Source organism: Papaver somniferum, chromosome 3 (assembly GCF_003573695.1).
Source record: "Papaver somniferum cultivar HN1 chromosome 3, ASM357369v1, whole genome shotgun sequence".
Classification (NCBI taxonomy): domain Eukaryota; kingdom Viridiplantae; phylum Streptophyta; class Magnoliopsida; order Ranunculales; family Papaveraceae; genus Papaver; species Papaver somniferum.
This window is the reverse complement of record NC_039360.1, coordinates 168,652,531-168,724,619: the sequence shown is the minus strand read 5'-3', so window position 1 is coordinate 168,724,619 and position 72,089 is coordinate 168,652,531. Positions and strand designations below refer to the sequence as shown.

Below are 72,089 nucleotides of genomic sequence, written 5' to 3'. Positions count from 1 at the left end.
CACTGTAACATATACGATGAACATGAATGCTAGGTGGACAAAGCCTATTGCTTATTTTATTAAGATTAACTTTGATGCTATCTAGTTTTGTTAAACATATAATAAAGCTGAAATTGGACTAATTGTTCGTAACTTGATAGGTGAATACAAGGGAACATGAGGAATAGCATTACTAGCATTTGATGAGGAACAAGCTGAGGCAATTGGAGCTTTGAAAGCTATTGCGTGTCTGGGCCAAAGAAAGGAGTATAAGTTATTTGCATATAGAAGGAGACATCCATCATGTTATAGCTGTCATATGAAAGGGAACATAGCCGCTGTTAAATGGAATACAAGTTCAGTTATTTTAGATTGTTTAACTTTATTAGCAGATTTTCAAGAATGCAAAAGCACTCATGTTGTTAGGGAAGCAAATAACATTGCTGACTTAATAGCTAAAGAGGCATATAATTATGTTTCTAAAATATTTAGGTCCCAAGATTTTCCTTTATGGTTATTATCCTCGACTGAGGCGGAAATATAACTTGATTTTAATCAATAAAATCTCTTTTCCTATTAAAAAAAATAATTTCAAAAACCCCTTAGCCAACTATTTTCTTAATAGCCATTTTATCCCTGATTGATTAGTGTTAATTAATTATCTCAGCTATCAATTACCTATTTTAGATATTAACTTCACTGATGTTAATCAAACTTCAAAACATGAAACAAATGCAAAAGTTTGATTTTTTTTCTTCCAAGTACCAACTCAGAATCGATGGATAAAAAGGTATTTGTATACTGATTATGGGTTGGTGTACTTAGTCGATGATGAACACCAAGAATCGACTTATGTTTGTGTCCATATAAACCAATTGTCACCTAAAGATCGGTAGTTGTTTAAGAGAACATACATCGAATTTTGAACACTTTTATTAAGAAAAATTTCATTTATTTCAAATCAGCGTAACTCACTTCACGTTTTAACCCCTAGGCGACCCTAGTGGACAAGTTGTAGTCTCATGAGGTCTTACATAGATATCTACCCACAAAATATACTCAACAAAATACTATAACTCTCAATCTTCATCGTAGGAATCTTCGTCTGTTTCAATGAAACCTGACATAAAGTGTTAGAACATTGCTCGGTCGAACTCGCATGCGTTGATATCTCAAGCATGTTTTTCAATATTATTGATCAAAACTATAAGTTTGATTACTAGCCTATTAGAGATAAGGTCTTGGATTAGAATAGAAAGTGTAGTTGAGCTCAAGACTCCATGACAATCATCATACAAGACGAAGGACTACTCAAGGAACTGGTGGATCTTCATTGACTAAAAGGTATGTGGAGACTTGAACTTACTTGTCACTCAATAGTCTATTTACTCTATCTCCTACTCTTGAGACAAAAGTCGTTTTGATATATAGACTTTCATTATACACATTTGCTATTTTGAGCCGAGTTTATCTCGACTATCTATTTCTCGAAATGTGTGTTGGTAAGCTTTCACTTTAGCCTAATTCATCTTTACCAAGTGACGAAAGTCATGTTATGTTTCAATCACTTTGAAAATTGCTTTGACGAAAAATGGTCTGTGAATAATGGCTATATAACGTTCTCTGAGAATGTTTCAATGATTGAAATGAGAGTTTAGATTACATAACCATCGTTGGATATAAGCATTGTTGTGGAAATACATATATGCATAAGTCCTATTCCTTGAACCAAAGTTTACTAACTTTGTTGATCAAGTGAAGTTGGAAGTGGCGTGAGCCAAGTCCGCGAACTCAGTCCGCGAACTTGCGGAACTTCTCGGCTCAAGATTTTTTGCTGGAGTTTGTATACTCCTTCCATGAGCTTAAGTCCGCGAACCCAGTCCGCGAACTCGAGCAGATTATATCTAAAGTTGGTTGTTCTTGAACTAATGTTTAAATAAACTAAGGAATGCTTTTGAAACCGTGGCTATAAAGTTCATGAACGGATTCGAGTGAATCAAACCGATTTTGCTTCAATTGTATCTTGTGTAGTTTCATAAGATTTCATTGCAATTGAACAACTCTCTAACTAGTTCATTTGAGTCATTTGAACTAGTTACGGTGAAGAAGAATAAGGTTGATATGAGAGTAATCATATGGATAACCTTGTGGTTGACTTGTTGAACCAACAAATGTTAATGTTTGGGTACGTTTCATAAACCCAAAATTGGACATTTCATTTGTGTGTGACAAGTTAAGTTTTCGATCTAATGGTTGAGAGATATTAGCTTGAATCTAATCAGGTTTTCATCAAAAGGTGAATATTGAATGCTTTTTTACTAAGCTAACATTGATTGCAAACCCTGATATGAAAGTGTATATAAGGGAGAACTCTAGAAACTGGGAAACTTAATCCCCTCTCATTCTGTGTGATACTAGTTGTGCTAAGCTAGAGTCGATTCTCCTTTAACCTTTGGTTTCTTTCTTCTAAACCAGGTTAACGACTTAAAGACTTCATTGGGATTGTGAAGCCAGGCCGATACTACTTTAATCATAGTTGTGTGATCTGATCTTGTTGTTTCTATCGTACGAGTACAATTGTAATAATTGGCTTGAGCTTGATATTTCCGATAGGCAAGATAGAAAAGTAATCACAAACAAACTTCGTCTCATCGTTTGTGATTCCGCAATTTCTTTTTTCGCTGCGTCGATTAAGATTATTGTGAGGTGATTGATAATACTGAGCTGTTCTTCGAGAATATAAGTATGGTATTATTGATTGGTTCCTGTTCACCTTGATTTATCAAAATACGGAACAAAACTCGTAGGTATATTCGTGGGAGACGGATTTATCTACAATCGTAGGCTTTTCTGTGTGATACAGATTTGTTTATTAAAGTCTTCGACTTTGGGTCGTAGAAACTCTTAGTTGTGGGTGAGATCAGCTAAGGGAATCAAGTGCGCAGTATCCTGCTGGGATCAGAGGGGTAGGAGCATAACTGTACCTTAGATCAGTGTGAGATTGATTGGGTTCAACTACAATCCAGACCGAAGTTAGTTTGGAGTAGGCTAGTGTCTGTAGCGGCTTAATACTGTGTGTGTTCAATCTGGACTAGGTCCCGGGGTTTTTCTGCATTTGCGGTTTCCTCGTTAACAAAATTCTGGTGTCTGTGTTATTTCTATTCCGCATTATATTTGTTTATATAATTGAAATAATACAGGTTATGTGTTGTTCAATCAATTATAATATCCGACCTTTAGGTTGTTAATTTAAATTAATTGATACTTGGATATTGGCCTTTGGCACCATCCAAGTTATCTCTCTTTGATAAAGACTCGCAGATTTCTATTTTCTTGAGTAAAGATCAAATCGAGAGATTGAGATATAAACTCTTTGATATACTTTTATCTAGATTGAGTCTGACTGTCTAGTTGATTCTCTAGAAAGTATATTAGAGTTTGTACATACAGATTGCTAAGAGAAATATTGTGTGCGGTTGTTAGAGCCCCGCTTTCTCAATTGGTACCAGAGCAGGCAAACACTCTAAACCTAATAAGTTTGTGTTTGTCCGTTCCTTAAAAATTGTCATATGGGAAATTTCTTTGGCAAACTTGCTCGTGGCATCTTTAACGCATGCCAGAAGTCCTTAAAGATTGGTCAAGGATTATTATTGTTAAAACCTCCGGGTTTACATGATAATCTCATTATCTAAAAAGGAAAATTTAGATGATGAGATCCAATCTAAAGGAAAAAATAAAAACAAGGAAATATTGAGGAAACGTTCGTCACGCTCAAGGATATGGACTCTCACTAGATTAACTCTTGATCTCTTTGAGGAATACTATCATAATGGATCAATTGATAAAGATCTATTTAGAGCGTTCGCAGGCGTTTTTAATCTCGTAGAAAAACTTAATTCTGTTAAGTCTAAGAATCCTCCCGAAAAAGGTTTTGTACATGATAAACCATCGAATAATATTGTACAGCCTAGAATTCGGAAAATTTTTCCTTCTAGCCAGATTAAACGAAGATAGAAAGTCCTGACTGCCCGGATTATCATCATTACGTTGATTATGTCACGGGGACTGTTCACACATATCAACCAGAAATGTTGCATGAGAATTCATCTGCACATTATGCCTCTTGGTAACAAGTCTGGCACCACCCAATTTGTATATATCTTGAAATGGGGAAAGAAATGTTGAGATGTGTACAGTTTTGCTATTCTCTTTTAGGATATCAAATAGAGCTTTCTACCGCGTCCATCGTCTCTCTCAAAAGTGTGTTGTCACGGGATGCATGGCCTTTGATGTGCAAATGGCTAAGAAAATCCCACTTTCATTGTGTGGGTCACAGTTCACAAACAGGTTCAAGCTCATCTTTGGTCTTATAAAGAAGAAGTTCGCGCACCCTCTTCTTCATAACCCGTCCGCGTACGTGAACCTCTAGGATTTTGTGTGTTTTTCTCCATTGAAGCCATCTTGGAGAAATTGAAAGAAAGGGTGTTCAAGTTTCACTCCAAGTAATTAAATTCCTCTTGTCCCTTTCAATTTATTAGATCTCATGATGAATTCTAAGGGATCAAAAAGGAGCTCCAAAAACTCAAATACCTCTAGCATGGATGTTCCTTATGACCAAAACTCTCTTAGGATTAGGTTTATGGATGATTCTTGTGCTAGAATTTTTGAAAAGATTTCATCTAAAGGTTTTATCCTAGAAAAGAAATTGGATTTCTCTAGTGGGCATGAAGAGGATTTAGCTTGCTTCAAAAAATTCAAGCCTGGAAATATCTTTGATGGTAATGGTCAAGGTTTTGATTCTCTCACAAGAATTTTCTATGCCAACATTCATGATGTTGATATTAATAAGATGCAATTAAAATCCATGATAAATAGAGAAAGGTTTCTTGTTGATAGAGAATTAATTTCAAAGATTACCAACATTCCGTTGGGAATCGTGCGTCTTCCTAGACCAAGTGAAGAACGTCCATCAAGTGATAAAATCTCTATTGGGCTTTGTGGCAAGAAGGTAATTTGGAATCAAGGGAAGTTTCCTACTAATGATCTTAGTATCCCGTTGTTGGCATTTGGGAAACTTGGTATCCCCAATATTTGTCCCTCCACAATTGAGAATTCTTGGTGGAATCATGAGTTTGCGGAATTAGTTTATTTCCTTGAATCGGGTATTCAAAGTCTCGATATTTGTGGTTTAATCATTTATCAAATGATTTCGATGACTTCACCCATCAATATGTTAGGATATCCTTGCTTGATTGGAAAAATTTTCCATGATTGTGGTCTTGTTTCAATTGGCAACTCTCTCGGGGTTCCCAAACTGGTTCGTCCGTGTACCTTTAGACGCATGAGGGAAAATGTGTGCAAAAGACAAAGAGATGCTTCACTTAACGATTGTGACCCTACCACTTTGAGTCTTCTTCAAAAAATTCATAAGGGTGTGTCTAAGGTCGATTCAAGGGTGAAGTGTGTCCAAGAACAATTGTATTTGGTTGCAACGAAATTTCCCGATTTCAAGGAAGAATTGAACACAATTCAAGCATCTTGGAGTATCTCCGATGAGGAAGAAGATGAGTAATTTTTTGTTTTTAGTTCATCTAGTAAATCTTCTATATTTCTGTTTTTGTTTAGAAGAATAACTAGAGGTTGGAATAGCCATTATTGTGATTACACATAGCTATGTCCAATGTTTTCATCTTCATCTTTTTAGATTTATTGGTTTAAATTCTAAATTGTTTGGAAGATGATTTTTCCAGTATTAATATTTATGGGTTTATATATTACAATATTGTTATGGGATATGTGTGTTTGCGTCCGTGAACTTGATTGTCCCATATCTTGTCAAAAGTAAAGTCGTTCATGAATTGATATGCATGTATTGATGAAAGAATGAATTTACTTTTGACAAATACAAAAGTTAAGCCTATATTTTCAATTATTGATGGAAGATAGGTTAAAATCTTTTGTTTGCAAGGATCATGTCTATTAAATGTTGTTATGATGGAAAATAGAATGAATCCTTGTATATTCCGCAGTAATTGATCTTCCCTGATCCATTATTTTATGTATTACTGTGTGGCTCCGTAATGTGTCTTATGTTGATCACAAAACAACCAAGTTGATTATTTTTATGATTAGCCTTGTTGTTGTTCCATAAGGTACTTTATGTCGAGCATTTTGAACTAAATTAATCATCTTGTTTGGTTATTTAGTAATGACTCCATAAGTCTTCTTATATTTGAGCGTTCATGATTGGGTTGATTGTTTTCATGATTAACTTAGGCATTGCTCCATAGACTCTCTTATGTGAGTATGACCAATTAAATTGATTACTTTTGTGGTTAATTTGGTTGTGTATTTCGATGAGATTAATTATGGGTTTACTTGTGATTAATCTAATTGAGCGCTCTTAAGTCTCCATAAGTTTACTTGTGTTGAGCATTTTCGGTTAAATTAATCATGAACTTCTTGTGGTTAATTTAATATTTTGATTCAATTCATACTTGTATGTGATTTGTTATGTTAAAAGAAACCATTCTTTTCTTTCGAAATTAAGGTCGCTCTTGTTGTTCCCTTGGGAATGACATATTATGGGGGAGAGTTCTTTTTGAACTTGCGCTTAATTGCCAAATCTTTGTGGGGAGTGCGGCTGTGGAATATTATAGGGGTTATATTGTATCTTTAAACTCCTTGATGAATGCATTTAGCTTCGTCTTTATGATTTCATCTACATAAGCTGATGTGTGTTCTTTATTTTGGTCATGAAATGTCTCTTTCGGAAATTTCATTAGGATCCCGTTCTTGTACCTTTGCCAATTTTATTGACAAAAAGGGGGAGAATTAATATGTAGTTCACACTACAGATACATATGATTTTCGGATCATTATGTAAGGGGGAGTGGTTTCCATGTGAGATGGAGTATTGACTAAGGGGGAATGATACATATCACCATATTATTGTTGTTGAAGTTGTGATACAATTGAACTTTGACGCTGTGTAATGATACTATGACACTGTATAACAATGATTGAGAACTATTGTTTTCTTATTGTTATAGCTACGGATTTTCAACAACGATGATGCTAAACTTACAACCTTTGGGATCATTAGAGTACTTGGAAGTGACGAAGATTTCGAGTAATGTTGAAGATTAGGCATGTGGAATAGGAGCTAAAAAACTTAATTTATTTATTTTTTGTATTCCATATGTATTAGTAGTTTTGGCACTAAAATTGACAAAGGGGGAGATTGTTGGAGCATTGCTCGGTCAAACTCGCATGCGTTGCTATCTCAAGCATGTTTGTCAATATTAGTGATCAAAACTATAAGTCTTGATTACTAGCCTATTAGAGCTAAAGTCTTGAATTAGGATATAAAGTGTAGTTGAGCTCAAGACTCCATGGAAATCATCATACAAGACGAAGGACTACTCAAGGAACTGTGGATCTTCATCGACTAAAAGGTATGTGCAGACTTGAACTTATCTGTCACTCAAAAATCTATTTACTCTATCTCCTACTCTTGAGACAAAAGTCGTTTTGAAATATAGACTTTCATTATACACATTTGCTATTTAGAGCCGAGTTTATCTCGCCTATCTATTTCTCGAAATGTGTGTTGGTAAGCTTTCGCTTTAGCCTAATTCATCTTTACCAAGTGACGAAAGTCATGTTATTTTAAAATCACTTTGAAAATTGCTCTGACGAAAAATGGTCTGTGAATAACGACTATATAACGTTCTCTGAGAATGTTTCAATGATTGAAATGAGAGTTTAGATTACATAACCATCGGTGGATATAAGCATTGTTGTGGAAATACATATATGCATAAGTTCTATTCCTTGAACTAAAGTTTGCTAACTTTGTTGATCAAGTGAAGTTGGAAGTGGCGTGAGCCAAGTCCGCGAACTTGCGGAACTTCTCGGCCCGAGATTTTTTGCTGGAGTTTGTGTACTGCTTCCATGAGCTTAAGTCCGCGAACCCAGTCCGCGAACTTGAGCAGATTATATCTAAAGTCGGTTGTTCTTGAACTAATGTTTAAATAAACTAAGGAATGCTTTTGAAAACCGTGGCTATAAAGTTCATGAACCGATTCGAGTGAATCAAACCGATTTTGCTTCAATTTTGTCTTGTGTAGTTACATAAGATTTCCTTGCAATTGAACAACTCTCTAACTAGTTCATTGCAGTCATTTGAACTAGTTACGGTGAAGAAGAATAAGGTTGATATGAGAGTAATCATATGGCTAACCTTTTGGTTGACTTGTTGAACCAACAAATGTTAATGTCTGGGTACAATTCATAAACCCAAAATTGGAAATTTTATTTGTATGTGACAAGATAAGTTTTCGATCTAACGGTTGAGAAATATTAGCTTGAATCTAATCAGGTTTTCATATAACGACGGATATTGAATGTTTTGTTACTAAGCTAACATTGATTGCAAACCCTGATTTGAAAGTGTATATAAGGGAGAACTCTAGCAACCGGGAAACCTAATCCCCACACATTCTGTGTGATACTATTTGTGCTAAGCTAGAGTCGATTCTCCTTTAACCTTTGGTTTCTTCTTCTAAACCAGGTTAACGACTTAAAGACTTCATTGGGATTGTAAAGCCAGACCGATACTACTTTTATCGTAGTTGTGTGATCTGATCTTGTTGTTTCTATTGTACGAGTACAATTGTAATAATTGGCTTGAGATTGATATCTCCGATAGGCAAGATAGAAAAGTAAACACAAACAAACTTCGTCTCATCGTTTGTGATTCCACAATATCTTTTTTCGCTGTGTCGATTAAGATTATTCTGAGGTGATTGATAATACTGAGTTGTTCTTCGGGAATATAAGTCCTGTATTATTGATTGGTTCCTGTTCGCCTTGATTTATCAAAAGACGGAACAAAACTCGTAGGTATATTCGTGGGAGACGGATTTATCTATTATCGTAGACTTTTCTGTGTGATACATATTTGTGTTATTAAAGTCTTCAACTTCGGGTCGTAGCAACTCTTAGTTGTGGGTGAGATCATCTAAGGGAATCAAGTGCGCACTATCCTGCTGGGATCAGAGCCGTAGGAGCATAAATGTACCTTGGATCAGTGTGAGATTGATTGGGGTTTAACTACAGTCCAGGCCGAAGTTAGTTTGGAGTAGGCTAGTGTCTGTAGCGGCTTAATACAGTGTGTGTTCAATCTAGACTAGGTCCCGGGGTTTTTCTGCATTTGCGGTTTCCTCGTTAACAAAATTATGGTGTTTGTGTTATTTTTATTCCGCATTATATTTGTTTATATAATTGAAATAATACAGGTTGTGCGTTGTTCAATCAATTAGAATATCCGACCTTTAGGTTGTTGATTTAAATTGATTGATACTTGGATATTGGTCTTTGGCACCATCCAAGTTATCTCTCTTTGATAAAGACTCGCAAATTTCTATTTGCTTGAGTAAAGATCAAATCGATAGATTGAGATATAAACTCTTTGATATACTTTTATCTAGATTGAGTCTGACTATCTAGTTGATTCTCTAGAAGTATATTAGTGTTTGTCCATGCATATTGCTAAGCGAAATATTGGGTGTGGTTGTTAGACCCTCGCTTTCTTATAAAGTCCATGACATACTCCGGGATTTTGGATATCGCGATAGCTTTTATTAGACCATTGCTCGGTCGAACTCACAAGTGTTGCAATATCAAGCTTGTTGTCAAATTTAGTTGTTAAAACTATATCTAGATTTCAAGTCTACAATTCGTTAAATCTCGGTCTAGGATAGTGGAGTTGAGAAAAGAAACAGTCATAATTCCGTTCTACCATTTGAAGGCGAAGATCAACCGAAGCTTTTGGTGAACTTCATCAACAAAAGTTAAGTGAAGACTGAACCACCTATTTCTTAAGTATATTCACTTTTCTATCTTTGAGACGATAGCCGCATAACTAATTAGACTATCCCGCATATACAAGAATTTCGAGTCGAGAACTAATTATTTAGTTTACGAATTTCTCGAAATATAATGACTAAGCTTAATGAACATTTGTTCATATTTGATCAAGTTCGGTGGAGAACAATTTATTGTTCGAAACCAAATCATGATTCAAGTATCATTCGAAAATAGCCTGGAACAGTGATATGTGTCATTGATGTTATTAAGGAATGTTTCGAATCGATTTAAAGAAATATTGAACTACTATATTCGGAATACAAGACAGTGTTATCAGTCTTACAAACTGAGAAAACTGTTATATGTCTGAAGCCGTATTACATGTATTCGTACACATAGCGGAGTAACTATATATCGACTTTCAGATTTGTGTGATATGCATATTCGTATGTACATTATGGGAGAATTTATTTGTTTCGTGATCCGGATAGGTATGTATATTCGTATACAACCATTTTGGAATTGTGGTAAGGGAACCAGGTTAAAATAATCAAACCGGTATGCGAACCAAAACAGTATATGTTCTTAAACCAGTTTAGTACCCAAATCGGTAAGCAAACTGAAATGTTTTGTGAACTGCGGAACCGGCAAAGGTCTTAAGTTTGCAAACCGGTATGTGAACTTAAAAGTTCTGTGGACTCCGGAACTTTGAGTTGGTTCAAAGTTTGCAAACTAGTACGTGAACTGAAAAGTTATGTAGAGTCCGGAACTCGATAATTGCATAAGTTTGCAAACCGTTATATGAACTGAAATTTTTTGTAGACTCCGGAACTCGGTAATTGCATATAAGTTTGCAAACCGGTCCGCGTACTCTGACTTAGCCGATTCACGAACGATTCAAGTAATTTTACTTTGTACATTTACAAACTATGTCGATTATGATTAAATTGCGATTAGATTATTTCTATGAAGTAATTTGCAATTGATAAATTCTCTAATTAAAACTAGACTCATTTTATCACATGATTTTGACTTAATATTAATGTTTTAGTGAAAATGAAAATGAGTGTTAAGCGTTTAAGTTGAAATCGGCTAGTTTCGGCTAACCATATTGAACATAGTCTTTATACATTGTTCGGTTATTGTTTACCTAACCATAGTCTACATCTTGTATATGTAAAAAAGATTTAAAGCTTTCATCTAATGGTGAATGTTGATTGCTTGGTTCCAAAGATATCTTAGCTTAAACCAAAAGCAACCTAGGCTTTGAAGTTTATATAAGAGGAACTCTTTTCAACTGGGATATTTGAATCCTGACACTACTTTTTGGTGTGTCCTAGTTATATCTAGAGTCATCCTCTCCAAAAACCCTTTCAGGGTTTAGTGACTACAAAGACTTCATTGGGATTCGTGAAGCCAGGTCTAATTAGCTTTTATCTTGATAAATTGAGTAATCTGATCTTGATTGTTTGTAGAGCCTTGTGAAAAAGAGGGGGTCTAACAACCACACCCAATATTTCGCTTAGGCAATCTGTATGGACTAACTCCAATATAATTCCAAGAAAATCAACTACACAGTCAGACTCAATCAAGGAAAATATATCCAAGAGTTATATCTTTGTTTCTCAAATCAATATGTAATCGAACAGATAGGAATCTGTGAGCCGAATCAATATGAGAAATAACTTGGATGGTACCAAAGACCAATATCCAAGCGACAATCAATTTCAATCAACAACTAAACGTTGGATTTACCAATTAAATTAACTACGCACAACTTGTGATATTTCAATTATATCGAAAAAATAATGCAGAAAATAAATAACACAAACACCAGAAGTTTTGTTAACGAGGAAACGCCAAATGCAGAAAAACCTCGGGACTTAGTCCAGATTTGAACACCACATTGTATTAAGCCGCTACATACTCTAGCCTACTACAAGTTAACTTCGGACTGGAATGTAGTTGAGCCCTAACCAATCTCACACTGATTAAGCTACACTCGCGTTCCTTACGCCTCTGAATCCCAGATGGACTCTACGCACTTGATTCCCTTAGCCTATCGCACCCACAACTAAGAGTTTCTACGACCTCAAGTCTAAGACTTGATAAACAAATCTGTCTTACACAGAAAAGTCTATTAGAATAGATAAATCTATCTCCCACAGAAACACATACGAAGTTTTTGTTCTGTCTTTTGATAAATCAAGGTGAACATGAACTAATTGATATACCAGACTTATATTCCCGAAGAAAAACCTAGAGATATCAATCACCTCACAATAACTTAACTATATGAAATCACAAAGAATGAGACGAAGTGCTATAGAACAAAGTAAGATCAGAACATGCAACTACAAAGAAAATAGTTGGGTCTGGCTTCAGAATCTAAGTCTTTAAGTTGTTAACCTATAATGGTTTTAGGAAAAACCTAGGTTAAAGGAGAATCGACTCTAGTCGCAACTAGTATCACACAAGAGGTGTGGGGATTAGGTTTCCCAATTGCTATAGTTCTCCCTTATATAGTCTTCAAATCAGGGTTTGCAATCAATGTTATCTTGGTAACAAAGCATTCAATATTCATCGTTAGATGAAACCTGATTTATGATTCAAGCTAATATATTTCCACCGTTAGATGGTCTTTAGCTTGTTACACACAAATGAAATATACCTTCATTTAGATATGGGTAACCGTACCTAAACGTGTATATTGAGTTGGCTCAATAACAGTTAACCGAAGTTAGCCATATGAACACTTTTCTCTTAACCTTGTTCATCTTAACACTTCTAGATCAATTGATAATCAAATGAATCTAATTGTGTTACTCATAGAGTTTTTCGATTGTTTATATTCTCATAGAAGTATACAAGACACAATTGAAGCAAAATCAGATTGATTCAAGAGAATCAATTCATGAAATTTTAGCCACGGTTTGCAAACATTGCATTCCTTAATTTATAAATGTATTTGTTCATGAGTATGAAATCATGCATAACCGATTTAAGAACTTGAACCACTTAAGTTTGCAAACGGGTACGCGAACTTAAGTTCCGGATATTGGTCACAAGCCGACAATTTGCAAACGGGTACGCTAACTTTATATCCGGACCTAATTCAGTTGTAACCGTTTGCGAACGGGTACGCAAACTTGGTTCCCGGACTTCAACAGTTAAATCAGTTTGTGGACGGGTATGCAAACTTAAGTACCATGACTTAAACAGTTGAATAAGTCTGCGAATGGGTATGCAAACTTCCGGTTCTGAATTCCGTCAAAACAGATCGTGCACTAATTACACAAACCGTAATGTATCCAGACATGGGTTTTAGCTCTTAACTCCTATTTCGATCATTGAAACATTCTTGGAAGACGACAATAGCTGTCTCACACAAACTATTAGCTTATAAGCAATTTTCAAGTGATCAAATGATCAATACGAAACATTCCGAGCCTACATAAAATGACTGTCTCACATGAATCATGTAAGACGTTACCAGGTGATTTTCACATAATCATCTTTTGACTTTCGTCAAGAATAATGATGAACGTGGTTAAAGCAAAAAGCTTTCCAACACATATTTCGAGAAAGATATAAGCGAGTTACACTCATCTCGAAATATCAAATGTGTATAATAGTCTATATAGTTATACGACTTTTGTCTCAATAGGAGATGGAATATAATAGATTTCTGATTGATAAATGAGTTCAAATCTCCACATACCTTTTGTTGATGAAGTTCCACAAGCTTCCCTTTAGTAGTTCTTCGTCTTCAATCGATAAACGCCGTGAAGTCTAAAGCTCAACTACACATTCTATCCTAATCAGAGACGTTGATATAAGTAGACTAGAAATCAAGACTTATAGTTTTGACAACTAAACTTGACAAACAAGCTTGAGATAGCAACGCTTGCGAGTTCGACCGAGCAGTGCTCTAACAATCTCCCCCCTTTGTCAATTTTAGTGACAAAACTATCAATAGACATGGATTACAAAATAAATAAACTTTGTAGCTTCTCATCCAAATGCTTGATTTCCTTGGTTCTTCAACGTTCCTTGAATTCTTCGTCACTCCAAGTACTCCAGTGATTTTGAACGTGTTCAACTCATCATCATAGTTGTTGAAGATCCGTAGCCATAACAATAAGAAAAAAATTGTTCTCAATTATTGTTATACAGTGTCATAGTATTATTTCACAGCATCAAAGTTCAATTGTATCACAACTTTGACAATAATACTATGGTAATATGTATCACTCCCTCTTAGTCAATACTTCAGGTCACCATGAAAACCACTCCCCCTTACATAATAATCCGTAAACCATATGTACATGTAGTGTGAACTACAAAATAATTCTCCCTCTTTTTGTCAATATAAATTGGCAAAGGTATGAAAACTAGCGGGATCATAATGAGATTCTCAAAGAGACACTTCATGACTAAAAGATAACATATCAACTTTGTTTCGATGATTTCAGATAGTCGAAACTAAGTGTATTCATCAAGGAGTTTATAAAGATACAAGATAACTCCTACAATATTCCATATCCGCACTTCCCACAAAGATTTGGCAATTAAGCACAAGTTAAATTAAAAACTGTCCCCCATAAAATGTCATTCCCGAAAGAACAACAAGAGCGACCTTACTTTTACAAGAAAAGAAGGATTTCTTTGGATATTAACAAATCACATGAAACATGAATTTGTATCCAGAAAACTCAATTAAATTAACCACAAAGGAACCTTAATGATTAATTTAATCGTAAATGCTCAACATAAGAAAACTTACGGATCCGTACAGTACTTTCACATAGAAGTGGATCAGGGAAAGATCAATATTGCGGAATATTCAAAGATTCATTCTACATTTCATCAATATTTGCATAATGATATCATAGACTTAATCTTTGACATATAATTCAAAAGCTCATTGTATTTTCCATCAATATTTGCATAATGACACAATAGACTTAACTTTTGACATATATATAGTTAAACTTCTTATGGATTTAACACATTTTGCAGTTTTATTGAAAGATAAAACCATTCAAGGCTAAAATACCATTAAATTTATTAGAACCATTAAAAGTAACAATTTAATAAGTTCGACATAAGAAGCTCAACATACCATAAGCAACTAACAATTTTTTTTAACCTACCATATTATAATAATCCCTAGCAATTTCATCGAACTTCTCAATCAGTTCTGGATAAGCTTCTTTGGCATAATCCAATTGCTCTCCTAAGCATTCAACTTCTTGCTGAAGATGAATGATTTCTAGGTTTGAGACTGTTGAAGCTGCTGCTGATGTTTTGGCTGATGTTCTCTTCATTTTTTCGATGCTTGCCTGGGTTAATACTTTTGGTCTACCAAGATCGGTTCCAAAATCAACAATGCCAAATTGACTGCAAAGCCTTGAAATATAACAAGGAAAGCCTGGAGTCTTCTTAGAAGTCTGCTTCACACTTATCATATGACGAATGATAAGACTGCATGAGTCAATGTCTCTCCCTTCAACAATGTAACAGACCAATTCAGCAAGAGACCTGGTCCATATCATTTTGTCAATTGTGCTTGGCATCATGTTTGCCACAACCAGTTTTCCAGCAACTTTGAGGAACAACTCAGCACCATGAACATCAATCTTTCTAGGAGACATCTTTATTAAGAAGACGATTTGATAGAAAGTTTGGAGACAACCTTTCGTGCTCAAGAGATGGGAATTGGAAGTTTCCAACCCGGGTCAAGTTCAAGAGCCCAGCAATAACTTGACGATTGACCACAAAGATTTCGTTCCCCACAATAGTTTTAAAAGTGCAGTTGACCAAGTGTGGCTCATGTAAATTTGCATAAAACTGGGCAGTCATTTCAACATGAGCAGTTCCCATGGGTTGATGGATAATGCCCCAATCAAAACCTTTAAAAAAACTAGAGAGGTGTTCTACACTAATTTATGAAGCATCATAGAACCTTTCTCTAATGGGTTGTTTCTTCCTATATTCCAAATAGAGGTCGCGAGCCTCTTTGTTAACAAACCTAGCTCGCAAGCTGGGATCATAATAAGTGTCACCACTAACTTGAGCACCTAAACTTTCACCACGACTTAACCTCTTCCTAGATGCCATTGATGATAAGGAAAACTCAAAAGAAAATGAAATACTTACTTGGTACACGAACTGACGTTAACGGTGGAGTTCCAAAATGAAAAGTATAATGGAAATGGTTCTTGACCCAGCATAAGAAATCTTCTCCTGAATTCAATGGTTTAATTCAAACACAAAAAGGTTAAGGAACGAGAGAAAGGTGAAGAAAGTTAGAGAACCTTGGGTTTTTCTCTTTCGTTCTCGAATTATTTGAGAAGAATAAGAGGTGAATAAAACGAAGAGAGTTATTCCTCTTTTATGTGTCAAACGATGGTACATGAACCGGCTAAGAAAGTTCTGGAACGCGGTTCAAACACGTAATGGTTATGAGTTCAAAGTACGTGAACCGTACGTATGCAGACAAGGGCTCGTTTGTTTTATGCTACAACATATTTTGATTAAACAAAATATGGAAGAGTGATTTGGAGAAAGACTCAAAAAATCTCTCAAGAGAAATTCTTTGAGAGTTAAGAAAAACAGCCTTGCACAACATTACACCAAGAAAGAGTTTTTTTCCAACTACTCTTGCATCTTACTGTATTGAGAGACACCAGAGGTCTGTTTTTACAAGTTTTTCAAAGAACTTTAAAAGAACAAATGAGAAATTGTGTTCCTGATTTCTTAGTTTACAACTTAGAAAAAACAGTCTCTGCCGATAATATTTAGTACTGCATAGGGAAACCCTTTTGATGAAAAGAGACATCCTGACTTTTTCACAAAAGAAGGAAATACAATTATCTTGAGAAAGTGTATCAGGATTTTACTTATGAAATGATTCATGCTTTGAGATGATACAGTCCAATAGATGAGATTTAAGCTCCTCTTGTAATATGTTCAGTTTGTTATACCCAATTGGATCATAGAGAGAATGAGCATTGCTTTCACACATTAGCAGAGCAATATCGACCTCAACATGAATATTATTCATCATAACTTAATTTATCTTATCAAAATATTCTTGATCTTTCTAGAGATATAAATCAACATCAAGAGATAAGCTTTCAAGTTTCTTTTCAAGCCTTGAAAACACTTCAAGGGATTTTAAACCTGGTGGAGGTTTAGACAGAATTTCTTTTACATATTTTATTAAATTAGTCATGGAAGAGAATTTTGAAATCCCTGGATCTGGTGGTACTTTTATTGAGATAACACTTCTGTCCATAGAGTCAGATTGCTACAAACACAGACTTATGAGGTCTTAAACGTGTTTGCCTGATCTGATACCAATTGAAAAGGCGAGAGTCTAACAACCACACCCAATATTTCGTTTAGGCAATATGTATGGACTAACTCCAATATAATTCCAAGAGAATCAACTAGACAGTCAGACTCAATCAAGGAAAATATATCCAGGAGCTATATCTCTATTTCTCAAATCAATCTGCAATCGAACAGATAGGAATCTGTGAGCCGGATCAATATGAGAAATAACTTGGATAGTACCAAAGACCAATATCCAAGCGTCAATCAATTTCAATCAACAACCAAAGGTTGGATTTACCAATTGATTGAACTACGCACAACCTGTGATATTTCAATTATATAGAAAATATAATGGGGAAAAGAAATAACACAGACACCAAAAGTTTTGTTAACGAGGAAACCGCAAATGCAGAAAAACCCCGGGACCTAGTCCATATTTAAACACCACACTGTATTAAGACGCTACATACTTTAGCCTACTACAAGTTAACTTTGGACTGGAATGTAGTTGATCCCTAAATAATCTCACACTAATTAAGGTACACTCGCGTTCCTTACGCCTCTGAATCCCAGCAGGACTCTACTCACTTGATTCCCTTAGATGATCTCACCCACAACTAAGAGTTTCTACGACCCAAAGTCTAAGACTAGATAAACAAATCTGTCTCACACAGAAAAGTCTATTAGAATAGATAAATCTGTCTCCTACAGAAATACATACGAAGTTTTTATTCCGTCTTTTGATAAATCAAGGTGAACATGAAACCAATTGATATACCAGACTTATATTCCTGAAGAACATCCTAGAAATATCAATCACCTCACATTCTATCCTAATCCGAGACATAGCTATAAGTAGACTAGAAATCAAGACTTATAGTTTTGATAACTAAACTTGAGAAACAAGCTTGAGATAACAACGCTTGCGAGTTCGACCGAGCAGTGCTCTAACACCTTGCTCCATCAATCAAGATAGATAGTAATCAACAAAGTCTTTTCATCTCATATTTTGTTGATTCTGCAAGTTTTATACTAGTGAGGTGAAAAGTTCTGTAGACTCCGAAACTCGGTAATTGCATATAAGTTTGCAAACCGGTCCGCGTATTGTGACTCAGCCGATTCACGAACGAGTCAAGTAATTTTACTTTGTACATTTACAAACTATGTCGATTATGATTCAATTGCGATTAGATTATTTCTATGAAGTAATTTGCAATTGATAAATTCTCTAATTAAAACTAGACTCATTTGATCACATGATTGTGACCCAATATTAATGTTTTAGTGAACATGAAAATGAGTGTTAAGCGTTTAAGATCAAATCAGCTAGTTTCGGCTAACCATGTTGAACATAGTCTTTATACACTGTTCGGTTACTGTTTACCTAACCATAGTTGGTGGCTCTCTAAAAGAGTCACGGAAATAACCGCAAGTGCACGGTGTCGGAAAGTAGTGTGGTGCAAATACGGGTCGATCCGCAGGGACAAGGTGGGCAAATTTGCTATTTTTTTTTTTCTTAATCTTGCTATATAACTGGGCTTTGTTGGGTTTGTAAGTAGCAGTGGTCTTAATGAACACAAAAATAATGAGCTGTGGGATCTTGGACAATGGATGAGATGATTTGTGGGTTATGGACTGAGGTTGTGAAAGTGAACAGTGGGCTGTGAGAGTTGTTTGTGGTGTTTTGAGCACTACTAAACAGTGAGTGAAGGAGCAACATAAGTTAAGGAAACAACAAAATGGAGTGAATTGATCATGAAAACAGTAAAGAAGTAAAGAAGCAAAGATAGTAAACAAAAACAATACAACAAAAGAAACAATGGACAGTTGTGGATGAGTGACAGAAACTAAGGCTTCAATTCCACCACCTAGATGCATCTAATTCCCTAGTTTGATAAACTTATCCTCTTTTTCATCAAATGGCTATAGAGGTTCTAGCCTCAAAACACTTTGAATGTGTGAAACAATCACTAACCACTGTGATGACTCAATTTCAGCTAACATGTCAATTCCCTAGCATTACTTGTCTGTCTAAGGCACAAGTAATCACAGATTGAGCTATAACAGTTTACACAGAGCTTTGAATTTTGACAAAGAGTTAACCAAACTACCTAGGATGCTTGACATACAAGGTGAAAGCAAATTGGCAAAATTCAGAAATTAAGGCATGCTTATCATTAAACTTTCATTGAGGAGAAGTAAACACACAAGGGAATTTCATTCATCAGGGGTTTCATCTCTGCCTCAGAAACTAAATTAGAACATGATACTAACCCTAAATTGAAATTGGATTTAAAATTAAACAGTGAAATTAACCCAATTAGGGGGTATCTCGGATGACCCAAGAACACCCTCTACACATACAACACCTCCTCTATTTATACCCAAAACTATGAATTAGGGTTCCATATGTTCTTCCCCAAAAAATCCCTAAAACAGTAAAATTAGGGTTACAAAATTTTTACCTAATTTCTCTGATAACTGCTCCTCTCCTTCGACCCATGCTTGTACTTCGCCTCCTGCTCCTTTCCGTGCTTCTCATGCCCTAAACTTAGTTGTTCCAACAAACCCTAATCTAGGTCAGTGAGAGACGATTGGGGGTTAGGTGGAACAATTAGGTTCTAGGGAAATGGGGTGATGTTGTACAGAGTGGTATGGTGGTGGTTTGGTGGCTGTGGCAGGAAGGTTGGTGACGACAGGGATGGTGGTGGTGGTGGTTGAGTTGCAGACGGATGAAGAGAAGAAAGAAAGAGAAGAAGAAGAAGAAGTGGTCGATAGTTTTAGGGTATAGGGTTAGGTCACTAGGGTGTGAGGCGGGCGTATCGAGTTTGATGTTCTGCGATGCTGAGTCACTGGATGCGAAGCTGGTAGGTAGATCGGACGGTGATGTGAAGTGAAGCTTGTAGCGACCGTCAGATTTTTTTGATACAACGAAGTTAACGGCTCTAGATGGGGTTAGGTGTTGTAGTGTAAGGCGGAGATATCAAACTTTGATGCACAGCAAGGGAGCGACCGTTGGATTCAACTACCATCTAATCTGAAGGCTTGGAATTTCAGCGTTGTGGTGCTTGGCAGAGACTTCAGATTTTGATGCTCTATGAAGGAGCGACCGTCGGATGCTTCTGAGAACTGATCTGATGGCTGAGAACGGAGGCGCTTTTGTGTGTAGAAAATGAGGTTGTGCGCACCATTCTTCGCGGCTTCCTTGCGTAATTTCTCCCGGCTTTTCACTACTTTTCTGCTCTTTTCACTCCGCGACTCATCCGAACTTTATTTATTACCTAAAAATGCAAAATTAATTAATAAAAATATTTATTCTTGAAAACAATGAAAATACAGAATATGGGATAAAATGTAGAATTAATGCACAAAAGATGAGTTAAAATGCCAACAAAAAGGGATAAATATATACAATATTTGGCACTCATCAAATACCCCCAAACCTGAATTTTACTTGTCCTCAAGTAAAACAAAACTACGGAAATCCTAACTATACCACTGTCGCTGGTCTCTCGAATGCATTTAGCGTATGCACTAAGCCTTTTAAACCACTAAGTGTCCCTAGTGGACGAGTTGAAGTCTCGTGAAGGTTTACCAGAGGTGTGCCTACAAAACCTAAGGACAAAATATAAGCTCATATTCCGTCAAATGTGACATGTGCAAAACAGTTTAAGCTCACAGCAAAATGGAGATGTCAATCTAGCTATCGAAGGCACAATCCTAGCACTGATAACAAAAAAAAGACATGTGATAAGAGTGTAAAGTGTATCTCCACATGTGTAAAGAAAGATCTGAAGTCATGACTACTAATCACCAAGAGATAGTTTCTCAGGCTAAGAACTGAGGTCGAAATCTAGCTAGCTGTCCGGACTTTACGAGAATTGTGAATGAGTTGGAGGTATTTCACAATTACTCGCGTTGTACATCAATGGCATACACCCTTCCTTGCTTATTACAAAAAACAACAAAAGAACTCTTTACATGACTCTTATTTACATTGACTATTCTCTTTTATTTTTGGAACAAGAGATGATGGAATACTTGATTTTTTTGTATTTTTCTGATTTTTTTTTTTTTTTGTATTTTTCTGATTTTTTTTTTTTTTTTTTTTTTTTTTTTTGAACAAGGAAACACTTTTGATACATACAAAAGGAAACAAAAGATTACATGACACTTTGCAAGAGGTAGCCCTTTTTGATGCACCCAGTTAAATTCGATGGTTGTCTTTCTTAATGTAACCTCCACCTTCTATCCCAACCAACCAAAGAACAAGCTAGTCAAGTTTCGTTCAGTATTCTAAAGTGATTGGCAATCGTAACTTCCTATCAAACACCTTGAAGATCGAGGCCATACATGTATTGGTAGATCGTGCGCGTGCAAATTTCTTATCACTATGTGAATTGTGCTAGAATCAGGGTGCCTAAATATCTAGACTAAGACTCCTAATAAAAATACATATTTGCACAAGAGTCAACATTTCAAGGTAAATGAGCTCCATTTTTATGATTTTTTTTTTTTTTTTTTTTTTTTTTTGAATTTTTTGAATTTTTTTCGATTTTTTCAAAAGAAGAAGGAGTTCGTTTTCAATTATAGCATATTATCATGGTATCCATTCCATACCCCCAAACCTAAACTAAACATTGTCCTCAATGTTTCAAATATAACAAAATTAAATGCAACATATGAAGAGGACATGCTAAGTAGAGTAAAAGGAGAGAGAATACCCGATTCGTCGAAAACACGAACCGAACTCCATTATTCGGCTAGAATCCAACATTTTCAACTTAGTATATTGGATTAGCAAAATATATACAAAAGAAACAAAAGTTTTAAAATTTATCTACTGGATTATATACAAAAAATTCACCATACACCAAAAGTCTAAAGAGTTGAGGATCAACCCAAAAGACAAAGTGTAGTGTAGAGGTTTCAACAGCTTCACACATAATAAAGAGCAGCAAGTGAAGCTGTGAAACAAAATGAGCTACCCCCAAACCTGGATTTTACAGAAGATATTTTGAAAACAAAATCCGCAGTTTTGGGGGTTCATCATGCACAAGGTCTAGCTCAAATGAACTGTGCTAGGGACGGGCAAACATGCTAATTCCAACTGTGGTTCCTCAGATGTATTATACTTAGAAGCAAAATAGTCCAAGAGGACTTGGGAAGCACACAGTTCCAAACCTAGTTAGGACTTCAGAAAATTGGTTTTACAATATGGTACAAACCAAATCTAGGTTGGGTGGAAGGCCATCAGATTGTGACTATGTAGGAGATAGGCATCATTATAATCAAATCAAAATCTCCTAAATCATCTACACATGTCACATCATGCTCACAATCATCAATCAAATTAGCAAGTTCACATCAGAATCATCAACATCATCAACATTATTCTCATGCATGGCAAATCAGGAGAAATATCACAATGTGACCTAGGTAGAGAATCAGACACATCAAATATATTTTCATGCATATTAGTGTCTACAGAAGATTCAACTATTCCTATGTCATGCTCATCTTCACAGAATAATTGTACGAATCCCATGTCAATATCAAAATCATATGAATTACAATGAGTATTAGAAAAAACAACATTCATGAAGGTCGAGGGCGAGAAGCCATATGTTATTGAACCAACAGGTTCCACAATATTTTCATGTTCTTCTAACACATCATCATATAATCATCATCATGGTAGCATGCATATTGGTCCTCATTAAAAGTGGTGGTGTCGTTAGTCGATTCATGTTCCTCTAAATTAGGTTCATATTCAACATCATTTACATGAATGGGACTAGACACTTCATTAGGGACAACATACATTTCCTCATGAATTTCCTCCTTTTGTAGGTGAAGCAAAATCTGATCTAAATATGCCTGAATTCGTGATGTAGATCTATCGAAGTTTTGCTCACTGAGTCTGAAAGCTTCTGTGGTGGAGTCTAAATTCATGGGAGTACAAAATTCTTCATGTTCAAATTGTGGTGATGGTACATGTGCATGGTCATTAGGGTTATAAAGATTGATCGCAACCCTCAAAGGATTGATTATGGTCCCAATGACTACCATTCTCACAATTTATGGGCATTTCATACCTTGGATTTTCTCTAGATTGCCTAAAATTATGCAAAATATGACAATTCTCAACAGGGTGGTCTAAACTACCACATGCAGGACATGCATAGATTTAGGTTGCCTAAGAAAATTAGATGTGACAGATTCCTCATGTGATTGCATTTCTAAAGCTGCGATTCGAGCTTCTAATTGATCCACAGAGATGATTGTGTGAGTGAGGCACTAGCAAAATGTTCATTTTCACGTTGTGGCGAATGATGCATGTGTGAATAGTCATTAGGGTTCATGTATTGAGGCTCGGGACTTTGAAAATGTCCATAATAATTCCTATAACTATTGACATCATGGTCTGTGGGAGGTTCATAACGTGAAGTTTGTCCACGCAAGTTCTCTAAGGGATTTGTTGTATTCCCCAACTGTAGAAAAAGATCTATACATGATTGGGCTCAAAAGCTAAGTAACTATGTTACAAAGCCCAAAATTTGGTTTTTAATGGGTTTGGATTTTTGGGAAAAATTTGGTTTTTATGGGAATGAAAAACATTTGGTTTTTGATGGGAAACATTTGGTTTTTATGGGGATAAGCCCACTGTGGTGGGAGAAATTGCTTTGTCAAGGGAAGGTGAACTAAGCCTACAATGTGTATGCAAACTGAAGCCCAATGTAGCTTTTGAAATAGCCTAACTGTTGCTTGTTTGGTCGGAGGCCCAGTTGGGCTTTCAAAAGTTCAGTTTTTCTAATTTAAAACTACAGGCCCAAATCAGTCTAACATCACAAGCCCACAAGCAATTAAACAAACAAGCCCACAAGTAATTAAGATTACAAGCCCAACAGAAAAAATGGAAAAAATTATTACAAGCCCACAAATTAAAAATGGAAGCCCACAGGTTGGGTTCTCTTAATGGGTTTAGGCTTACTTGCTTAAGCACAGCCCAGCTGCTCAGTTTGGTTGCAAAAGCCCAGTTGGGCTTTGGATCATCCTAAGCTTTGGCTTTTCTGAGGCCCAGTTGGGCTTTGGTTCACCTCTGCAGTTTACAGCCCAGTTGGGCTTTGGATCAGCAAAGCTGCAAGTGCACAGGGTCAGTTGGCCTGGCACCAGGAGGAGCAGCTTTGGTTCAGCAACAGGTGCAACAGCTCACAGGGTTCTTGGCCTGGCACCAGCAGGAGCACCACAGCAGCACAAGAGCATCAGCAACAGCAGCAGCACCAGTAGCAACTGCAGCTTCACAGCAGCAGCTTCACAGCAGCTTCAGTGGCAGACTTAGCAACAACTCAACAGGAGTTACAGCAAGCAAAATCAGCAAGCAAGCATAGGAGTTACAGCAAGCAGAGTTCAGTAACAACCCAAAAGAAAGAAAGAGCAATTGCGCCGCAACCGAGTCCCCGGCAGCGGCGCCAAAAACTTGGTGGCTCTCTAAAAGAGTCACGGAAATAACCGCAAGTGCACGGTGTCGGAAAGTAGTGTGGTGCAAATACGGGTCGATCCGCAGGGACAAGGTGGGCAAATTTGCTATTTTTTTTTTCTTAATCTTGCTATATAACTGGGCTTTGTTGGGTTTGTAAGTAGCAGTGGTCTTAATGAACACAAAAATAATGAGCTGTGGGATCTTGGACAATGGATGAGATGATTTGTGGGTTATGGACTGAGGTTGTGAAAGTGAACAGTGGGCTGTGAGAGTTGTTTGTGGTGTTTTGAGCACTACTAAACAGTGAGTGAAGGAGCAACATAAGTTAAGGAAACAACAAAATGGAGTGAATTGATCATGAAAACAGTAAAGAAGTAAAGAAGCAAAGATAGTAAACAAAAACAATACAACAAAAGAAACAATGGACAGTTGTGGATGAGTGACAGAAACTAAGGCTTCAATTCCACCACCTAGATGCATCTAATTCCCTAGTTTGATAAACTTATCCTCTTTTTCATCAAATGGCTATAGAGGTTCTAGCCTCAAAACACTTTGAATGTGTGAAACAATCACTAACCACTGTGATGACTCAATTTCAGCTAACATGTCAATTCCCTAGCATTACTTGTCTGTCTAAGGCACAAGTAATCACAGATTGAGCTATAACAGTTTACACAGAGCTTTGAATTTTGACAAAGAGTTAACCAAACTACCTAGGATGCTTGACATACAAGGTGAAAGCAAATTGGCAAAATTCAGAAATTAAGGCATGCTTATCATTAAACTTTCATTGAGGAGAAGTAAACACACAAGGGAATTTCATTCATCAGGGGTTTCATCTCTGCCTCAGAAACTAAATTAGAACATGATACTAACCCTAAATTGAAATTGGATTTAAAATTAAACAGTGAAATTAACCCAATTAGGGGGTATCTCGGATGACCCAAGAACACCCTCTACACATACAACACCTCCTCTATTTATACCCAAAACTATGAATTAGGGTTCCATATGTTCTTCCCCAAAAAATCCCTAAAACAGTAAAATTAGGGTTACAAAATTTTTACCTAATTTCTCTGATAACTGCTCCTCTCCTTCGACCCATGCTTGTACTTCGCCTCCTGCTCCTTTCCGTGCTTCTCATGCCCTAAACTTAGTTGTTCCAACAAACCCTAATCTAGGTCAGTGAGAGACGATTGGGGGTTAGGTGGAACAATTAGGTTCTAGGGAAATGGGGTGATGTTGTACAGAGTGGTATGGTGGTGGTTTGGTGGCTGTGGCAGGAAGGTTGGTGACGACAGGGATGGTGGTGGTGGTGGTTGAGTTGCAGACGGATGAAGAGAAGAAAGAAAGAGAAGAAGAAGAAGAAGTGGTCGATAGTTTTAGGGTATAGGGTTAGGTCACTAGGGTGTGAGGCGGGCGTATCGAGTTTGATGTTCTGCGATGCTGAGTCACTGGATGCGAAGCTGGTAGGTAGATCGGACGGTGATGTGAAGTGAAGCTTGTAGCGACCGTCAGATTTTTTTGATACAACGAAGTTAACGGCTCTAGATGGGGTTAAGTGTTGTAGTGTAAGGCGGAGATATCAAACTTTGATGAACAGCAAGGGAGCGACCGTTGGATTCAACTACCATCTAATCTGAAGGCTTGGAATTTCAGCGTTGTGGTGCTTGGCAGAGACTTCAGATTTTGATGCTCTATGAAGGAGCGACCGTCGGATGCTTCTGAGAACTGATCTGATGGCTGAGAACGGAGGCGCTTTTGTGTGTAGAAAATGAGGTTGTGCGCACCATTCTTCGCGGCTTCCTTGCGTAATTTCTCCCGGCTTTTCACTACTTTTCTGCTCTTTTCACTCCGCGACTCATCCGAACTTTATTTATTACCTAAAAATGCAAAATTAATTAATAAAAATATTTATTCTTGAAAACAATGAAAATACAGAATATGGGATAAAATGTAGAATTAATGCACAAAAGATGAGTTAAAATGCCAACAAAAAGGGATAAATATATACAATATTTGGCACTCATCAATAGTGTACATCTTGTATATGTAAAAAAGATTTAAATCTTTCATCTAACGATGAATGTTGATTGCTTGGTTCCAAAGATATCTCATCTTAAACCAAAAGCAACCTAGGCTTTGAAGTTTATATAAGGGGAACTCTTGGCAACTGGGATATTTGAATCCCGACACTACTTTTTGGTGTGTCCTAGTTATATCTAGAGCCGTCCTCTCCAAAAACCCTTTTAGGGTTTAGTGACTACAAAGACTTCATTGGGATTCGTGAAGCCAGGTCTAATTAGCTTTTATCTTGAGAAATTGAGTAATCTGATCTTGATTGTTTGTAGAGCCTTGCTCCATCAATCAAGATAGATAGTAATCAACAAAGTCTCTTCCTCTCATACTTTGTTGATTCCGCAAGTTTTATATTTGTGAGGTGAATAATAATCTAGGCTGCACTTCGGGTTGCATAAGTCCGGATTTTGAGGATAGCCAGAATTTTGTTTAAGTTGCTATCAATTTCCATCACCTGGATCTTTAGTTTGATCTGATCGTCCGTTTAGATCGTAAATCAGGAAATCAATCGTAGACTTAATCTGTGGGAGGCATATTTGGTTTAAATTTTTCAATTGAGTTGAAGCAACTCTTAGTTAGTGTGAGACCGTCTAAGGGAATCAATTGCGCGGGCTCCTGTTGGGATTCAAGAGGCGTCAGAAGCGCGACTCTACCTGAATCTGTGGGAGACTGAGTTCGGGATCAACTACATTCCAGGCCGAAGTTAATTGGTAGTAGGCTAGTGTCTGTAGTGGCTTAATACAATTTGGTGTTCAATCTTGACTAGGTCCTGGGGTTTTTCTGAATTTTCGGTTTCCTCGTTAACAAAATTTCCGGTGCCTGTGTTATCTTTTTCCGCATCATATTCTTTATCTTTATAATTGTAATATCAAAGGTTGTGCATTGATCAATCACAGTATCTAGGTCCAACCTTGTTAGTTGGATAAGACTTAATTGATCCTTGGACATTGGTATTTGGTACCGTCCAAGAACTCTCTTTGTAGTTAGGTTCACAGATTCAGTTCTGTAAACGTTCTAACAACAAGAGAGAGAGATAACTCGAGGCACTTTCCTTGATTGAGTTTTTACTCTCGGGGTTATGTTGACATGTTTAAAAAAGTCAACATCAGTTCGGAATCGTTTTGACATGTTTCCAGAGATCGTTTCACTTGAGAAAACTTTCAGATCTATTACATCATCTAAAACTGTGGATAACTGGGAAACACACCTAGAAAAACAGCTGGATGAACTTTCTCACGAAAGTGATTCTGATATTGATGAAGATGTTGATAAGTAAGTCTCACAATACATTAAGTTGTTTGACCATCTCTTAAAAGGAAAAAGACCGACATCGTGTCTGACTCCGTTTCTGACTCCTCTTTGTCCAGAAAACAATAAACTGAGAAAGATCATTAAAGGTTATGATTGTGATTATCATTCAATACAATCCCTTCTTAAGGATCGCAAAGAAGAAGCACATTCAAGGAACCTAGAATGTGAAAGACTTCGTAATAATCTCATTATGTTGGAAGAAAAACTTGCAAGGAAGGATGAAATGTTTAACTCTCGACAGATTTGTTCCTAAGTGGGAATTGAATAAATATCTCTCCTTTTAATGGGCTTGAAAAATATCCTAGAATACCTTCACAAATATCCTCAGTGGAATAATTGAAGTTTCTGATAAAAAATATAATTTTCAAAATCGCTTTTTTAACATTTCACTTCTTTCTTCGTTTATAACAAACCATCTTCATCTCTAATAAACCATCAGTCGCTCCGACCACCATCTCCATCGCTCCCACCTCCACCACCATATCTATCCCTGCTACCACATCTAGCACCGCCACCACCATTCTAGAGTGATAGATAAAGAGATTTGAGGAAGCAGATTTGACATTAAGAGATCGGAAAAAATCTTTCTGACATCACCACCATCACCTGCGCCACTACCACCATCCGCCGCCGAACCCAACTCCATCGTAAAATCAAGAGAAATTTTAAATCTGGAGAGATCGAGATCTTGTGAGTGTATTTCTAATACACCTTTCAGTTGTAGGTTCAATAGATCTAGAGATATGATTTTAAGTTTCGATTTCTGGGAATTTACAACTTAAGATGTGCAATTTTTATTTGTGGAAGATTAATAACTAATTTATAATTTATTTATATAATATATGTTTCTATGCAGACAATTCTCTTTCAGAGATTATGGCGAATTTTTACATTATATTTTTCTATGTTTCGATATAGCTTAATTTTTGTGTTTATTTCGATTTCTAATATCTTTTATCGATCTCCCCATGTATCTATCTTGTTTATTTTTAGTTTGCATTTTGATTTTGAATGAAAATCAGATGATTTGGATAAGATGATTCAGATCAGTCTATTGTTGGATGGAACTTCATGGGTTTGATTTTTATATACGATGAAAGTGAAAGCTTTGATGTTTTTTTTATTTCCTTTATTACGGTGGTGGTGGTACTCGTGGAGGAGATATGTTGATAATTGTAAAAATTCAAGAGATTCTGATTTTAAGTGTTATTGTTGAGCTTAATGATGGATGCTCGGCTGGTAAGAATCACTATCTTGATGTGGTTAGATACTAGAGTGTATACTATGAGAAATGTTACATTAAGCTTTACATCTGTTTAATCCTCAACTGGTACAAATCATTACTTTAATTTGGCTAGATACTATGTATACAATATGCTACGGTCTGATCTAATGTAGACTGCAACAGGTTGATCTTGACAAGGTGCGACCCTTCTTCTTTTCTTTTTAAATGGAATGTTACTTCGTGTCTCCAGCAGTCCAATTGAGTGGAATTACATATTTGGACTTCGGTTTTTATGGATCAACTACGGTTGTTGACCCAATTTTTTATGGGATCAACTACTGTTGTTGACCCAATTTTTTATGGGATCAACTACTGTTGTTGACCCAATTTTTACATTTTAGAGAAAGATACCTCTAAACTGTTGGTGATCCGATTTTTTATGGGATCAATATAGACGCATCCGAAACAAAGATCATGCATTACCATTTGTTCATGTATATTTCTAGACTTCGGTTTTTATGGGATCAGCTACGGTTGTTGACCCAATTTTTTATAGGATCAACTACTGTTGTTGATCCGATCAACTCCTATTGTTGGCAACATTTTCTTGGGTTAGTGTAATCATGTTTGTAGTTTAAACCGTGCTTGTAATTTAAATAATATAAAGTTCTTCGAATGTTGAATTTGTGGTGCAATGGTAGCATACTCCATGTCAGATGATGCATGCTCGGCTCACGTCAAGTTCACTTTATTTACATGGATCAACTTTCATTGTTAATCCAATTTAGGGGATCAACTACTGTTGTTGATCCCCTAAATTGGATAAACTTCTACTGTTGATCCCTTTTTTTTTGGATCAACTACTGTTGTTGATCCCCTAAATTGGATCAACTTCTACTTTTGATTTTATTTTTATTTGGATCAACTAATGTTGTTGATACAAAAATATTTGAACCAGTGGTGGTGGCGGGGGTGGCGGAGACGGTGGTGGCGACGGTGGTGGAAGTGGACTAGTGGTGGTGGGGCGACGGACTAGTGGTGGTGGCGGACTGGTGGTGGCGGACTAGTGGTGGCGGTAACGGCGGACTAGTGGTGGTGGAAGACTGGTGGTGGTGTAATGGTGGTGGTGACAGAGTGGTAGTGGTTGTTAGTAGGTGGTGGTTGTTGAACGGTGGTGGTGGAATGGTATTTGGATGTTGGTGGTGGCCGTGTTAGTGATAGTTGGTCGGTGATGTGAAGTGGTAGAGGAAGAAATTTTTTCCGTTTTGAAATAAAAAAAAATATTATATGAGTGAGGGTATTAAGGTAATCTAATTTTAAATGAATTCGATTATTAAAAAATAGGGATATATTTATTGTTGTATAAGGATATATTTGTAGGGTGTTAAAACTAGGGACATATAATTAATATACGCCTGTTCTAAAGACAAAGAAAGTGTTTTTCTCACTCTAGAAAAACAGTTTAAGGTTGATTTAACTGCTGCTAATGATAATTTCAAGTTGTTGGAAGAAAACTTGAAAAAAGTTCATTGATAGTTCAAACAAATCTTTCACTGTGCTGGGAGCAAGTAAAAATCATCGTAATACATGGGGATTAGGCTATAAGGCAATAGATGCTCCAAGTATCAACACAAAGGTTAAATTTGTCAAAACTAGTGCTTCTTTTCAACCCAGGGTTTCCACTAAATGTAAATTATTTAAATCAGCAGATGAATGTCATAAGAGCAAATATCAACCTCTGAAAACAACACAGGAGGTTCCAGATAGTAACGCTTTTTACAAGTGTTATTATTGCGGTAAAAATGGTCACCTGCAAAAGGAATGTCGTTTTCGCACAAGGGATGAAAAACTTCATGATGTAGTTATTTGGGCATCACAAGAAGTGATCAAACCAAAATCATATGTTAAGACTAATACTCTTAACAGTGCAGGTTATCGACGTCCAACCTTTAGGCAAAGGAATATGTGTTGTGATAAACCTTGTTTTGCCTATAAATGCTCGACATAGCCTTTTCCTAATTGTAATGATTTTCAAAAGGTTAATCGAGTTGAGACCAAGACAAGATCAGATGTTTCCAGTTGGATAAAGTCTAATTTGAGTGGTCATCCAAATACTTCTCCAAGTACTTTTGACGCAATTGACAGGAAGAAAATGACACTGAAGGAATCTATCTCATAAATTCATAATAATACTGGTTTAAACCTTCACAGTTCACACTAAGGTTAAAGATAGTAATTTTAAGCTAAGAAAATATATTAGCAAAATCAAGAACTTCAGGAAGGATAGGAGAATGCGAAATACATGTAAGATTTCTACATCCTTTTCTATTGAAGATGCAAAACTGTTTATTTACTAGAAAATGTAAAAATCATGGATGTTTACCAAAGAATCATGTTGTTCATGATAGGCATTTGATGGATGCCTACCATAACATAATTTGATTATGGTAAATTTTGCCTCTTCGTGAATCACGGAAAGGAATAAGTAAAATACGTTCAAGAATGATCTTCTTGACACATGATGGTTTGGTACTATATACCATATTTTCTGTTTTAAAATTCCTAGTAGTTTTTCATCTTTGTTCTTGTAATATCAACTATCTCTTGTGCTCTAAATTTTTATCTGTTGAGATAAGAACAAGGTTGATTAGGATTATCTGTTTAAATGAGTCCGGACACAACTTTTATGCTCGCGGATCCATGTGCGTTAAGTTCTGAAACCACCCGGATCTTGAGTCAAAGCCTCTCCAAGAAGATTCTAAAACGAACCTCTCTTCCTATAGGGTTCTAAACCTAGAAACTATGATATATATAAGTTTGCTCACCTTGTATTATACTCAAAGGTGCTTGAATAACTCACGAGCTTTCACGAACCATGGATGCTTCGAAGTTTTCAAACATCATAAAGAAAGATAACAAGAAAAAGGAGGATGATGGTTGCTCAGGTATTGTTGAGTTCTATGATAATCCTATCAACATAGCGTGTTACTTTGTTCAATAACACTCAAGGTTAAGACCGGTTCAGATGTCTCGAGATTTGGGTGGAAACATTACGAGTAATATCAAAGTAGTGTTTGAACAATTGTCTGCTGCCAAAAAGGATCCCATACTTCTCGATTCGGAACTGGGAAAAGCCTCTGAAGACCTCGGCTCCCTCAAAACGCAAGTTGCAGACTACATATGATTTTTCTTTTTCTTTATCTAGGAAATTTCTTTTGAGGATTTCATTCCTGAGAAGGATAACTAGGGTTTGATACAACAAAGATTGTGATTACACATAGCTATTTCCAACGTTTTTCATCTTGCATGTTTTTAGATTTATTTATTTAAATTTTAGAGTTGTTTGGAGATGAACTTGCAGTATGTAATCATTATTAGTTTAATTATTGCAAAATTCTTATGAAATATTTGTGCTTTTACGTTCTCGTGAATCGAGCTAGTATTTCATATATGCTCAGAAGTTAAATCAATTATGTTTTTATAAACGAAAAAAAAAAAAAAACTCTTTGAGATTTTTCTCGCAGTATTGATCTTTTTGTGATCACACGTTAGTGTTTTACTGCTTGACACACTCCGTAAGATTCTCTTACGTTGAGTAAAATCGAGTAAAATTGTCTCGTTATTCGTAACTGGCCTTGAGATTAATTTATGTCGATAATATGGATACAAATCCTTGCGATTTGTTAATGTCCAAAATCCTTCTTTTTCATGAAAGTAAGGTCACTCATGTTGTTCTCTCGAGAATGACATTATATGGGGGAGAGTTCTTAAATGAACTTGTGCTTAATTGCTATATCTTTGTGGGGAGTGTGGATGTGGAATTATATAGGGGATGCTTGTATCTTTTTAATCTCATAGGATGAGCGCTAAGTAATTATTACTATGTGATTTCATCTAAATAAGTTGATATCAGGAGTTTCATTTTAATTATGTTATTATGTAGTATCTTCATCTTCCTTAAAACTTGAGATATCTTTTGGTTGTATTCATTATGATCCCGCGATTTTCGTACCTTTGTTAATTTTATTGACAAAAAGGGGGAGAATTATTTAGTAGTTTCATAATACAAACATATGGTTTACGGATCATTATGTAAGGGGGAGTGGATCATTTAAGCAATATGTTTACCTATTAAATAAAAGATGTAAGTATTGATTAAGGGGGAGAAACATATCACCATAGTATTACTTCAGAGTTGAGATACAATTGAACTTTGGAGAGGAGATAATTATACTATGTTTCTGTATAACAAGGATTGAGAATAATTGTTTTCAAAAAGTTGTTATCGCTATGGAATCGGTTCTTCAACAACAACGATGCTGAGTTGAACACGTTCAGAATCATTGCAACTTGAAATAACGAAGAGTTCAAGGAGAGTTGAAGAAACCAAGGAAATCAAGAAGACATGGTGGATCAAGGAGTTTTTCGAAAACTTTATTTTTGCTATCCATATGTATTAAATAGTTTTTTCACTAAAATTGACAAAGGGGGAGATTGTTAGAGCATTGCTCGGTCGAACTCACAAGTGTTGCTATATCAAGCTTGTTGACAAATTTAGTTGTCACAACTATATCTTGATTTATAGTCTACAATTAGTTAAGTCTCGGTCTAGCATAGTGGAGTTGAGAAGCGAACCAGTCATCATTTGCGTTCTACCATTTGAAGGAGAAGATCAACCGAAGCTTTTGGAGAACTTCATCTTAAGAAGAAAAAAAAGGTAAGTGAAGACTGAACCATCTATTTCTCAAGTTATATTCATCTTTCTATCTTTGAGACGATTATCGTATAAATAATTAGACTAGCTTGCATAGACAAGAATTTCGAGTCGAGAACTAATTATTTAGTTTACGAATTTCTCGAAATATAATGACTAAGCTTAATGAGCATTTTTTCATACTTGATCATATTCGGTGGAGAACAATTTATTATTCGGAACCAAATCATGATTCAAGTTTATCATCCGAAAATAGCCTGGAACGGTGATATGTATCATTGATGTTATTCATGAATGTTTCAAATTGATTTAGAGAAATATAAAACTAGTATATTTGGAATACAAGACAGTATTATCAGTCTTACAAACTGAGAAAAGTGTTATATGTCTGAAACCATATTACATGTATTCGTACACATAGCGGAGTAGCTATATATCGAATTTAGATTTGTGTGTGTTGATGGTGGTTTTTAGACAAGGGGTAAAATCGTAAAACCTTACGCATAGCATGACGTCACCGGTGACGCTAAACACATTTATTAGAACATTTAATGCACTTATGTAAAAAATTAGCAGAGTATCTTTTTTCAAATGCTAAACTAGGGTTTCGACACACAAAATCCTAAGCCGCACAATCGCTGCGCATCATGGCAACTATGCCAAAACCAAAGCCGCACAATCGCTGCGCATCATGGCAACTATGCCAAAACCAAAGCCGCACAATCGCTGCACATCATGGCAACCATGCCAAAACCAAGCCGCACAATCATTGCGCTTCACGACAACCGTGTCAAATTCGAGCTGCACAATCATTGCGCCACACGCGCCATTGGCACATGCCAAGCGACGCTTGCGACCTAGCATGCCAAGCCGTGCAAACCTAGGGCCAAGCCGCCACACGCGCCATTGGCACATGCCAAACGACGCTTGCGACCTAGCATTCCAAGCCGTGCAAACCTAGGGCCAAGCCGCCACACGCGCCATTGGCACATGCCAAGCGACCGCTTGCGACCTAGCATGCCAAGCCGTGCAAACATAGGGCCAAGCCGCCACACGCGCCATTGGCACATGCAAAGCGACGCTTGCGACCTTGCATGCCAAGCCGTGCAAACCTAGGGCCAAGCTTCCACACGCGCCATTGACACATGCAAAGCGACGCTTGCGACCTAGCATGCCTAGTCATGCAAACCTAGGGCCAAGCCGCCACACGCGCCATTGGCACATGCCAAGCGACGCTCGCGACCTAGCATGCCAAGCCGTGCAAACCTAGGGCCAAGCCGCCACACGCGCCATTGGCACATGCCAATCGACGCTTGCGACCTAGCATGCCAAGCAGTGCAAACCTAGGGCCAACCCGCCATACGTGCCATTGGCACATGCCAAGCGACGCTTGCGATCTAGCATGCCTAGCCGTGCAAACCTAGGGCCAATCCGCCACACGCGCCATTGGCACATTCCGAGCGACGCTTGCAACCTAGCATGCCAAGACGTGCAAACCTAGTTCCAAGCCGCCACACGCGCCATTGGCACATGCCAAGCGACCCTTGCAACCTAGCATGCCAAGCCGTGCAAACCTAGGGCCAAAGCCGCTATGCGCGCCATTGGCACATGCCATGCAACACTTGCATTTTGGCATTTCCACCTGCACCCGATGCGCAACCTACAACCAAGGCATTCCACACAAGCCATTGGCACATGCCATGCGACCCTTGCACTTTGTCATGCCGCGCCTACATCAAAGGCCACGATTCCTCTCAAGATGCAAAATCTCGACCGTCGAAGGTCGCCACTGAGCCGGCGCATCTCTCAAGCTCAACTTATCAAACACCAGCGACATGCTACACGTTTTCCACGAAAACACTCGAGACAGCAATACATGTCACAAACTGGGGGATGCTCTTTAGGGTTTTGGTTTTGCGGTTTACAGCGTGCGGCATACACAAATGCCCGTTTCAAGACAGTGTATTAAGAATAAAACGGTTAGTAAATGCAGGAAGTAATGGTGAAACGCTCTTTCATTATGGAACATCAATTCCATAAAATTCCATCAATACCAGGCGTTACCACCTCTTCCAATTTAACTCATCCGTTTCTTTTTCTTATGAGGCCAAAGTACGTTTCACTTAGACTTGTATAAATAGGTCTTACCTATTTCCACCAAGACAACAAGTTTTTGGTCAGGAGAAATACAATACTCAGAAAGGCAACTTTGCTAGCTTTACCAAAAGCTTTCACCTTATGATACAAGTCAAGTACTACTCTTCCAGAACTGTTCTGGTCTCAAAACTCTCTTCGCTTCCCTCCCTAAACCAGCCCTTCTCCTCCTCTTTGTAACCGAAGCAAATCCAGAACGACCATTTCTTGGTTTAGGCCAGAGTTTTATAGATTGATATCTCGAATCTAAAGTACTCCCATGCAGTACATTTTTTTAGGGTTTAAATTTTTTTCTCACTCACCTACCGAAATTACCAAAATCGGCAGAAACGATTTTCACCCATAAACAATGTGATATGCATATTCGTATGTACATCATGGGAAAATTTGCCTGTTTTGTGATCTAGATAGGTATGTATATTCGTATACAAACCATTTTGGAACTGTGGTAAGGGAACCGGGTTAAAATAATCAATTTGGTAGGCGAGCTAAAACAGTTCTATGTTCTAGAACCAGTTTAGTACCCAAACCGGTACGCAAACTGAAATGTTCTGTAAACTCTGGAACCAACAAAGCTCTTAAGTTTGCAAACTGGTACGTGAACTAAAAACTGTAGACTTCAGAACTTTTGAGTTGGTTCAAAGTTTCCAAACCGGCACATGAACTGAAAAGTTATGTAGAGTCCGGAACTCGGTAATTGCATAAGTTTGCAAACCAGTTTATGAACTGAAAAGTTCTGTAGAATCCGAAACTCGGTAATTGCATATAAGTTTGCAAACCGGTCCGCGTATTGTGACTCAGCCGATTCACGAACGACTCAAGTAAATTTACTTTGTACATTTACAAACTATGTCGATTATGATTCAATTGCGATTAGATTATTTCTATGAAGTAATTTGCAATTGATAAATTCTATAAATAAAACTAGACTCATTTGATCACATGATTGTGACCCAATATTAATGTTTTAGTGAACATGAAAATGAGTGTTAAGCGTTTAAGTTCAAATCGGCTAGTTTCGGCTAACCATGTTGAACATAGTCTTTATACACTGTTCGGTTACTGTTTACCTAACCATAGTGTACATCTTTTATATGTAAAAAAGATTTAAAGCTTTCATCTAACGGTGAATGTTGATTGCTTGGTTCCAAAGATATCTTAGCTTAAACCAAAAACAACCTAGGCTTTGAAGTTTATATAAGGGGAACTCTTGGCAACTGGGATCTTTGAATCCCGACACTACTTTTTGGTGTGTCCTAGTTATATCTAGAGCCGTCCTCTCCAAAAACCCTTTTAGGGTTTAGTGACTACAAAAACTTCATTGGGATTCGTGAAGCCAGGTCTAATTAGCTTTTACCTTGATAAATTGAGTAATCTGATCTTGATTGTTTGTAGAGCCTTGCTCCATCAATCAAGATAGATAGTAATCAACAAAGTTTCTTCCTCTCATACTTTGTTGATTCCGCAAGTTTTATATTTGTGAGGTGAATAATAATCTAGGCTGCACTTCGGGTTGCATAAGTCCGGATTTTGAGGATAGCCAGACTTTTGTCTAAGTTTCTATCGATTTCCATCACCTGGATCTTTCATTTAATCTGATCATTCGTTTAGATCATAAATCAGGAAATTAATCATAGGCTTAATCTTTGGGAGGAAGATTTGGTTTAAAGTCTTCAATTGAGTTGAAACAACTCTTAGTTGGTGTGAGACCGTCTAAGAGAATCAATTGCTCGGAGTTCTGTTGGGATTTAAGAGGCGTAAGGAGCGCGACTGTACATGAATCAGTGGGAGACTGATTTCGGGCTCAACTACATTCCATGCCGAAGTTAATTGGTAGTAGGATAGTGTCTGTAGCGGCCTAATACAATTTGGTGTTCAATCTAGACTAGGTCCTGGAGTTTTTCTGCATTTACGGTTTCCTCGTTAACAAAATTTCTGGTGTCTGTGTTATTTCTTTTTCCGCATTATATTATTTATCTTTATAATTGAAATATCACAGGTTGTGCGTTGATTAATTACAGTAGCTAGGTCTAACCTTGTTAGTTGGATAAGACTTGATTGATCCTTGGATATTGGTCTTTGGTACCGTCCAAGAACTCTCTTTGTAGTTAAGTTCACGGATTCAATTCTATAAATGTTCTAACAACAAGAGAAAGATATATATAACTCTAGGCACTTTCCTTGATTGAGTTTCTACTCTCAGAGTTGTGTTGAGTTTGTTCATACAAATTGCCTAAGAAAAAGTTGGTGGTGTATTTTGGTACCCCAAGCGCTTTCAGCTTTCATCAAATATTGATTCTTCTTCCTTTTCCTCCAAGTAGTTCGTTTTTACAACTTCCTCCTACAAAAAGACAATTACAAACTTACTTTGTTAGTATTGATTAATTAGAAGATCACACAACTTATCTTATATAAAACAAACTCGAAAAATATTTACAAATTCTTCCATCGATAAGCGTAAATAGCTACCATTAAAGATCCTTACTTGTACGCGTATATTATCACTATCCCTTTTTGGATAAGTTGGTATCTTGTACTTGTTGTACAAATCTTCTCGATAATCTCACACATGTTGGATGTATATCCTCCACTAAAAGGTTTCGCGTGAAACCCTATCATCTTGGACATCTTTACATCGAGATTCACTATACCATGTTTTGACTATGGCCAAATCTTCAGCTGAGTCAAACTATGCCATGCTTGTAGAGGTATGAAGTATTTTTTATAGAGTGGTCGATAAAATAAAATTTGTAAAGTGTATGAAACTAGGTTTGTGTTGTTTGGGTGATTGATGGAGTAGGAGTGAGTAAAAGATGAAAGTTTGGGCCAAATTGGGTATGAGAAAGAGGTCCTTCTTGTATAGAGGACGACTTAACGACTAGTTTTTTTCCCGAAAGAGGTGAAATGATTGAGTACAATCAGCGCTCGTGAATGTCCTTAAAAACCGATGATAGGTTGATACCAACTAAAATCAGTTTATATGATTGTCAGTATCTACCATTATAACTTTAAAAATCAACAAAAAATTTGAAGTTTCCACTACCCAAAATCGGTTTATATGGTTGCATGCATATACCAATTTTGGTCTCCAAAATCAACAAAAAATGACAATTTTTCAGGATTGAAGAATCAATATGTATTAATATCTACAACACCCGATAGTTGGATGAAATCCATAAAATCGGTTGATATGCATAGCCGTATGGATTACAAAAAATAAGTTGAACCATGTATTAACCCATTACAAACCATAATAATTAAAAACCATAAGTTCATTCATGTACAAACATATTGTATCATAATTACAAACCATAAACGAAAAAGTCTTTCGATAACTATGAACCAAAAAAGTATCTTGCGACAAATATGGACCAAAAAAATATTAGAATATAAACTTACAATGTCTTAATTAGCATGATAATAAAGAGATATATATCAGGAAGATGCAACATTAGGACTAGCAGCAACAACACTGGGAGCAGCGGGAGCACCAACATTGATAGCAGCAGCAAGCAACTGCTCGAAGTTGATACAACTCCTCTATCTCCTCATCCTGGGCCATCCGAGCTCTAATTTATCCTCTTTTCCTCTTCTTGAAAATTTGCTAAGCTCCTCAACTTCTTCATACACGAGTTCATCGGCCACTCTCAATACCTTCTTTAGTTTAGTCTCTCGACCAAACACGAACTTTTATTGGCTCTTTATGATTACCTCTGCCTTCATCTTAACATCCCTTTCTTGGATATCCCGGTTTTAGAAGCTTAAGTGACTGAAATCCATATCTACAAAAAAAAAAATACAAGTATAATCAAAGAAGAAAAGGTTTAAGATGAACCCAGAGAATTGGTGGATAAGACACATACGCATTGATTCTGTCTACCAAATTCTACAGAAAATGGAACCCATATAACCGGTGGATAAGACACATACATAAGCACCAATTCTGACTACAGAAAAATTCTACAGAAAAATAAACACAAAATTGGTTAAAAAGACCAAAATTAATAATTTCTGGGTGAAAAGGACAGTTAGATTTTGATACTGTTTAAATGGACAAAACTTTAAAAATAGTCAGGATGTAAACAGTTTCATCCTGCCCATTTTCAAATATTTTTTCTTATTTTTAATTTACACAGGATGCATCAAATTTCATCTTTGCTATTTTTTAAGTTTAAGTCAGGATGAATCCAATATCATCCTTGCTATTTTTTTTTGTGTCCATTTCATCCAAACTAATTTTTACTCGTCCATTTGAACCGTGTTTTAAAAATATTTGGACAAGTGACCCATTTTCGAAAAATAAAACCCATAAGGAAAATATATATGGATATATACATATTCCAATAGAGGAAACTCAAGCCAAAAGAAAAAAAATCGGTATATAAGAAACATGTATATGAACCTATTATCATAACACAAAAATCCAAAAAATTAATCGACATAATCCGTCGATATTAAAGTATCTTATACACCGGTTTTGGATACGTTATTTAGACATGAAGAACATCGATACAATTGGTGGATGTAGACTATATTTTGCACCGGTTTTGACGAAGAACATGGCCACAATTGATGGACGCATATGAAATTTAAACAAGGATTGGACGGAAAATGCTGACAGGAGGGGTGTATCCTCAGTGATTTTGTGTGGGATCCGAACATATCATTTTGTGGGAGACTGATACCAAAAAAGAAATATCAAAAATGGTGGAGATTAGTATTTTTAGAATTTCGAAAAGTTTGATAGAAATGAAAAGCTTTTGTTGTTTAGCTTTTTCTTTTTTTCTTTTATTGATTAAAATAGAAAGACTTTTTTTTACAGTAATAAAAGTTAGGATTAAGTAAAGAGTAGTTTTTTTTTTGTTTTTTAATAAATACACAGGAAAACCCGAAGAAATTTGGTATTTTTATTCAAACACCCATATCCTAGTTTCGAGATGTGAAATTTTTTTGGTAGGCCTCAAATTGGCCAGGTGAATTCTGTTCAAACACTCAACCCAACAGTGTTGAGAGAAAATGACATGTGACGTAGATAACGCTGATGAATTGAAAGGTACCCAATTAATGAACAGCCAAGAGTCACTTGATGATACCAAAGCCGTGTTGGCATGTTATAGCCACACATATGTCTGGTGCTCTGCTAACTGACGTATTTGAGAAATAGCACTCGGAAAACCTTATTAATTACAAGATTCTTGGTAGAATTTTTGCTCTTAGGGCGTGTCAGCTCTGCTTGAACCCTACGCCATCAGCATTTTATTTATTTATTTTCGTACTTCTGGTTATCTTGTTGGAAAATGCGATAGTGTTTACAGGCTAATCATTTGGGATTAGAAATGAGAAAAACAAAAAATAAAATTATTCATTGCATGAGTGAATGTACCACCTCTTGAATTTCCCAATCGTTTTGTACGAAAACAGATCGAAAGGGATAAGATTACCATTTTTTGTTGAAACAAATAAGATTACCATTTTGTTTGATTAATTATACATTGGGTTAGCCTCATGTAGACACACAATCCATACATTGGGTTAGTCTAATGTGTAAAAATATACTTAAATAGTAGTGGGTAAAATTTGTGTTAGGTTTCACCTTTTATTAAAGAGGAATTAGGTTATGACTAATTTTCCATCAAAAAAGAAGAAGAAGGTTACGACTAATTCCCACGAAACATCAAAGTCCATATAATTAGGATTAGCCAAAAGGTTTATACATAAACTAATCAAATACGATTGGATTAGCCAAAAGGTTTAATCATAGCTTAATGACGTCTTCAAAAGCATAATCCTGCCTATGATTGAGAATTGCACTGTATAATTAAGAAATCTAATTAGACTTCCATTAATAATAAGAGAACGCGGAAACTTAAACTCGGTCATAAGGAAGGGTGGGTTTCGTCGCATTTTGATTGGTTGTTGCAACTTGTATTTTTTATTCATTTTTTGAAGCAGAACTTGTGATTCATGTTGCCATTAACTACCGTGTAGTTCTTCACATTGTTGATGATTGCAACACCCTAACAAATATGACCCTTCTTCTATGCATTTCTCTTCGCCAACTGACCTGGTCATCAAAAATAGACCTTTACCCGGCAAGTAGAGTCTCCAACAAAACCAAACTAAAGGAGTTGTTACTGTAGAAAAACAATGAAGCTGTTGGTTTTTGTTTGAAACTTGCCAGTGCAACAACTTTTACTGACCATTTAAAAGTTGGCTTTAGGCTCCAGAAATAAAGAGTTTCATTACTTTCTTCTTTTCTTTTTGAGGCATGATCACTTTCTTGTAGCATACTACTAACTTAAGACTTTCGAACCATAATCTCATAGTATCATCTCTTGCTGGCCAAGATTTCATTTTTACCAAATTTTTATCATTTTTCTTTTACAGTTTTTTTTTTTTTTTGATAATAAAATTTATAGAAGTTAAAAAACAAAACAAGCTTGTCCTTCATAGACATGGGTACAGGCACCCGGTCTATCTTGATCCAAAAGATGAAAGATACACACCAGAGGATAACCCCTGTAGTTACGGGTTGCTGTTGCATTAACAGTAGCATTTGCTAATGCAATTGCTGCCCGATTAGCTAGTTTATTGGTTGAAATATAGTTAAAACTTTTTGAAATGGTAAAAGTAAACAAAAAAATTTGAGGTTCTATCTTAAGGTTTTTTTTACCAACCTTAAAAGAAACCTCAAGCTTAAGAAATAGAATTTCATGTGCTTTTGATAGCTTCTTAATTAAGCTACCCGTACAAGATTTCCAATGGAGTCTCCCAAAAGGAAACCCTTTTGTAAAAAGAAAACTTTTTATCGTTACAAAAACGCTTTTTTCAAATACACTCAAAATTTCATATTTCCCGGTTGTCGCAAGAAAAGGAAAAGACATATTCCCCAAAATTACCCCTCAACTTCTCAAAAGTCAACCGAATCGACCTGTCTAAAGAGGGTACTTCCGTCAGAAAGGACAACCCATAGTGGAACGTCCAGCCATAGTCAACTTCCAACAAAAAATCATCACGAGCTAAATCAACAAATACACATGTCATAACGTCCGCGTACGGGACTACACTATTACGTAAAGAAAAAAACACCACAAAATATTAAAAAAAATCTCTCTTCCATTATCCAATCAGAAATAAACACGTGTCCGATCCAATTCCCATTTCTAAATTGGAATAATACCGGTGCCGCCGGTTTCCGAGTTGCTGCAAAACTAGTAGTACTATAAAACCCGGTTCGAGCCAAATTTAGAGGCCCAAATATTTATTTCCATATATTATTATTACTCACAGCCTGAAACCCTAATTTATAAAATTTCCAAATTTCACAGAAAAATCAATTCTTAAAATCCCCAATTCTCTTAAAAATTCTCTAAAATTCTGACCGATCAATCAATGGTAGCTGAAGGAGATATTGTTTGTCATCATCAAAGCATCCAAGTATTGGATGTTCAGTATCGATGTATTTCTTCTAATTCTAAACCTAATAATCATAATCAGAAAATTGAAGAAATCGTTGAAGAAATTGTTGAAATTTCCACCCCTTCTTCATCGTCCTCCGTGTATCAGCAAATTCGAGCTTCCGTCTCGATTCCAACCGAAAATTCACGTCCTGAAGTGGTATGTATCTCAATTTTGTTTTTTTTTACTTGTTTTTGATGAATTTTGATTAGGGTTTTTGGTTATTTTTGTTCTGTGTTTGATCTGTTTTATCTTAATTCTTTTGTTATAAGGAAAAAGGTGAAATTTTTATAGAATTGTAAATGATTTTTTGGTTTCCTGAAGTTTATGGTTAGATCTCGAATCTGGGTTCTTAAACCAAGGACCTAGATCTCATTTTTAGTGCGTTGTTGATGATTGATTACGTGATTTTAGATGATTTATTGTAGATGAAGAACTCATCAGGCTTCGTACTTTTAGTTTGTTGCGCGTATAATATTGACTTAGCTACCAGGAGATGCCTTTTATTGTATACACTAATATAGAAAAAAATTCAAGCTACTTTACGCGGGTATTGACTTTGAATTAGAATTTGCATGTATTGATTGGATTATGTTCTTGTTCAAGTTTGAAAGTCTTATGGTTTTTTAGTTCTGCTTCTGCAATTCCATAATATTCAGGTGTTTAGCCAATTGCGATCTCATATACATAGTTAAAGTCATCGTTCTTAGATAACTTAAAAACATTGGTTAACGCTCGTCTGAACTTCTATGACCATAAATTTATTATTTTTTGTTTGGGTTGTTGTAGGTTATGAATTAATGAACTTAAGGATTTTTTTTCGTGCTGCTTTCATTTGACGTGTTCAATAAATTTCGAATACCACATTCTGTTGACTTAACTAGTTTTGTTAACTTTGATCAAGTCTGAAAGTCTTAACTATAATTTTATGACTTTGATCAGGCCCGTAAGACCTCTGATCTCAATTCAGATGGTTCCTTGGGATCGTCTGTTGTTCAATTTATGCCAACCATCCATTCTGGCAGTTTTTCTGATATTGGGCTACGGAGATTTATGGAAGATGAGCATATAATGATTGATGACCTATCATCTCATTTTGATCCAGTCTTCAAGTTTCCGACACCGAGTGCATTTTACGGGGTATGTCCTTAATCCTTACAAACTCTAAAATTACTAGTTAGAAAGAACACCATTCATAAGAAGTCTCGTAGAATCCAAGAATATAGACCTGCTTGCCACCCATTCCAGAGTAGACAGTTTCAGGAAAACTACATATTTATCTGGTACGATACAAACTATATCTTACGTATTTGATTACTTGATTCAGGTGTTTGATGGCCATGGAGGTGCAGAGGCAGCAGCATATATGAAAGAAAATGCACTTAGATTCTTTTTTGAAAATGCTGATATTCCACAGACTTATGTGAGTGATGATGACGATAATTTAGTAGAAGAGGTAGTGAATTCGTTCCGGAGAGCATTTCTTTTGGCAGATGATGCTTTGGCTGATGACTGCAATGTGAGCAGTTCATCAGGAACAACAGCTATTACAGCCCTGGTCCTAGGAAGGTTCGTGTGCTATTTTCAGTTATATGTTTCTAGGCTAGTGTTCAGATGATCTAGGAAGAATAAGATATTCTATAGATTTGAATTCTTTTCAATTTTGTGTCTTTTGTTATTTTCTCAGTGGCTTACTTATGTATTTAAAATTCAATGGTTGTTACAGACGTTTACTTGTGGCAAATGCTGGTGATTGTCGTGCTGTTCTGAGCCGTAAAGGGATAGCCATCGACATGTCCCAAGACCACAAGCCCATCCATCCACCAGAGCGAAGACGGATAGAGCAGCTTGGTGGGTATGTTGACGATGGGTATCTGAATGGAGTACTATCAGTAACCCGGGCTCTTGGCGATTGGGACATGAAGTTCCCCAGGGGCTCCCCATCACCTCTCATAGCAGAGCCAGAGTTCCGCCAGGCCATCCTCACAAAGGACGATGAGTTTCTCATAATTGGATGTGACGGTCTGTGGGATGTAATGACCAGCCAACAAGCAGTCAGTTTTGTACGTCGCTGTCTTAGAAGGCATGATAGTCCACAGCAGTGCGCCAGGAACCTTATTAAGGAGGCACTTAGACTCAACACAGGGGATAACCTTACCGTGATTGTGATTTGCTTTTTGGATAGCAGGGAAATGTTTCCATCCCCACCAAGACAACGCAAGGGTAGATGGTGTTTTTCTGCCGAGGCCTTGTTTACCTTAGGGTGCCACATGGATGCAAACGACAGCAAAAATTGATACTGATTCCTAGAATGTATTAGGAGGGTGCTGTTACAACTGAGATGGAGAATTATATTGTTGCTGTTTTTGGCTGCTTCAGCTGTTATGGGAGTTCTAGAGAAAAAGCAACCATCATTTTTGTAGGAAGGGGACATGGATTCCATTGAATTCAACTTAAGGAGACACTAAATTATAGTGATAGGATTCATTAGCTCATTTATTTTGTTGTAGCAGTATTTATCATTGCCAGTTCATCTAAATGTAAATACTGTTGAATTAGGTAAGTGAGTAGTGAGTTATTCAGGAGATTTTAGGGCAGCCAGGCACAGGTTAGTCATCTTAGGAGTAGCAGTTACTTGAGATTTTTAAATTAGTTATAGTATTTGTAATGATATGCGGCTGCCCCCATTGATGATTGATCTTGTGAAAAATAAAATTAGTATTTTATTATTAATTTCAAATTGGCTTTTCATTTGTTGAATCTCGATGGCTTTGTTTTTGTGTGTTATGAGCTTTCGACAGTCTGTAAGAAAGAATTTAATAATTTCATTTGATAAAATAAACAACTTTGTTTCAAAGTCGTGTGTTTGCTGCAAATGCAACAAAGAAAACGTGCAACCAATTTCTTTATTTTCATTTATTCAAAGGGGTAGGAGCCGTTTGACATGACAAAGTCCGGGATCTAATACGGGATAATAACTCATCCTACTGTACCTCAGTTTGATCTAATAAAATAAGTCAAAATTGACACCAATGGGGTGGTGGCGCAGTTGGCTAGCGCGTAGGTCTCATAGCTATCTAGAGTAATCCTGAGGTCGAGAGTTCGAGCCTCTCTCACCCCATCAATTCTTTTTATTTCAGCTTCTTATCCCCCCATTACTTTGTTTTATTTTTCCCAGCTTCTTACAAGCATTTCTGAGCTCTTTCTTTCTTTTTACCCCCTACGGCCTACACACTGTCAGCCATCATTGCTGAAGAGCTATGCATATCTGCAACATGGCATGCAAATAGAAGAATATTCTACGGTTCTACCAACCAAATGAAATGTGTCAAACCCTTAAACCCTTCTCTATCCTATAAATACCAGCAAAACTCATTCCTAATGATTCATCTCATTCACTATTGAAACCCCTACAACAAATTAAGCTTAGCCTATTTCAAGATGAAGTCCTCATCTTTAGTTTGTCTTGGTTTTTGCTTTCTTTTTGTGTTGAATGGTTGTTTAGCTCAGATAGAACAGCAAGGAGGAGGATGGCAAACCCAGCAACAACAACAATCACGCCATTACCAAGGCCAAAGCCAGTGTCGAATTGAGAACATCAATGCACAAGAACCTAACCGCCGTGTTGAGTCCGAAGCTGGTGTTACAGAGTTTTGGGACCAGAATAACGAACAATTCGACTGTGCTGGTGTCGCTCCTGCTCGATATATTCTTCAGCCTAGAGGACTTCTCTTGCCATTTTTTGTTAATGCACCTAGACTTGTCTACATTGTTCAAGGTCTAGATCTGTTCCCTAATATTACTTCTAATTCCACATTTCAATTTCTGCTAGCAGCATTAGTAACACCCTCAGCATTGCATGTACTAATGCAGGTAGGGGTATGTCTGGAGCTCTAATTCCTGGCTGTCCTGAAACTTTCCACTCAATTCGACAATCTGTGCAACTAAGAGGAAGAAGCCAGCAACAGGGAGCCAGAGATCAACATCAAAAGATCCGTAGCGTCCAACAAGGAGACATTTTGGCTTTGCCTGCTGGAGTAACCAATTGGTTGTACAACGAGGGAGAGACCCCACTTATTGCTGTCTCCCTTCATGACACAAGCAGTAACGCTAACCAGCTCGATCGCAACCTCAGGGTACATGAAATGATCAATCCTCTTGTCTTACTGATGAATTATGTCATACTCAAATCTGACACATATATCATGTATGCTAAACGTATATTTATATGCTGTGTAGAGATTTCAATTGGCTGGAAGTCAGCAAACACAAATTAGCTCATACCAACAACGACAACAACAGCGTCAACAATTACGAGGCCAGCAAGATATCCCAGAAAACAACATCTTCAATGGCTTCAACGTCGAAACCTTGGCTGAGGCTTTTGGAGTGAGCACCGAGACAGCAAGGAGACTACAAGGACAAGATGACCAGAGAGGTAACATCGTTTTCGTTGAAGGCGGGCTTCAAGTTATCAGGCCACAACAAGGAGAAGAAGAAGAGCAACAAGAACAGCGTCACAGGACCACAAACGGGTTAGAGGAAACTATTTGCAGTATGAGGCTCAAGCAGAACATAGCGAATCCAACTAGAGCTGATGTTTACTCAGAAAAAGCTGGAAGAATCACTTCTCTCAACAGTCAGAAGTTACCCATCCTTAACTACCTCCAAATGAGCGCTGAGAGAGGAGTTCTTTACCAGGTAACAACGTCATTCATTAACGATTGAATTTCTGAAATCCAGAGTAAAGAATTTTTGTCTCACACATGCATGATGCTCTATATGCAGAATGCTCTACTTGCGCCACACTGGAACTTGAATGCCCACAGCGTGATCTACGTTACCAGAGGAAGCTGTAGGTGTCAGATTGTGGGTAACCAAGGTCGCCAAGTCTTCAACGGACAACTCAACCAAGGACAGATGTTGGTTGTTCCTCAGAACTTCGTCGTGGTTAAACAGGCTGGAAATGAAGGATTTGAATGGGTATCATTCAAGACTAACGACAACGCAATGACAAGTCCATTAGTCGGTAAGACTTCCGTGTTAAGAGCAATGCCAGTAGATGTATTGATGAATGCTTATCAGATCTCAAGGGAAGAAGCAAATAGATTGAAGTATAACAGACAAGAAGAGATGATGATACTTAGCCCCGGATCTAGGTCTCAGTCTCAGGTTAGGGCTTCTGCTTAAGCATATATAATGCATGAATTAGATCATTTCCCAGGGGTTTAGGTATGGCGTTGATAACTTGGTATTAATAAATCTGATCTTCAAAAGGCTGCAGTTGGTTCAGCTTAATTACATGCATGAGGCATGATGTTATAACAGCTATTTAGAGTACTGATAATGAATAAAATTTCTATTGTAATGTTTCTCTATCTGTTTTACTGGTTTATTCGCCATGAGATGATTTCATCTGCTAGACACGATACAAAATGACTTGTCAGGTATCAATATTGTAGAACATTACTACTGCTTGAGTAGTAAGTATGTGACCTAAAATATGTAAAGCAACAAGATTGCACTAATGACCAAATATCCTAAAATATGTACAAATTGGAGTCAAATTTTCTCAGCCTAAACGTTTTGTCTACTTGATATCCTAATAGTTTGGGATTAGGAAAGGTGAATACATTTATAGAGAAGGGTAAGATATTGTCAGGAATCAGTAAACATGTAATGGATTGATATATGTTGGCTCGTAAACAAGCAAAGACAATACATTTACAAAAAAAGAAAAGCTTTGTCTTGTTTGAAATCTGCCATGTATGTCATCATTGTTATCATTTACAAAAGAAAGAGATTGAGACCAAGTAATAAAGATCTCAATAAATAATATCGAGCTTCAGAAATGTTACTTGGAATGATGCACGAGAATTATCATGTGTATGTTTTTGCAACCTTTGTGAACCTCTCCAAACCACGCACAAGCAAATTTTCAAGAAGGGGCTTTAGTGCCTGAAGAAAATGCACAGCAACAAGAATTAGAATATGGAATGGAGAATGAAATTGGAGTTAATGCTCCCAATTCAACCAGGATAATCTGCAGGTGAGGTTTATTAAACTTACTGATGATACTGGAGTCAGAATTTGAGGAATCTCGTAAGAAACTGTCAGCTGGAAAAGAAAAAAAAAGAGCAACGGAATTATACAAGGAAGACCATAATATGCTCCAATCACCAAAAGATGAAAGCAGAAAAAGAAAACAGCAAATGGCAGCACAGGACAACTTCAATGAGTACTTTCCCGCCTCAACAAATTGAAACCAAAAAGGGAAGGCCTCTCTATGATATCTTTCTTATCAGACCCAGATCTATGAACCTATCTCTTTATAGCATACCAAGGACCATCTCGTGCTTTTACGAGCTTAGACTTTAGACCTTTTAATCAGTATTTTCCTCACACTAGGCAGGAAGTAAGAGTAACTGCAGTTTATCTCACACCAACAATAGCAATGCTCAGATAGCCATATTGATAAGGGGAAAAACAGGAATAAAAAGGAAAAGTATTCTCACTTCTACGGTGCACGACGTAGGACTTTTTGGAAAAAATCGTACGACTCCTCTGTAATATGAAAAAGAGAACAACTTATCAAATACTAACAGAAAAATGATTCAGGAAACATGAGGAAGCATCACACATTGACTTTTTATGCTTGGACATAGATATGTAGAGTTGTGTTCCGAGTTCCGATATCAGCATGGTTTTAAAGGTAGTGCCTGTAAGCAACCTGTGGGTGTGCCAAAAAATCCTTTTGACAGGCTTACAAACTAACCTTCAATCAATGGAAGGTTGATAGACTTGGTTTTAAAGGTATGTTTATTGCGTAATTAAAATGTAAAGGTAGTCCTTGTGAGCAACTTGTGGGTGTGCCAAAAAATCCTTTTGACAGGCTTACGAACTAACCTTCAATCAATAGAAGATCGATAGACTTGGTTTTAAACTTTAAAGCTATGTTTACTGTGTAGTTAGAATGTAAAGGTAATCCTTGTAAGCGACAAAAAATCCTTTTGATAGACTTGGCTAAACAATTTAATTAACCGAATTCCCTAAAAAAAATAAAAATCTGACAAACTGACACTTATCACTCTACTGTTGCTAGTGATCTCACATACCTGTTAGGTAGACCTTCTAATGATCGCCAGTGGATTTTTTGGTTGGGTATCGGCTGCAAGGAAAGTCATGTACGTTTAGCCAAACAATATCCCGAGCCTTTCAATACTCAAATAAACGATAGCCTCAAGTTGAATGAACCCTGACCTGCATATTGCGAGCAAGCCAAGAAAACTCAATATCTTGACCAAATGCCTTATACTTCAATGACCACCTTGATAAATCAGGCTTATCTTCCAGTACCTGTTAACTATCAATGAGCATCAGATTTTAGTAGACTTGCTTATGTATGCATACAACAAAGCTAAGAAGAACACCGGGAATAGAGTAATTCCATTGGCCGAACTATATTTTGTGTACTGAAGGATCATAACTTTTATACTTTGCATGTATCAGTGAATAACTACTATTGAAGCTTCTACACAGTGTATATGTTCATAGCTCAGGGCCTCCAGGCCATACTTCTAAGCTATACATTGTACAGACGACTCACATTTTCTACTCCTAAGCTTGTAAGAAACATACTCAAAGCCGCATACCGGTACAAACCTTAACAGTTGATATGAAAGGCATCCAACGGGGAATAGCTTCACGATCCAAGTAACAATTATACGCAGTTGAGACAGGAACATCAATATCCATCTTAACCCTGCATCAACAGTTATGCAAAGTCAAACAGTCAAAATAAAAGTCAAAATTGGCAAAACTTGATAACAAGTCAAATATGAATGAATTAAGGAATTTTACGTGCAATCTTGCCACTCCATGAAAATTGGAGAAATGGGTCTTCTTCTTCTGATACTGTTAAGGTTTCGATTTCCCCCATTAGCATATAAAAGTTTGTTGTTTCTGAAGAATGTCTGATTCAGTGATGAAGTAGTTCTTACTCTTCTGGTAGTTGAAAATGGAGTCAAGGAACTCAGTTTTGAAGTAGAGGTAGTAGTTGAGGAGTTTGAGCAATGAAGTAAAACTGTGGTAGTTGAAGTAAATGACATGATTGCTGAAGACAACATCATTTCTCTAAGAGAGAGATATTAAGTAAGAGAGATGATATTGTAGGAGCAACGAGTGACTGTCACATGATATTAACCATCTGGTTTTCAATGGAGGCCCATACTCAATAAAGCCCATATACATGAATTCCATCTGAAATTTGTTACCAATTACATTTACAACATGCTGATAATAAGATATGTTCTCGACATCTTTAAAGACCAAGGAACACGTACAATGAGTACACTTAAAGAAAATACATGTAAAGGCAGTTATTGATCCTCTCGGTGGAAGTTCAATTCTTATATACATAAGATTTTGAAAAATAGATGTAAGCTACTAAGTTTAGTGCACTAAGTCCAGCAAGAAGCCAGTAGAAAGAATCAAGACGTGCACGATTTAGATTGTCAGAAAACCAACTAGAATGACCGCTAACTTTAGTTGCCTTCTCAATAGCAAAGATGAGAAACCCACTGAAAAACTCCCCAACACCATATATGCAAAGGCTAAGGGAACTGCCCATACTCTTCATATCATCGGGTACTTGATCATAAAAGAATTCCTGTATGCCAACTATGGTGAAAACCTCGGAAAGACCGACCAATATGTACTGAGGAGCCAACCACCACACGCTCATAGGAATTGTTTCTTTAGGATTGTCGATTAGTCCGAAATCAAGAGCAGTTTGAAGTCTTGCTTTCTCAACTACAGCAGCTACCAACATGGATATCATAGATAGAAACAACCCGCAACCCATTCTCTGAAGCATCGTTATGCCGTTAGGTTTGCCAGTGAAAGATCGAGCTAAAGGAACACAAAACCAATCGTAAATGGGAATAAAAAGAACAACAGACAAGGAGAGGAGGATTAAAAGTGATGCAGCTGGTATCTGGATGCTTATCCCCCCCACTGATCTGTCCATGGTGTGCCCTTGCTTAGTGAAGAAGGTCAGGGTTTGAGAAGACACAACTCCGTACATCACAAGTGTAATCCATATTGGTACTAAACGCAGGACCCCTTTGGCATCTTCGAGTTGATCGATGCCGATATTATTCATCAACACTTTGTCCAAGAACCTGTGCAAGTTTATAGTAAATGCAAATGATATATGTACATTAGCTGATATTTAGACAAATTTGCTTTGAAATTCTATGAGATGTGTTTAGACAAATTTGCTTACCTGAACTGGTGAGCTCGAAGACGATTACCATGATTGGACACTGTGATCCAGTCCTCCTCTTGCGGAGCAATTGAGGATGAGGCAGTTTTCCAGTTCTTTACGGCAACTACATAGACTTCAACTATTCTTAATAACGGGTTTTCCTTGACCACTTTAACACTAAAAGTATAAGTTCTGGTTCCAAGCAAGAAAACAACGAGTGATACGGCCATGGAAACGGCAGGAAAACCGAAACCCAGACTCCAACTCAAGTTTTCTTGAATATATATAAAGATCAAACGAGAAAGAGTACTGCCAACACATATCCCGAAAAGCCACCAATTGAAAAACGAGCTTTTGGATGTGTATTCTTCTTGTTTACGTACATCAAACTGGTCAGCTCCAAATGCTTGTGCACATGGCTTAAATCCAGCCTTCCCAATTGCTATGAGGTACAAAGAAATGAAAAAGAGGATGACTTGGAAAGAATTAGAAACACATGAGACATTGGTTCCTATGTCCTTAAGGCAATCTGTCGGATTCTTTACAGGTGCAGGAGGAAGCACAACTGATAGAGTTAACAATCCAAATCCCTGAGCACATCACAAAAGTTATTGTATTGTTAGGCAAAGTTGCATCCTAGCATATTCTGAAGCCGAATTGGAGCACAAGATACCATATGGTTATTAGGGGGGAGAGAGAGAGAAGTTACGTACCATAAGATAGATAAGAGAAGAGAACAATATGGTACGATATCGGCCAAGATAAGAGTCAGCGATGAAGGCGGTAACCAGAGGAAGCATCCAAACAACACCAGACCAAACATTGATGTTGAAAGCAGCTATAGCTGTTGATTGATGGAGTGGACCAGTTAGATAAGTGATCAAGTTTGAAGCAATTCCATAGTAAGCCATGGTTTCTAATATCTCGGCTACAATTATGAACCATGCCGATCTCCATCCACCAATACCAACCTTATGTGAACTTCTATTACTTTCCAATTCGTTTCCTCCGTAATCCACCACACCTTCAACTACACATATGCTACTGCTAATCTGACTTCCTAGTCCATCTTTATGATCACCCCGGTCTAGTAAAGATTCATACTGACCATGTTCTTGATTTTCACTTCCTCCATTAAGACCCATCTCTTTCTCTCTCTCTCAGTTGAAACATATACATATTTAAATATGAACTATATTATTTGCATCAAATTTGATTCCTATGACCCAATAAAATTGTTTTTGTTTGTTTATAATTTAGAAGCGGGGTTAGTGCCCAATTACATCATTGTTCTTGTCCTTGTCCTTGTTCAAGACCCATATAAGCTTGTTGGTGTTTGTAGTTTAGTTGATAAAAATAATTTGCTCATGTCTGATTAGGGTGTTATTCTGATATTTTATATCAAGTGGCAACCAACTAAGATTTATTTAGAGCAAGTCTTATGGTGGAATCCAATCTATTCCAAGTGTGGAAAAACCATGAAATGTCAAGTCTAGTAGTTTCCAAGTTCGGGCTTTCCACAAAAAATTTAAGGAGAATTCCATGATTTGGTGGAAGGGTTCGTGGAATCCATCTAAACGCCAATAAGAATAGCGCTAAACGCAAATAAGATTGGCGCTAAAAAAACGCCATTAAGAATTGTGTTTTTTTTATCCGTAGATTTAAAATGAGTTGTTGAAATCTAACGGCTGAAAAAAAATTCCATTCTTAATTGCGTTTTTTAGCTCCATTAAGAATAGCGTTTCTACTATTCCACCATTACACTTGCGCTTCCATCCACAGTTCCAAGTGCTGAGGTGGCGTGGAAGATGAAAGATAGATGGATTCCACCATAAAACTTGCTCTTAATAGCATCAAAGAAACGGAAAATGATTATTGGCTAATGAGAAGAGAACTCCTAAACAGTGGCAATTTGAGTTTGTGATTAGACATCTCGATTACCATTGTCAAAGATGAAGTTATTGTGCCGTTCCTAATTTCCTATTATCTTGTTTCATGCCTGTGTCCAAATATTGAAATGAGTAACAGAAGGTGTGTCATGAAGTTTATTGTAAGGTCCAATAGACGGTTCTTTTCCATAAAGATGGAAACTAACTTTTTTGAGGCATACTAAATAATGCCAACATAGTGTCACTAAATAAAAAACAGCATCACCCCTTATCCATCCTTTTTGATAATGGCATAATTATCCTTATATAATTAGTATTAATGATTATGATTAGATTTGATTAGCTAGGGATTTTAAGGATTGATTAAAAATTAAATTATTAATGGTGAATTAATAGAAAATCAAATTTATGTGAGAGAGTTGGGGTTCTTGAGAGGAAGAAGAAGAAGAAATGAAAAAAAAACTTGGATTTTGAATTTTGAGATTTTAGTGATTAGAAGTGACCAAAATGTGTGATTCAAATCAGAGGTAGACTTCTATACGAGGTTTATTTTTTTATATAAGTTGAATCTGTCAAAAAATTGAATTTTTAAAACCCAGATCTATTGACCAGAAGAACAGTTCGGCTGATAACTTTTCAGCCGAACCTCAGTTTTTTGAAAATATACCTAGGTTCGGATGACAAGTTATCAGCTGAACCTAGGTATATTTTCTAAAAACTGAGGTTCGGCTGAAAAGTTATCAGCCGAACTTCACTCTGTAACTGACGAATTTAGGTTTGTCTAATTCGAACAAAATCTAGCAAAGTCGCATTAGCCGAACATAGTGTTTCTCTAAATCATACATTAGGTTCGGCTCAAAATTGATACTCCAAGATCAGCCGAACTGATCTTCTGAAAACCCTATTTTCATCTTTGAAATCATATTCTATCGATCAAACAAAATAAAATCAATCAAAAACAAGATGGGTTTGTTACACATACATTCTAAAATACATCTAAGAGCAATTGAGATTTGGATTTCACACTCAACATCGCTCACTTCGATTCGTGTTTGCTTTACTTGATCAATTTCTTAATTGAATTGGAGTCCAAGATGTTTAAGTTTAAAGTTTATTTTGATTTTTGATTTTAGGTTTTTGAGGATAAGGGCACTCTAGTAATTTAAATTGTTTAAGGGTATATAGATAATTGCACTTCTTTTAGACACCCCTTATAAACCCATCCTAGATGGTATAATGAATGAGTATGCCTCAAAAAAATTGAGTATGCCTCAAAACAGGTTTTTAAAGATGATGGATAGAGTTACAAAGTCGTAACATAAACTTCCGTGTAAAATAGGCCATGCCAGCACGAGCCCAGCCCAGCATAGTATGCTAAAATTTTAGCCCAACTCAACTCAGTACGTAACTTAACCCAGCATGGCGCAACATGCTGGTTTCATGGGTTCTGCTGGGTCAGACTAATTGGAATACGTGGCACAACACGAGGCACGTATAAGCACGGGGTATCGCAACACAATACGTTAAGAAAGCACGTCATAACATGCTAAAACACTACACAACATGGCATAATACGTTACTGTTCGTGTATATTTCACAAAAGAGTCTTGTTCTAGCCGATTTGCGACATTTTATCTTCTTTATGCTGACTTATTTTTATAACAACTCATATAATACCTAAATATTTGGAAGATATTTTCTTTGAAAAACATAAAATAAGTGTTCAAGCACAACACGACACATCATGTTTACTTTTCAGGCACATCATAGTATGCCGTCTAGTACGACACAGCACGACCCACCTTAATCCCCTGCACAACTCAACATGACACATAGGATGTTACACATATGGCTTGGACTGGGATTCGCTAGGTCGGCACGGTTTACACCTCGAACTGCATGTATTAAAATTTCACAATCAATAATCCATCAGAACTGAGCAGATGCATATGAAAATCCTTTTCGGCAATACCACATTCATGTGTTCTAAAGTGACCTTCTTACTGGATTTGTGCAATATACCCAATTTATATAATCACAACTCTCAAAATTTCATACATATGGTTAATCTCCTCTTTTGCACAATTTAGTCAAATGCACAAGTACATGTATCTTCTTTGTTTTTCTTCTCTTTGAGAGATCAAATGAAGTAAAACGCGCGGAAAACTCCCTTGAGATTTCCGAATTGAATAGTTTCTACCTTCCATGTGTGCCTCATTAAGAATGACTCATGATTCAACTGGATGAGGTGGACGTGGTTGATAAGGTGAGTTCTGAGATCATCTGTGATTTAAAGTCCAAGAATCTTGAGTTTGGACCCTGCAGTAAATCCATAAATGTTAGAGCATATGATTGTTTGTTAGACATATCATCACCAACTTATCATAGTCCTATATGTGTTAATCATGCGCTGAGTCATGACATCTAGCTTACAATTGGATTATTTCTAGCAGTAATTGTCGGTGTACTTGTAAAAAACATATCAAGTCTCTCCTTCTCATTATTGAATGTGTCATAATAGTTTGTGTTATATAAAAATCTTGTCATGTTACGTTTTTCTTTATTTGAATGAAATAAATCTATCTCAGATCTTACATGGCCTCAGATACCAGTAAGTAAATTCTAACTTCTCCGTATTTTTGATCCTGTAACTTTAAATCTCCATTGATGGAGTTTATTCTTCTTCTTCCCATGCTACTACACCATTTACAACCAACACAACCTTTACAACAATATCACTACGTACAACTTCAAACTATAAATCAAAATCAACAACAACAGTTCCTACTATAACTTCAATTTCAACTCAAAATTATAACCTAAACAACTCAAAACTAATTACGACTCAAATCACAACCTAAAAAAACTTGTACAACTACAACCCAAAATCACTACTCAATACAACGTGAAAGAAAATTCCGACTATCTCAAACAACTTGTACAATTACAACCTGAAGGGGAATTTTGACTTTCTCAAACAATCTGTACAATCACAACCTCAAGGGAATTTTTGAATTCCTTAAATATATTTTTAGCTTCTTTCCTGTTTTTTTTGTTGTTTTTGTTGGCATCTTGGTTTCTTATTTTATTTTCAATATATAAACTCTATATACATATTGATTGAGAAGAGGTTAGAGATTAGAGAAGAGGTTAGAGGTTAGAGATTAGAGAAGAGGTTAGAGATTAGAGAAGAGGATATAAACTCTATATACATACTGATTGAGAAGTGGTGAAACTCACTGAAGTTCGTTAATTGAAAACCCGAATGAGGATAAAAGAATCAAACTAGTGAAACATGAGATATTGAATGTTTCGTCTATCCCGGACTCTAGAATTGAATTCGATACTTCAATAAGTCAGATCAATAACTAACTAATTAATAAGAGGTTAGAGATATAAACTCTATATATACATATTGTTAAGCATCATTTAGTTTATCTACTTGCAATTGTATTAAGTTTTTCCCATACAGTTTTCCGAACGAAGAAGATTGGTGGTGTACTTGGTACCCCTACGTTTTCAATTGGTATCAGAGCAGGCAAATATTGTTAGACCTAATAAGTTTGTTTTTGAAGTGATCTGTATTATAGATAGGAGTGCAATATCTATTAACGTACCACCATCCTTCGATGGCACAAATTAATTATGGTGGAAAGCTGCTATCCGTTCCTTCTTACAAGCTCGTGACTTTCAGACATGGGTTGTTATTGTAAGAGGATACAATACTCGAATAGTCATAAAAGGATCTAATTTTGTTCCTAAAGGCGTAGAAACATATAGCGAGATTGAAATCAGTGCTGCTTAGCACAACTTTGATGGACTTAATGTTATTTTCCACGCCATAAGCTCAGAAAGATGCTTGAGATATCTTAGAAACCGTATTTGAAGGGAATTCTGTAGAAAAGAAAGCACGACTCCAAAACATAACTTCTGACTTAGAAAACCTTAGTATGACTGATGAGGATTCGTTTGAGCAATTTAATCAAAAATTTCGGAAATAGTCTACGCTTGTCATTCATTAGTAAAGACTATTCTTGAACGAGATATTGTGATGAAAATTCTTAGAACTTTGCCATTTCGTTATGAGTCTAAGAAACACGTCATCACTGAAGGAAACGATCTTACTACACTTTTCAGGAGCACCTTTGTTGGAAAGTTAAAGATCTTTGACCATGAGCAGCAAGCTAAAGATGATAAAAATACTGCATTCAAAGAACTTAAAAACACTAATGTACTTGAGAAAAGTGACATTGTTGGCGGCTTTGAGAAAGATATTTTTCATGAATTATCAGATGAAGATCTTGAAAATTCGGTTTCTCTTATTACAAGACAGTTTAGAGATCTTCTGAAGAAGAGAAATAAACGATTCTCAAGAGAACGTACATCATCATCGGAAAACCACATGATCGTGTTGCCTCTAAAAAGTGGATGACGAAAGCGATGATGAGGATAAGCCACAGTGCTTCAATTATAGAGGTTTCGATCACTTTGCTAATGAGTGTCTGTTAGAGCACTGCTCGGTCGAACTCGCATGCGTTGCTATCTCAAGCATGTTTGTCAATGTTAGTGATCAAAGCTATAAGTCTTGATTTTTAGCCTATTTATAGATGTCTCGAACTACGACGTTCATCATTTGAAGACGAAGAACTACTAAGGGGAGCTTGTGGAACTTCATCGACAAAAAGTATGTGGAGACTTAAACTCATCTATCACTTGGAAAGTCTATTTCTACTATATCTCCTATATTGAGACATAAGTCGTATTACGATATAGTTTTCTATATACACATTTGATATTTCGAGCTGAGTTTAACTCGCGTACATATTTCTCGAAATATGTGTTGGCAAGCTTTCGCTTCGGCCAAGTTCATCTTATATCATGTGAAAATTTTCGAGTAACATCTTACATAGTTTGTGTGATACAATCATTTGGTGTTGTCTTGGAATATTTCGGAATGATTATTTCAATAACTTGAAAATTGCTTTGATGCTAATAGTATGTGAAAACGGCTATTGTCATCCTCTAAGAAAGTTTTGAGTTATTGAAATAAGAGTTTAGAACACTTAACCATTATTGGATATGTCATGTTGTGCACTCTTGCATATATGTAATCCATGTCCGAGAACCATAGTATGCACACCCGTTTGAGTACCTATTGGTTTGAGAAATCCGGGAACCTAAGTATGCGTACCCGTTTGTGTACTGGCGTACTGGTTCATGTCTGAAAATTTCTGATGGGATTTGAAGTTTGCGTACCCGTTTTCGTACTGGCGTAACTCAATCTTAGTCTGGGTATTTCAAGTATGCGTACCCGTTTGCATACTTGAAGGTTAAAGTTCTAAAATCGCTTTTAAACATGAACATAAACATTTATATAATAAGGAATGCAATCTTTGCAAACCGTGGCTATAATGTTCATGATTGATTCAAGTGAATCAAACCGATTTTGCTTCAATTGTGTTCTTGTATAATTCTATGAGAATATAGCAATTGAACAACTCCTTAACTAGTTTCATTTGAGTCATTTGAACTAGTTATGGTTAAGATGAATAAGGTTGATATGAGAGTAATCATATGGATAACCTCGGTTAACTATTTGTGAACCAACATGGTGTACACGTTTAGGTACGGTTACATAAACCTAAATGAGGGTACATTTCATTTGTGTGTAACAAGCTAAGTTCGATCTAACGGTTGAAAGATATTAGCTTGGTTGAATCAGGTTTTTCATCTAACGGTGAATATTGAATTCTTTGTTACTAAGGTAACTTGGATTGCAAACGACCCTGATTTGAAAACAATATAAAGGAGAACTCTAGCAAATGGGAAACCTAATACCCACACCCCCTGTGTGTTACTAGTTGCATAAACTAGATTCGATTTTCTTTTAACCTTAGGTTTCTATCGGGACCCTATAGGTTAAGGACTTCAAAGACTTCATTGGGATTGTTAAGCCAGACCCAACTATTTTCTTTGTAGTTGCGTGTTCTGATCTTTCCCGAATATATCGTATTGAGTACAATTGAAATAATTGACTCGAGATCAATTTCTTCGATAGGCAAGATAAAAGTAATCACAAACATATTCTCTCATCGTTTATGATTCCACAATATCTTGTTTCGCTAGTCGATTAAGATTACTGTGAGGTGATTGATAATACTAGGTTGTTCTTCGAGAATATGACTCTGGTTTATCAATTGGTTCCTGTTCACCTTGATTTATCAAAAGACAAAACAAAAACTCTTGGGTATTTCTGTGAGAGACAAATTTAATCAATATATAGACTTTTCTGTGTGAGACAGATTTGTTTATCAAAGTCTTCGACTTTGAGTCCTAGCAACTCTTGGTTGTGGGTGAGATCAATTAAGGGAATCAAGTGCGTAGTATCCTGCTGGGATCAGAGATGTAAGGAACGCAACTGTACATTGAATCAGTGTGAGATTGATTAGGGTTCAACTACAGTCCAGTCCGAAGTTAATTAGTCGTAGTCTAAAGTCTGTAGCGGCTTAATACAGTGTGGTTTCAATCTGGACTAGGTCCCGGAGTTTTTCTGCATTTGCGGTTTCCTCGTTAACAAAATTCTGGTGTCTGTGTTATTTCTTTTCCGCATTAAATTTTGTTATATAATTGAAATATTATAGGGTGTGCGTTAAGATCAATCAATTAGAATATCCAACCTTTGGTTGTTGATTTACATTGATTGACACTTGAATATTGGTCTTTGGTACCGTTCAAGTAACTCCTCTTATATTCAATCGGGATTGCAGATTTCTATTTGCTGATTGCGGATTGAATTAAGAGTTTGAGATATTAAGCTCTTTGATATACTTTACTATATATTGAGTCTGACTGTCTAGTTGATTCTCTAGAAAGTATATTGGAGTAAGTCCTCTCATATTGCCAAAAAAATTGTTGGGTGTGGTTGTTAGACCCCCGCATTTTCAGTGTCCAAATCGAAGGAAATACCCTAGCAACAAGGGTCTTGATGAAACTACTGATCATTGTGACTCAAAAGAAGAGAAATGTTCTATTCTAGCAAATCTAGATGAAACAGCTAATCTTGATGATAGAAGTGATGCCTTCATCAATCTTGACAAGGTTTTTGAAGATCTATCATCGAAATATTTTGAGGATGTAATGAATTTTTATCTCACTGATGAGAAACCCATTAATGATTCTTCAGGAACGTCATAAGTATGTCTCTCAGCCGAAATCTGAAGTGCTCCAGAACCCCCTCAGCCGAACATGTCCTTACTGTACAACTGAAGGTCATGAACCGTTGTGAACTGAAATTTGAAAATTGGTATTAAACACTAGTATTTTACGAACCCGGTTCACGAACCGTGGTCAACTGAATTCGGTAGTCTTGCAGGGTTGGAGAACCCGGTTCATGAAACGTTGCACCCTGACTCGTCAACAAGCCTAACGGTTCAGGAACCTTTGTACCAACCGTCTCAGTTTAAGATTTTAGAAAATGCTCACAGACTTATTTTTTTAAATAAGTTTATCATTGCTAGAACTCTCTCAAACACTTCTAAGATTTTATTGATCACTCAAACACTTAAATGTGTTTAAATTAATATCAAATTGCTTTAGTTCTTTGGCGTACTTGCTAAACTGAACAATCAATATACATGGTTCCGGAACCGGTTCCTAGTGTATATTCTTTTATTGTATTTTCAAGACCTAAAGTATTTGCTTGATTCTCAAGTTATCTTAGCTTGAATTCTAAGCAACCCCTGGTCCTTGATAATCTATAAATAGAGATGCTCTTTCAACTGGGAAAATCAATCCCTGACACTTTTCGCCCTATTTGATTCTAGAGTTGTCCTTTAGACCTAGATTTCCTCTGAGAAACATAATTAGGTCTACGACTAAAAGAATTCGCTTTGGGATTCGTAAATCCAGATTTGGCCATCTTTACCTTGATAGTTCGTGTATCCTGATATATTTTTTTTTTCTGTTATCGAGGTTTTCGTAATATATTTTGGGCAAGGTAGCTAATACTCGCAAAGTTCTCTTCATCTCAGATTTTGTGATTCCTCAAGATAGATATCTGAAAACTGATCTTAATTGATGTTTTGAAGATTATTCTTGAGAGGTGGTTAAGAATCTAGCATGCTCTTCGGGAGTCATAAATTCCGGATTTGTGAGGTTTGATAGCTTTATCTATTGCAAACATATTATCTCACATTGATCCTTAATCTAAATGGAAATCAAATAGGCTTATCTGTTAGAGGCAGATTGGTATCAAAAGTATTCACTTAGGTTGAAGCAATTCTTAGGCTGTAAAGAACGTGATCTTAGGGAATCAACTGCGTAGAGCCTTGTAAGGTTCAAGACACGTAAGGAGGGATATTGTAGCTGAATCGCTTGGGGGGTCGATTCGGTTTCAACTACATTCCAGTCTGAAGTCTGATAATATAATAGTGTCTGTAGCGGCTTAATACAGTTTGGTATTAAAATCTGGAAGAGGTTCCGAGGTTTTTCTGCTACTGTGTTTTCCTCGTTAACAAAACTTCTGGTATCTTGTGTTTTTCCTTTCTCACATTCTATTGTTTATCTTTATAATTGGATTTACACAAGTTTGGCTTTATTAAAGTCTGCGGGCATCCAACTCAAAACCAATTGGCAATGAGTGGAGAGGCCCTAATAGATTATAAACCGCAGGATCTTAAATAACCCAACCATGTGGGACTAATAATCTCAACACGCCCCCTCACATGTAGCCTCGGCGGGTCTTACAAACACGTGGACAATTAAATCGGGTGACGCGGAGTAAAGGTGCGGTCAACTGACTCGACACAAATAGCCTTCTCTGATACCATATTAAAGTCTGTGGGCATCCAACTCAAAACCAATTGGCAATGAGTGGAGAGGCCCTAATAGATTATAAACTGCATGATCTTAAGTAACCCAACCATGTGAGACTAATAATCTCAATAACATTCAATCTAAGTATATACATTTTCTTAATTATAATATATTAGAAGACTAGTTTCTAGTAGAATTCGTATCTTTAAAGATAGATAACAAGTTTAATTACTTGGCAGAATTCCGATTGGATTATTTGGATACGACTAGACTGATCTTGAATATTTATTTTTGAGATCGTCAAATACTCTTCTTAACAATCAGGTTCACGGACTCTTGTCTATATACATACTGATTGAGAAGATGTTAGAGATACAAATTATATATACATATTCTCAAGGATCATTCAGTTGCTCTAATTGCAATTGTATTAAATTTTTTCCATACAGGTTGCCGAATGAAAAAGTTGGTGGTGTACTTGGTATCCCTGTGTTTTCGGTTCTTACGCCATATCTTGTTTATTTGAACTTCGTGATTGCTTTATTATATCCGTCCGGTACTGTCGATTTGAGAGATGGCTCAGTTAACTAACAGTTCCCAAGAGGTATTCTCAATTGAAATTTAAGTAGCCCATTCTCTTATTTGAATGTTTGAATTTAACAATTTGAAACTAGTTCTTTACTGTATAAATAACTGAGGAACCCAAGATTCAATCTTCTTTCTTCCAGCAAAAAAAAATGAATAAAAATTGGTTGACTTCAATTGATGGCATTATTTATGGATTTTTCTTATTAGGTTAATTAATTACAAAATTATTTGCATGGGTACGAGTCCGATTATTTTTCTCGTTTAAATTTCTATGTAAATCTAGACTAATCATAAACCATTACAAGTGCTTTCTTATAAGGGAAATTCAAGTCCTTCATAAGTCTTCATAAAGTCATCTTAGTTTTGTTGATTATTAGTTTTGTTGATTAATAATTAATTTGTCATTGGTTTTCTGTAACTTTTTCTCCTATAATTTATGGTAGCTTCAAAGTTATATCCAAGTATTAGATTTTGTTTTGTGAGTTTGTTTACACTTTGATTTTTTCACATGTTTTCTTTCAAATTTTTTTTTTATCATTAAGTTTATATGACTTCTTGTGGAGTCTTAATAGATTTAAGTAATACCTCAGACGTATAAAGCTCGAGTCCCAAGTTAGGGACTTCTAATGGGGATACTTGACAGATCACTACCCCCAAACTTAGGGCAATCAATAATCTTCGTAAGATCTTTAACTACGGCTTGAATTTCCGGATCCTCAGAGTCTTTAAAATACTCAGAAGCTTCTTCTAATTCTCTACCCCAAAACTTAGGGTCGTCATTGCTGTCAGAAAGGCCTAACACTATTGTATGAATTTACGGGTTTGTAGAGTATTTAAAATATTCGAGAGCTTCTCCTAGTTCCAAAGTTTGGTCATCTATCTGACCTAAGAGAATTGTCTCATTAAATTCATCTAAAGAATCACCAAATAAAGTGTCGTCCCAATTATCGTGAACTAGATCCTGAAATAAAGTGCTAATCATATTCACTTCCTCTAAATCATCAGAAGGTTGTCTAGTAACATTAAATACATTTAGTTCAGTGATCATATTGCCAAAGAATATATGTTCATAAGTCCGGTCCTACAGTTGATGACGGCGTTAGCTGTGGCTAAAAATAGGCGACCTAAAATCACTGGTATTTGAGCACTGGTATCCTGAACCGGATGAGTATCTAGAACAACGAAATCCACTGGATAAATAAACTTATCAACCTCAATCAAACCATCCTCTACAACACCACAAGGTACTTTGACAGACCTACCATCTAGTTGTAGGGTCATTTTAGTCGGCTTCAACTTACCAAGACCTAGCTGGTTGTATACATTGAAAAGACGAGGGTACCCAAATATACCTCAATCTAAAACTTTTCCACCTATAAGTACTTTCTCCCAAAGTGATTGTCTATGGACTGAGTCGAGACAATACAACGAATCGGTTCACACTTCGTGTGATCGTCTATTGATACGAGATCGAGACAATACGACAACAAGATAACTTGTGTGATTGACTATGGATACAAGATCGAGACAACAAAACAACGAAGTATGATTACTTGATAATAGGTTCGGACTTAACCAAACACTATAGGATTGCTATCAAGTAATGAGGAATTAACGTTTGTATATTTTACTTCTAATTATAATAAATCAATTATAATTGCGAAAATAGAAAAGTAAAAGACACAACAAGATTTTGTTAACGAGAAAACCGCAAATGCAGAAAAACCTCGGGACCTTGTCCACGATTGAATACTCTCAGAATTAAGCAGCTATACAAAATCTATACCAACTTCTTATAGTTGAGACCAAGAAACTAAACCTATAGTTCACCTAGTTCCCTCAGTATCCCTGCGCCTCCAACTTGCAATAAGTCACGCACTGGGAACAATTCCTTTGGTTCGTATTGCAAACAGTAAAGGAACAACAAATCTGTTCGGTAACAACTTTTTTCAAACAACGTGATATGAGTTTGACAAAAGGCTCTTACGTTTAACTAATAAACTCCTTTATCGGGTTCTATATCAATCTATTTAACAAATACCAAAGTAATTGTTTAGACTATGAAATCAATACTATGAATCACAAAGAAATGTATTGACACCGATCTACACAACTAATCAATCCAATCTATCAAAAGATAAACCGATTATAGTTGGATCCCCAGCCGATCAAGTTTTGTGCACACCAAAGATTATGAAGACAAATAAGAAATCTTCTTTGTCTTCAAATCTTCTGAGATCTTCAATAAACACATGCACACAAACAACTTGAATCTCTAGTGATCAATCACACGTAGAACGGAGTCTGTTAACGATGGATTATCATAAGACGTTTTTAGATCTACAAACAGTATAAAGATCCTCTTCGAAACTTCGATCTAGTTTGAGTGAATCTTATATCAGAAGAGAACATTCTCAAGCATAAACAAACTAGGTGCAATCAAAGTTCAACAACCATTAGTCAATCAAATCAATTGAAAACTAATAACAAACTACAATTATCTAGTTTCCCACCAACGGTACTCGTAGAGCTTCTCAATCCCAAGAAGTTTTTAAAACAAGCGGTCGCAAGAGATTTCGCCTAATTAGGGTGCTTTCCTCTCCGAATAGATGGCTCCACCAGTAATAACACAACTAGGTAGTTTTGCTGGCTCTGAGGATTAGTTTGCTCGTAATGCAAACTTCAATATTTATAGACCAAGGAATTTTGGACACCAAGGAATCTCCAAAACCGAATATTCTCAAAGATATGCAATAAATCCAAAATCAGTTTTCATAATTCCTGGAAATGCGCTGTCCAAATATTGACCGAAATCTCAGTAGAAAATCTGCAATTAGTAAATGCACATTACTAATTTTTATTTTCTAAAGATATGCATTTAATTGCTGGAAATTAAAAGCATATAAAATTAAAAACCTTAATTAAAAGATTCTCAAATTATTTCGATCTGGGATTCTCCTTTAGTTATTAAAGAATATCTTTGAACAATAATAGATAAGAATTACTGCACATGTTCAGAGTATGTCGACATCTTTACTTTGTAAATCTTTTTTCATATTTACAATCTTGGAACCGATTTGCCACACTTCCAAACGAGTTTAGAATTGGTTCATCTGATTTCCAAGAACTATGTGATTGATCAAAAACATTCAATCACCATTCATGGGTTTAACGGTTCTACCAAATACAAAGTTCGGTTCTACCTCCAAGTGGCTACTAGGATCGGTTACATTAGTTTCCATAAAATGGATAACTAAGTACCAGGATCGGTTACCACTATTTATGGTACTTACTTGTGATCAGTTGCACAAGTTATAGGATCGGTTACACCAATTACTAAAACTTGGTAACCTATTATAAGTATCTATTACACATCTTATGATTATTCCCACCAAGTTCTAGGATCGGTTACCCAATGACTAGGAATGATCACACCAATTACAAATATCGATCATACCATCTCAGGTGATTACTTAAGATTGGTTTCACTAATAAAAGTCATATTGATACATAAGTCAGGCATTGTGAATAGTTTTACCAAGATACATAAACAAGTTATGAGCGGTTATACTAAACATACATATTGGTAATCCAAATATTTGCAATGAATAACAATACCAATAAGCCTAGCGATTTCCATTTCGATTCACAAAACAAGTTTATACGTAATCACAATAACATTCATACGATTATGTCGATGTCTTATATACGAAGTTCAAAAGATAGGTGTTATACTTCGTATTATAATTTCTTAATACTACGTCTAACTAGAGTATAATCATTCACAGCTTCTCAGTTATGTTTTCAATATAGCACGACTTGAAAGATACGTTAGGAATGATATATTTCAAGTCAAAATATTACTAACCTCAAGAGGAAGGATGATGTCGTCGATGTAGCTCTTTACTGCTTCGCATTCTTCAAGTCTTCGAGTAATACTTGTAAGCCTCATATTCTAATAACTTTCTAGCTAACCTATACGAAGTTGACTCTAGTAAACAATCAAGTGACTCTTTAAATGAGTTTTGGTTCACTAAATTATGACAACCAAACTTTACATACCAACGATTGGTGGGTTCAACCGAGCAATGCTCTAACATACATGACATGGGAGTAAGTTAACAGTAGCTCCTAACTCAAGCAATGCCTTATCTACTGAATAATTACCGATCACACAAGATATAGTAGGGCATCTAGGGTCTTTATACTTAGGGGTTCTTTGGTTCAGAAGGATTGAACTTACCTGACCAGCTAAAAAGGCATTCTTATGGACATTAAGCTTACGCTTTCGTGTACAAATATATATCTTTAAGAAACTTGGCATAAGCAGGCATTTTCCGAATTTCTTTCAGTTTAGGGATATTAATGTTCAGCTGCTTAAATGTTTCCATTATTTTTTTGAAAGTCAACTCTCTCTTTGTTGGAGCTAGTAACTGTGGGCACGGGGCTCTAGGCATAAAGTATGACCTATCGGGAACCACATTGGCATCACTAGAAACTTTGTCAGTCTCTTCAGCTAGTGGTTCCTCTTGGAAACTATAAGTTGGATCTACAATATGTCCACCATTAAGCATGTCTATCTTATTGTCTACTGTTTTACCACTCCTAAGGATTGTTACTGAATGGACTCCTTTAGGATTAGGTATTGGTTGACTAGGGAACTTACCTTTTTCTCGTAAAGACTCATTTATCTGACTAACCTGGTCTTTTAATTCGATAATATCCTGAGAGTTGTCCTGGACCATCTTTTTATTTTTTTCTAAACCTTGGGCAACCGATTGTTGAAATATTGTAGTTTATTGGGTTAACAAGGCGAGAGATTCCTCTAAACTGATAATCTTCTTATCTGAAGGGTTCTGAACTGTGTGTGACCTGAAGGATTCTTATGATAGCCAAAACCTGGGGGAGCATTAAAATTACTAAACCGACCTTGACTCTGCCCCTTAGACCATGAAAGATTCAGATGGTTTCTCCAACCAGGGTTATAGGTTTCTGAATATGGGTCAAACTTCTGAGAGTTATCGAATCTAGTGTTATTATACAGATCAATGGCTTGCTCTTCCATATTATGTCCTTCATAAAAAGGCTCTCTTCTACCACTAGTTTAACTCAATTCTAGAGCTTCTAACCTTTTCGCTATAGCAACAATTTTAGCATCTGATTCAAAAGATCCTTCTACCCTATTGACATTTCCTCTACATTAAAGAAGTGTTTTCTGGGGTTCTCTACTATTCTCCCAATTGTTGGGTCTTTTCGGCGATGCCATTTAAAAATGTCATCGCCTGGTCAACAATCTTATTTTCAAACCTACTTGTACACAAGGACTCTACCATGGTTGTTGTTGGTTAATCTAAACCCTCATAAAGGATCTAAACTAACCTGACATTTTCTAAGCCGTGATGAGGATATTGTGACGGTAAATCATCGAACCTTCCCAAATACCTATACAAAGATTCTCCCTCTTGTTGAGAAAATGTGCAGATTTGCGTCATAATAGATGATATCTTGTGTCTAAGGAAAAACTTATTGAAAAAGGCAGAGGTAAGCTATTTATACGTTTCAATTGACTCGGAGTCAAACTATATAGCCAAGATTTGACTTTATCTTTTAGGAAAAATGGAAATAACCTAAGCTTCAATGCTTCGTCATCTAGGTCTTTAATTCTTAGAGTATTACAAATTGCCTCAAAATCCCTAATATGGAAATAGGGGTTTTCATTTTCCTTCCCGTAAAATACTAGGAGAATTTGTATGGTCCCAGCTTTTAAATCGTAGTTAGCTTCAGTGTCAGCTAACCTGATGGCTGATGGACGACTAGTCCTAGTTGGATTTGACAAAGTTCTTAGAGTTGCCATTTTTGGCACTATTGGAGTGCTAGGGATACTTTTCTCACCTAAAGGCGGACGTTCGAAACTGTATTTACCAAAAACATGCCTCTCTAGATTAAGGTATTCGAGGTCCTTGTTTCCTAAAATAGAACTACTAGGTTTCATACTAATAAAACAACCTAGAGCATCTCTTTTACATTCTGGCATACAAAAGGAATTTTCTAAATTGGAAGCGTATTCTAAGCAATCACAAAACAAGGCCGGCTTAACCAAATCAAACCTAATGATTTCTAGCAAACAAAAAACATTATGGCTCCACTTAGGTTGTTTCTATACCAGCTTCTAATATCCCGAAAGGAAACTAGGTATAGTTTTAGCAAAACTCTCTAGAACGTTATGAATTAAAGTAAGTCAATTAGAAATCAAGGGAAGTTCATAAGAGCTTTGATACCCCTACCTCTTTGGCAAAAACGTTTCCCTGGGTTACAAGGAGGCGCGATCAACTTACATTAATCATCCTGAACTTCGAGTTAAGCTAACAAGATACCCAATACTGTCCTTTTGAACGACTTTCCTATAAGCTCGTTACCTTATCGGTCTCGTTTTAATCAATATTTTAAGCTTGGGTTCGCGTTTGGTATCATTTTCCTAAGGCGGGCAAGAAGAGAACGGTGATGAAATCCGAACCCTTATCTTGTATGGTCTGTCCTTGCCATTTACTAGGAAATTAAAAGTTCGTATTCAGTTCCTCAACATATATGCATACGAAAGAATACAGTAAACCTGCTGACAGGGGATTCGCGGGTGTTTCGAATCTTTCCTCATGTTCCAGACGGGCGATAAATCGATTGTAGTCGACTCGGGCCACCAACTCCTATGTCAGTGTACGAACCCGAGAGGCCGAGACAGTAACGTAACTGCCGTCCTTCTCTGTAAAGAGTTTATATTTAATACTACCCTTCTGTACGGTTTAAAAATAATGTCCAAGAATGTCCCAAAGTGTCCAAAAAGTCCAAAAAGAAAAGAAAAATTACAAAAACAATAATAAACCCTAATACAGTTTTCTAAAAATTACAAAAAACAAAACACAAAAATCTTTGTCTATTCCTCGTTTCTTTTCGCTTTTTCTTTGATTCCAAGTTCACCAAAATCTTTTGCTGAGCTTTCTTTTCAGTTCAATCTTCAAAACTTGTAACCAAAAGACAAATACCAAAAAAAAACGTAAAATAGAACAAAAAAATAAAACCTAAAACCTAAAAATACTAATAAAACAAAAGTAAAAAACCTAAAAAATAAATCTAAAACCCAACATAAAAACAAATCCGCATCAGCGGCGCCAAAAATTGATGTAGCTTTGAAAGTGGTAAATAAAAGTTCGTTTCTCAGACTTGTGAAGATTGATTTTAGATTCAAATTCTAATTCTAAAATAGCAATTTAAATAAGATTGATTTCCATATTGTAGAGAAAACTGAGACTCTGGATTCCATCATTAATCAATTATCATTATTCAATAATAACAATAATTATGCATCGCATACATTCAATTTGATTCTTAAATGTTGGCTTGACGAGTAGATTCTCAAAACAATATCTTTAAAGCGAAAGCATGGCACATCAAAAACCCTACGCTAAGCATGCACCTCAAGAGAAATAAAGATATTTAATCAAAATTTTAAAATCGATTGAAGTTCAGTGCAAATACTCATTAAAGAATTGCAAAAGATAAGTTAAATAGAAATTACCACATAATAATTGTAAAATGGTTTCCTCCGTCGCCTCAACAATGGGGTTTAGCTCCTCATATTAATCACTTGCTCAAAATATTGGTTCATAGCACAAAAATCGATTAAAAATAAGAAGAGATTTGTAACGAATATAAGTGTTACAAAATACCTGTTACAGGAAACGATAAAACCTAACTATCGCAGAATTAGCGACTGTTCTCAGGCGTAGTATGTTCTTCGTATTCTTCAGCCTACACCAGAAGAAAAGGTTTCCTGCGTCTTCTAAATTCTCTTTGTTCTTCTATCTAAACGCTCCTAAAGTGTACCGGATACTTCTTACGACCTCCAAAGACCTTTA

At 36.4% G+C, this 72,089-nt stretch overlaps 4 protein-coding genes and 1 non-coding gene across 5 annotated transcripts; 3 read left to right on the top strand and 2 right to left on the bottom strand.

The window, feature by feature from the left end:
• The first annotated feature begins 43,443 nt into the window (after positions 1 to 43,443).
• On the top strand, positions 43,444 to 46,380 carry LOC113357971 (probable protein phosphatase 2C 47). The gene is made up of 4 exons (XM_026601460.1): positions 43,444 to 43,779; positions 44,563 to 44,760; positions 44,948 to 45,189; positions 45,347 to 46,380. Exons 1-4 carry the CDS (start codon positions 43,555 to 43,557, stop codon positions 45,915 to 45,917), a joined length of 1,236 nt encoding a protein of 411 aa, XP_026457245.1. The 5' UTR covers positions 43,444 to 43,554; the 3' UTR covers positions 45,918 to 46,380.
• A 274-nt stretch (positions 46,381 to 46,654) lies between these two features.
• Positions 46,655 to 46,741, top strand: TRNAM-CAU. The gene is given in 2 exon segments: positions 46,655 to 46,692; positions 46,706 to 46,741. It is a non-coding gene; the product is annotated as a tRNA-Met (tRNA).
• A 310-nt stretch (positions 46,742 to 47,051) lies between these two features.
• On the top strand, positions 47,052 to 48,943 carry LOC113361881 (11S globulin subunit beta-like). Its single transcript, XM_026604967.1, has 4 exons — positions 47,052 to 47,398; positions 47,494 to 47,756; positions 47,860 to 48,321; positions 48,409 to 48,943. The coding sequence occupies exons 1-4, from the start codon at positions 47,062 to 47,064 to the stop codon at positions 48,808 to 48,810; spliced, it is 1,464 nt and encodes a 487-aa protein (XP_026460752.1). The 5' UTR covers positions 47,052 to 47,061; the 3' UTR covers positions 48,811 to 48,943.
• A 337-nt stretch (positions 48,944 to 49,280) lies between these two features.
• On the bottom strand, positions 49,281 to 51,780 carry LOC113357970. Its single transcript, XM_026601459.1, has 7 exons — positions 51,481 to 51,780; positions 51,283 to 51,382; positions 50,881 to 50,976; positions 50,736 to 50,788; positions 50,136 to 50,184; positions 49,690 to 49,737; positions 49,281 to 49,578 (listed from the first exon to the last, which is right to left on the bottom strand). Exons 1-7 carry the CDS (start codon positions 51,747 to 51,749, stop codon positions 49,501 to 49,503), a joined length of 693 nt encoding a protein of 230 aa, XP_026457244.1. The 5' UTR covers positions 51,750 to 51,780; the 3' UTR covers positions 49,281 to 49,500.
• A 130-nt stretch (positions 51,781 to 51,910) lies between these two features.
• LOC113360322 (protein NRT1/ PTR FAMILY 5.10-like) lies at positions 51,911 to 54,033 on the bottom strand. Its single transcript, XM_026603842.1, has 3 exons — positions 53,602 to 54,033; positions 52,907 to 53,478; positions 51,911 to 52,802 (listed from the first exon to the last, which is right to left on the bottom strand). Exons 1-3 carry the CDS (start codon positions 54,031 to 54,033, stop codon positions 52,022 to 52,024), a joined length of 1,785 nt encoding a protein of 594 aa, XP_026459627.1. The 3' UTR covers positions 51,911 to 52,021.
• Positions 54,034 to 72,089: the final 18,056 nt, after the last annotated feature.

Bases quoted from the DNA above. Each gene is read 5' to 3' on its own strand.
- LOC113357971 (XM_026601460.1), top strand. From the start codon at position 43,555: ATGGTAGCTGAAGGAGATATTGTTTGTCATCATCAAAGCATCCAAGTA. The intron at 44,761-44,947 runs GTATGTCCTTAA...TACTTGATTCAG, and splicing joins CACCGAGTGCATTTTACGGG to GTGTTTGATGGCCATGGAGG. The intron at 45,190-45,346 runs GTTCGTGTGCTA...TGGTTGTTACAG, and splicing joins ACAGCCCTGGTCCTAGGAAG to ACGTTTACTTGTGGCAAATG.
- LOC113360322 (XM_026603842.1), bottom strand. From the start codon at position 54,033: ATGGGTCTTAATGGAGGAAGTGAAAATCAAGAACATGGTCAGTATGAA. The intron at 53,479-53,601 runs GTACGTAACTTC...TGATGTGCTCAG, and splicing joins CTTCTCTTATCTATCTTATG to GGATTTGGATTGTTAACTCT. The intron at 52,803-52,906 runs GTAAGCAAATTT...AAACTTGCACAG, and splicing joins CTTCGAGCTCACCAGTTCAG to GTTCTTGGACAAAGTGTTGA.
- LOC113357970 (XM_026601459.1), bottom strand. From the start codon at position 51,749: ATGATGTTGTCTTCAGCAATCATGTCATTTACTTCAACTACCACAGTT. The intron at 51,383-51,480 runs GTAAAATTCCTT...CTGTTGATGCAG, and splicing joins ATGGAGTGGCAAGATTGCAC to GGTTAAGATGGATATTGATG. The intron at 50,185-50,735 runs GTATGTGAGATC...TTCATATTACAG, and splicing joins TTAGAAGGTCTACCTAACAG to AGGAGTCGTACGATTTTTTC.
- LOC113361881 (XM_026604967.1), top strand. From the start codon at position 47,062: ATGAAGTCCTCATCTTTAGTTTGTCTTGGTTTTTGCTTTCTTTTTGTG. The intron at 47,399-47,493 runs GTCTAGATCTGT...GTACTAATGCAG, and splicing joins ACTTGTCTACATTGTTCAAG to GTAGGGGTATGTCTGGAGCT. The intron at 47,757-47,859 runs GTACATGAAATG...TATGCTGTGTAG, and splicing joins AGCTCGATCGCAACCTCAGG to AGATTTCAATTGGCTGGAAG.